Source organism: Sander vitreus, chromosome 16 (assembly GCF_031162955.1).
Source record: "Sander vitreus isolate 19-12246 chromosome 16, sanVit1, whole genome shotgun sequence".
Taxonomy (NCBI): domain Eukaryota; kingdom Metazoa; phylum Chordata; class Actinopteri; order Perciformes; family Percidae; genus Sander; species Sander vitreus.
In genome coordinates, this window is record NC_135870.1 from 18116207 (window position 1) to 18185125 (window position 68919).

Sequence of the window (68919 nt, forward strand, 5' to 3'; positions counted from 1 at the left end):
ACAGCAAGTTAACAAGGGGCCAGGCTGTTGCCTAGCAATGGAATTCCATTGTAAAGGTCTATAATCTAATCTAATGGATTCACTTTTGTATCAACTTTCTTTTTGGCAAGAGATGCACCAACACTTGAAAATAAATTATTAAACATTCAAGCTATATCAAAGAGATCAGCGAAAGAAGACTTTCCATCTGTAAAGGTTGAAGGAAGTTGTGAGGAGGCCTTTTTTCTTTGAAGTAACTGATTAATAATTTTCACTTAATATTACTTTCAGATTTTGTTAACTGTTCACTGAAGAACTTTTTCTTGGCTGCTCTAAGGATATATTGGGACACTGCTGGCTATGGAGTCTTATCCTGGAACTAGAGTGAATACCTGAAGGCCTTTTGCACCAACTGTCACCAGCAGACACCTAATGTGGGCCAGGAAGAACCAATCAATCATTTTGAGGGAACCACAGAACAGAGCAGAGCTGAAATATTAAAAAGCAGAGCAAACCCCATGCAGAGTGGACACCTGTGATGGTGGCTGGTGGGCTTACAGCTTGGATCAACTGCCCTGTTTAGCCAAACTTTCTGATACAGTGAAACACACCGAAGAGCAGTAAAGGAAAAGCTCAATTTTTTTTATATACATGAACACATCACAGCATCAACCCGAGCTGTCTTTGGTCGACAGTGCATCGTCATGCAGCCCTGCACAGCACTGTGAATGTAGTCAGATTCTTTGCTCAGGAAAACTACTGTGACTAATTCATAATAGCAAGCACCAGGATTGTTGGACAATACAACACCAGTTTTACACAACAACTGGTTGCCATCTCACTGGTTATCAGCTAAGCTACAATAGCAATTTGATATCAGATTGCCGGTGAGGGTGGGCTGGGAGTGGGATGTTTTAAGGTGATTTTACTGGTCCTTCCACTATGTGTCAAAACATCTGAAAATATCATTCTTAAAAGGTCATCTTCCTTAAAGAACTGATATAAGACAATGTTTCCACTACAACTCAGCTTCTCTGAACCCCCTCACATGTGATTTTTAACAGTTTACTGTCATAACTTGCCTCAAGTAGTGAAGATATTTTTTTTTTTTTTAAATAACTTCAGACAATGTTTCCAGGTAAACTTTTCATGATACTGTCACTGATTACATGACATTTCCTGAGTGAATATTGTTGTGGATTATTCCATATTTAAGGAGAAAGAATAACCAAGGACTGAGATCAAATAAATGGCATAATGACCTAAGCGAAGACATTTTAAAACCAGTGCTAAAAAACGGTGAAGGACGTGATCAGACTACCACTCTTTTGCAGTCCTCTACCGCCCTCCTCAGGTACAGAAAGTGTTATGAAGTGTAAACAGATGAACTGCCTTGTTGTGTCAACGTGTGTTAATGGAATCTGGCCATCAGAATCTAAATTAACACAATTTCTATTCAAGGATGTGTTACAGCAAAAGCTTCATGGCATCTGCCATGCATTCCCTGAACAACACACCCCTCAGTTGAACACCTTGTGGCTATGGTCGTAATGTTAAGTTATGAGCACATTTATCATCTGCACCTGACTGTGCAAAGACGTTTCTCTCAAGGACAAAATATGATAATATTATATTAATAAGTCAGCTGTATTTGTCAGAAACGCATCAACCGATTCAAATAGAAACAGAAATACCTAACATTAGATTTAGTCTTTCTTAGAGACCCATATACAATTGATGAAGTGTTCTGTGTTTATAGCAGGCTTGTGATCTGAGTTGTTATTTTACTGCAACATACAGTGATGTGGCAGGCATGACACTAGTAATAATTTAGTTACGTACCAGTCTCTTCAATCACTACTGCTACGCCTGTTCAAAACCAACTTACATATTGGCTACCATCTTAAATGAGGAAAGGTTAATGCACTGGGCTAAATGGGAAAAGTGAAAGGTCAATATGTCTATGATCAATACAAAGGGAAGTAAAATATTGTAATAAGGTAAAGGCAGACATCTTGATATTTCACCCTAAGGGAAGCAGTTACACTCTGTCTTTTGTGAGTTTTTTTCATTGGTTGCATTTTCTTTTTTACATGTTCTTTACAGACTATAGTGATGCCATTATTTTGGCAATTTCTACACATGTCAGAGGTCTCTCCCACATCAGCCTTTTTCTTCTTTCCTGCCTTGCTTTAAAGGTTCTCTCAACATTTACAGTTCACCCAGATGTTCTCCAGCCTTAAAATAGCCTTTGAAAAGTTGGAAAAAAAGTCGATTAAAAGGTCACTACATTACATAATGCTGGACACTGACTACACCTTTTGGTCAGTTGTTTATGCTCTTCCATCCCTTTCCCCTCTACTCTTCTGTATTTTACTGCTTTTGTTTCACAGCGAGACAAACTGCACAATAGTTGTGCAAAGTTGACACTCCTATAGCCTTCATAGCCACATAACAAATAAGGCAGATTTTTGACCTGGTGTTGGAAACTTCCCCTCAACAGGCTGACGAAAATGATGATGATGATTATGATAATGATGATTATAGTCCTAGTCACCTAGTTGGGAGTTTAATTTTAAAAACAACTGTGATGTCACCAAAAATGTAGGGGTTATTTCCTCCTATTAAAAAGTGAAACCATTTTAAAAGCTACTTTCTTTCAATTGCCTCATTGGATATATTATTTATAGAAAGCAGTTGTGAAAATGTCAAGGCTGTCTGAAACACACAGACATTGTATACTGCCAAATGTCTCTGTATTATTTTATACACACATTGTATTTTTGTCATGTTTTCACAAAATTATAAAATTGTTGTTATAAAAACCATATTGTTTCTATTAAATATTCTCGATCACTGCCCTGCATTTACTGGGTTTTTTTTAATGTTTTCCCACGTTAGCCTACACTCAAATACACATAGCCTACAAGCACACATGCACATATACTGCCTCATGATGTATTGTGTTCCACACATTTCATATTAAGAGACAGTTTCTCATTTCCAGGTCTAAACTAAACTTGTTTAACCAAGCCAAAACAGATGTCTAAACACTTTAATTTATTTATTTTATTTTTTTTCTAAACACTTTCATTTTATGACCAAGGACCCTGGTCCTCTGACGTCATCTACAGCTGTAGTTGCTCTGCGCATGCGCTTTGTTGCAGAGGCTAGACGCCAGTCTGCTTTGTTGGGACCATCGATGCTACGACTTTCGGAGAGTCAGTTGCGAATTGCAAGAGATTCAGGGGGATATTTACAGCATTTTCCGGTTATTAGCCAATTTTAGCTTGTTTTAAATTCACAGTCAGCGCTTTTGTCGCCTTGTGTACGCTTCAGACAACAGAAGTAAGGAGCCCCTGTATATAAACAAAACGCAGCGAGCTGCTTTTTTTTAAGGTGGCACGTCAGAGACAGCTGCAACAACAATACTCATCCGATCCTCGTTAAGTTAGCTAACTTCGTGTTGGCGGCGTTGTTAGCGATGGACATCACCATACAGCTTTGATAGGAGTTAAACTCCAAAACGTGTGCGTGCGAACATGAGAGAAGAGGACAGTTTGTTGTCAGGAAGGCAGCCCATGGCAAGTGAAAGAGGGGGTGAACGTCCCTGCTGCTGCCCCTACTTGACAGAGGAGAAAGGAGCACTTGCTGTCCAGAAGAGTGACCTGAGGCCTCCTGGTCATTTGTCCGCCTAGAAAATCTGACTTTGGCACGATATGGAGACGGTGGGGAAATTTGAGTTCAGTCGGAAGGACCTGATAGGACATGGCGCATTTGCTGTCGTCTTCAAAGGCAGACACCGAGAGGTGAGTATTTTCCTTGTCTACTATTTGTATTACTCTTAAAAATATATACTTTTGCAAAAATAGACGAAATTAAAGGTCGCATAAATGGTTTAGTTGTATTGTTAGGCACGAATTGCATTTTATTGCCCATCTGGTGCATTTGTTTTCATTGTACGGCCTTAAGAGGCCCGGCCGGAGCACAAACAGGAGTTCCTTAAAATAACAAGCAGTTAATGGATTAAATACTCAAGTATTTTTTTAAAGTGCATGTGACACCTTTTCTTAATGCATGGAAAGTAACTTTGTGATGGTCTTATTTGTCGGCTGGTTCGGCAGTTGATGCACGTCCATAATCCTGGTGAATTAGAGGCTCCGTACTGAGACCATTAATGAACATGTTGAAACATGTCCTACATCTGCAATGAAAGAGTATGAATTATAAATGGCTTTGCAGTAATTTGATTACACTTAGGTGGTATCATGTAACACATCTGTTAATACAAATAATATCCTAGGGGTAAGGTAATGTGGGCCTTTAGCATCTTTGTTGCTTCACTTGTAAATTGGCACATAGATCAATTTCATCTATAATAGAGGATTATGGCCTCCAATACATTCAAATATGCTGTAAATATCGAAAAATTCACTGAAAAGGAAATGCTGCTCTTCAAATCTACCTCAGTAACCAGTCCTGGCTGATTACAGTCTCAGCAGGTGACCGGTAATCTGTACCAAATTGCATTAGGAAACCTGTCTAACCAACAGGAGGGAAGCATATTATGGACCATCAGTTGTGGGTCACCTTAATAAAAAGTGTTATAAATGTGCTAGAATCTGTGTTTTGACAAATAGACTGTGTGGAGACATGTTGGAAATGGAACTCATTTGCTTATACCGACACTTGTGCTGTAGTGCAAAGATAGTACATCTTCATATAACATATAGTGTTACACATACTACACATGCTGCATTGCATTTGTTTTGTTTGCCCAAAAATGATTTTGCATGCAATGTTTCCTTCTAGAAACATGACTGGGAGGTGGCAGTGAAGTGCATCAACAAGAAGAACTTGGCCAAATCCCAGACGCTGTTGGGGAAAGAGATCAAAATACTCAAGGTAAATCCGAAGCTCTCAGGAAAGTACTATTTTCCATGAGTTCAATGGTAATCAGATTACTATATGTACTTAAAACATTATTATAAGGAACACATTTCTTTATTGCTTAATGTATATCTTACATTTGTGCATTTAACAAACCGGCAGTGGTAAATCTCAGAATTACTCAGCTGGTTTCTCTATTAAAATTTGTCACCTTGACATTTTAAAGTCTTATAAAGTGTTAATTAGATCATGTAGCTAGCGGTGTTTTAATAAAACATGTTTGCTGTAGTGAACATTTCAGTATATAGAGCTGGAAAGGTGCCATATGTTAGAGTGATATATGAGCATGGATTATCTCAACATGATCATCTCGTGGAACATGGAGATGTCATAGTGAAAGTAAAAGTTACGTTTCCTGCAGACGACAGGGGGCCTTAGTTGGACATCTGTTTAAAGTACAAAAATGTAAAAATATATCAAGCATATACCATCCAAATAGTGATTATCTCATGTCATTTCTGCAGGAACTGAAACATGAGAACATCGTTGCATTACTGGACTTTCAGGTATGTAATACTATACCCACAAATGGTATGTAGATCTTGGTAGGAACAGGCTGATTGCACATCATGTCAGAGCCCCGTTTACATACATACTTATCACATCTCTCATTGTCCCAGTTTCCCCCATCAGTCTGTGCAATGTCAGGGCCCTGCTTACATACATACTCATCACACCTATCATTGTCCCAGTTCCCCCCATCAGTCTGTGCTTGCAAAATAGAGCAGATGGGTTGTTGGATGTGTCTGTTCTACATGACCCACTTCTGTTTCAGGCAGCTTGAACAGTTTTGTTTTCCCTACTTGTTAAATGAGGCTTTGCTACATTTGTTTGTTCAAAAAAAAGTTTTTGTTTCATCTGGTTCAGGCGTATTTTTCTCTGCTCTTCCATGTACAGCAAATCCTTGTGTATTTTCAGTAAATACTTCTGCCTTTGTGTTCTGTTGAGCTCAGTCATCTCTCGTATTTACATTCTGTTTACAGTCAAATGGGCTGTTCCTGCTGGTCTCCTTGATTAAGGCTTCCTGGGAAGTTTAGTGTCCTTTTGAGTCCGTAGCACATACACTTTGGAATGCTCTGCCTCCACCTTTAAAGTCGGCTGTTTCTGTGGACTCCTAAAAAAAATAAAAAGAAGATAAAAACCTTCCTTGTTAGTCAGGCGTTTGGTTGACCTGTCTGCGCTTCATGTATTATAATGTCATTTTAATTGCGTATGGTGTCTTAATATGTATTATGTTCTCTTGTATGTTTTTTATGCAAAGCACTTTGTGATTTTATTTGTGAAAAGCACTCTATGACTAAATTTTACTTACATATTTATTTACCTACTTACATTTTTGCTTGCCTCAAGTGTCTCTGCTTATTACAAGAGATGTGTTGCCACCTTTTCAAGACACAAGCCTGATGCCTAGGGTGTAGACTAGGTCTTATGCTCCCATACAACATGTGCATGAGAACCTCATGTGCAGAGAGAAATACCAGCACTTAGCTCAGTGCCACATTGGACAGGTGTTGAATTGTAAGGTGATGAATAACAATCCACAGTCACAGCGATGGTCTTGCCTGTAGCTTAGTAACCAGTCTGAAGCTCACTGTGACAACAACTGCCTTCCCTGACACAAAAATATCCTATCTTTTGTCTTTCTGGTCCAAAGATTTCATGTGCACATTATTCTTATTGTAACATCTGACAAGACTACTATATTGCACAATGATGTGTGTTGCAGAGCGTGTTGCAGGAATGTTGACACACATCCTGTTGCATTACTGTCTCTTGTCATAAATCCACAGACATGTTTCTGGTCTCACTGTGCTCTTTAGTTTTGATGCATTGCTTAGCAAGTTAGCTTTTTAGTTTTTTTTATCCCATATGAAATCTGGATATTAACTGCATATTAAGTCTGATGAGAGCATATACTGTAGGCTTTCTTACCTGAGCCTGATTAGTTTATTTTATTTAAGTTGATATTTCATTCTCTTTTTTTAATATCAGGGATCTAGTCATTATGCAAAATAAGTTACAAAAAAGTCGAGGCCGATGATGCACGCTGTCATATGTTGGGCACTGTTGCTGCTCAAACACCCTAGCACAGTCAATTTGTTGTATTGATGGCAAATAGGGATTCAACTGCTTTGCCTAAGAGCTCTTCATCAGTAGCTTTATGGAATGTATTTGCGACTGGTTATAATGCCTCAGCCCAGGTAGAATTCGACAATTATCTTTAGACTGTCTCACAGTGGCACCTCCTTCTGTGCATTGAGAAAAGTCCAAGCTGGGCTCTAAGATTACTGGTTTGTTGTTGCACAGCAGACAGTGTAGATGTTCTGAGCAGGAGATCCTACCATCCAGCTATCTAATTAGGTCAGGAGGAAATGCATTTACTTTGCTTTTCACATTTTATCTGATTGTCTTATCCTAAGTGACTTAAAAAATTGTTTGAGATTGTCCTAGAGTTACAGGCAAACACTGGTGGTATGGTCACAGCACCAACATATTTTAGTTTCTATTTCTTAACAGGTTTTGAGCAAGAGCAAATGGCAGATAGATAGATTGACCAGAGATGGTAATTGATTGATTGAAGTAATTTTCCAAGAAAAAAAAACACCAAACATTCTCTTGTTCCAGCTTCGCAAATGTAAGGATTTGCTGCTTTTCTCTTATATCACTGTAAATTGTAAAGTACATTTACATTTAATCGAGAAAATAATTGGCAGATTAAATGCAAATATAATGCATGTCATTGTTAGTTGCAGCCCTAATGTTGAAAAGCCCCCCAAAAATGAAAACCGGCAGCTGATTGGTCGAACCCGTCACGTGGGTCTGGTTTCTCTGGAAATTCAAAGACAGACTGTCATGGCGGCTTGTTCAGAATACAATCTCATATTTTACTAAAATAGTTCACTGAAACGTGTTTCTGAAAACATTTTAAGCGAGAAGGCCATGCAGTTGCTGAATCTGTCTTCATTTCAGATCAACAAAGGTCAGTTTAAGTCACGCTCATTCCGCTCCCCGTTTCCGGGTTAGCACTCTACCAATCAGATGGCTCATTTGAGTCCGACTGCCCGCAGTGCCCGCCCCGCCGATTATACATGTCAAATCGGCCAAAATGAAGGCTAACGGCCCCTCGGACGGACGACGGCACGGAACACACCGAACAGACTCGAGTCACTGACCTTGCCAGACTGTCCAACGGCCGATTATCGGCTCTGTGTGTCCACAAACAAACACAGGACTTTCACCCAGGAGACCGGGGTTCGTGTCCCGCGTGTCATGTTTCCTAAAGTCGCTTTCTTCTTTTCCTAAACCCAACCGTCCCATTCTTCTCACGTGTCACGGAAACGTAAGCCCACCCACGACCTTTTCCTTAACATAACTGCGTCAAAAGGGACGCCAATAGTCCCGACCAAGCGCATTTAGATAAAGCGCGTTATATGACGCTAAAGGAGACTTTTAGCGTCAATAACAACGACAAAGGCACCTGACCAAGCTTCTGTATTTTACGAGATGGGAATGAGAATCTGTTGCCGAGAGAAACGGAGGACGCCTGTGCTGTCTTCAGGAAAATCCACCTTGGGAATGGGAAATAGTTGCCACGACAGAAGTGACTCTGTATGTTATAGCAAGTCATAGCATGAGCTGAACTTTTTCAAACAGAAGTTTGGTGCTGCAGTACCACACTTCTGTCTGAGAGACAGCCGGTAGAAACCAGATGGTTGTCTCTCCAAATGAAACCGGCTGTTTGGCTAGTTGGTTGCCATCCAGCTTCAATAAAGCCAAAGACAACCAATTTCAAAAGGCCTGACTCAGCTGAACTATAGAAAACAGTCTGGCCTTTGACTGGTGAATTCAACAAGATACTGAGATGAGGTCAGAGCGAAAGACTGCAGTCATCTGTTGCCGTGTGATAAGAGGGCTTTTTCAAGCAGGCAGCACTAGGCAGTTTTCTTTTTTTACAACTGGTGCCTCAGACAGGTTGTTTGAGAGAGAGGATAGTCGAGGGAAAGTAGATAGCAGATGTTAGAAGTGTTTCTGGAACTCTAAATCTCACAAATGTGCAATATAAAAAATGATCCAAGTGGTTGGTAAATGAATAGCTATATACTGTATTGATGATTGGTGATGTTGTTGTATGAGTTAAAAGTTTTAGACAGTTTGGACATGATTTACCCACTGTTTTATAATGCTTTTGGCAGCAGAGCCAACCATCTCATTCACTAATTGTTTTTGGCTCATTATTAAAGGTGCTCTAAGCGATGTTGGGTGATGTCACTTCTTGTTGACGTTCAAAGTATTGTCAAACAAAACGGAGGCTAGCTCGCCCCTCCCTCCTCCTCATCCCGTCTCGACATGTAATGTAATGGATAGATCCAGTTTTACTAAAAGAATATGTTCAGGTAGACTACTACTAACTGCTTTGATTTGTTCTTTTTCTCTTTTTTTGTCCCATGTCTTTCTTTCTCAAGACTCAAACTGTTTTTTGTCTTAGCAGTTAGTCCTCAATTTTTGAGCAACTCTTTAGGCAGTTATATATTTCTCCAACCCAAATTACCAGCTTAGCTTGCTCGAACATTATGGGTGAGCACAAGAACCACGTCGTTCTTTCCTTTGTCTGTCACTGACATGTGTTTGTTTACCACAACTCTTATCTCTTCTCTCTTTAGGAAACTGCCAGCTCAGTGTACCTGGTAATGGAGGTAAGCTCGCTGTGATGTTTGGCTTTGTTTGCTCAGCGCTGTATTGTCTGAGCCTTTGCAGGCAGCTCTGACTGAGCCTGGGCTATAATTAGCTGTGTCCTCGGCATCAGGGGGGGAGGTTAATTGCTGCCAGTCAACATCCAAATGTTGCTAGTTTATTGTTGTAGCTTGATACTATTCCCCTGATGAAGAGCCACAGGTAGAATAATGTTTGTGAATCTTGTAACTACTACTTTACGAATACTTTGGTCCTTTTTTTCGGTGTTCATCTAGGTAGAAGGAAACATGACAGAACTCAGATTGTTCCAGGCATGTTTAACAGTGTTAGTTAGTGTTTTGTAATGGTTTAGTTCTTTTCTCTGACCAGTTTATGGCTTCGAACATATTGATAATTTCAAGGCATGGCAAAAATGAACCTAAGTTCCATTTCAGTATTTTAAATACCCTAAAGGTACTGTAATATTCCAATTCAATAAAAAACAAATATGATAGTTTTTGGTTAAAAATAGTGTTACAGAAGCAGAACGCAGTGACGTAGCTTGAAAGGGGACAGCCAGTACATTTCTTGAACTTGTTCGATTCATTATTATCTTTGATTGATTCATATATTGATTCATTGTTTCCTGAGTATCTCTTATCTGTGTGTTAGAAAAGGAAATGACTTGTGAGGCAGCCTTTCAGAGCGTCACCTTTCAGAGCACACCTCGCGTTTTCCCAGGTTCATTCATAATTGATGCTAGGAATGAGAGCAAGGGGATAAATCTGTAAACACGTCACTCTTCAGCAAATCACTGCTCTGATCTCTTTTGCTTTCTAGTCTCTTCAGAGGTCGGGTGATGTCAGACACTCAATGCACTATAGTTACAGATCAGCCCTTCATGTAACCTGTGTTTCCTAATATTATTCCTTTTCATCTCCCTCTCTTTAATTTCCTCTCTCTCCCCCCTTTCCTGTCTCTCTTTCTAATCCCAGTACTGCAATGGGGGTGACCTTGCGGACTACTTACACTGTAAGTGCAACAATTCATTTACTGAAAGCTCCAGGTGCTTCTCAGTAGAAAAATCAATTGAGTTGATGGTGACATGTCATCTTTGTTGCTTGATGACAAAAAAGTGAGAGTTCTTGCTCTATGAAAACTGTCTGTCAATGCCTCTCTCTATTATCTAAAAGCCAAGATCATAAATCATAACAAGTACAATGTCCAACAGTAGAATCATTGCTACAGTCAACCAATAAAAGCATCTAAATCCCCAAATCAACTTCTTGGGAGTCCTAAAATAATGACCTTTGGATAGGAACTGCCAGTTAAGACATCAAGTAGAAGAATTGGAAGAATTACTTTTCAGCTGTTTTAGACATGCCAAGAAGACTGAAAGAATGCAAATAAAAGGGAACAACTTTACAGTCAATTATATGCCCCAAGACCGCCATTCAGGTCACAACTCAGTTTTTTTTCCGGCTTCCTTTATGACTGCAGGAAGCTGCCTTTTTTATCTGAAACCCTGAAGACGGAGAGACAGATTTGGGGCTTATGAAATAGCTTCAGGAACTTTGGAGGACCTAAGGCTTAAAATAGACTTTGACATGCTATGTTATCAAACCACATTGAAAAGTCCCTGCTGTCTTCACACAAACAGTATGTGGGACATACATCACATCCTACACAGACCGTACACCTCCTTCTGCAAATATGCGTTTGAGTCAACACTATGCTAACAAACTGAGAGCATCATGTCATTAAAATAAAGTCTACAATTCTGTCCAGGTTTGCCACATCTCAAAATTGCAGGGCTCTCAATTGCCAGTGCACTCAAGTCGTCTGAGGTGGGCCTTTGTCAGCCTGGGCAGGGTGGGAAATAAGACATCAGCCTCTAGATGTTTGCAGTATAGCTCTAGCTGCTAATTTTGTCTGCCAGGTACCCATAGTCTAAATAGAGGACCTATTCCAGTAATATAGTCTTTGCCTGCCTGGTTAAAAAAAAGTGTTTTTGGATCACTACCCACTGTGGTCAATGTACAAAACCTTTTTCCTGGCCCAAGCCAAGCCTGAGTCTGGGTTTTAAAAATCTGTTGGAAAGGTAGGTGGAGCCAGAGAGAAATTCAAGACAAGGGAGGGACTCTCACATAGAACCATGCTGTACCACCGTCAGATGAGGGAGATGATTGGAGGGAAGGAAGAGACGGGGAGCAGGAGGTGGCAGTGGGGTGATGTGAGAGAACGGAGAGGAAAAATACATAGATATTTTTAAAGGTGAAATGAGATCATGTTGTGTAATATGATCTGACTCCAGATTTGTTAGGAGAACTAGTATGATTTGCATAGATTAGTCAATCATTTACATAGGAAGGGTCATTCAGTCCCTATCTGTCTACTTTACCCCCACCTCAGTCAGTAATCGTATTGTGCACCCAGCATGCCAAAGTTAACTTGTAGTCATAACCTTGTTTCTCTGCAGCCAAAGGCACCCTGAGTGAGGACACTATTCGGGTTTTTCTGCAGCAGATTGCAGGGGCCATGAGGGTCCTACAGGGCAAAGGCATAATCCACAGGGACCTCAAGCCCCAGAACATTCTGCTCTCCTACCCACCAGGACGCAAGTCACACTCTAACAACACCTGCATCAAGATTGGTAGGTTCGATGGTGTGAGAGTCTGCAGGCATGTTGCTAGATTAGTTAACTATTTGAGATTGTTTGTAAATGTAGCCGTGCTTGGTCTAACCCAGTAGTATCTATTGGTAATATGGACAAACAAGTGTTTAAAGATAGTCAGAAATAAAAAGAGCAAAAAACATTTGACCATTTCAGACATGAGACTGCAGCTTGACCACATTAGGACCTAATAGGAAAGCACTAGAACACTCTACAGGAGCAAGAAACTAAATGAATCTCATGAAGCAGCACGTGGAAATCCCTACGTTGTAATCAAGCTCTTTACAGACAGATTTATTGCAACAGGACCTAATAATGATTTCCCAAAGGTAATTGATTCCACCAAGATAATAAGACTAAACTGCTTACAGGAAATTGATTAGATTATATATAGAATTTCACATTTTCCCTCAGCAATGTTGGTAGTCTTCCTCTAAATAAAACACTGAACATAAAATACCAAGAAAGAAAAAACCTATATTCAAAGACACAATGATGTGCGTGTGTCTCATCCGTTTCGAGTTTGACTGATGTGACCATAAACGATGACATTTGTTAAACAAGTATTCGCCATAATGGAAAGTGCCATGCATGGCCGTGGGAAGTGGGGGTGCTGGGGGTGCTGCAGCACCCCCTATTGGCGAGAGGGAGATTTAAAAAATATGTATTAAAAATATTTTGCACAATTTATAAATTCCTTATGAATATTTTAGGAAATGATTTTGACACACGTAGGCTATTACGTGTATTTTGGATTTCAATTTAATTATTTTGAGGCCTAATCAACACAGGTTCGGAAGTTACGTTGTCAACGTCAGGCAGGCAGGCTAGTGGTCGCCGAGTAAAGAGGTTTCCCGCTCCTTCCATGCAGCATACATCCATCCATGGCAGCAGCAGACTAGTAAATTTACATAGTCTAATGACAGAAACGAGGCTGAAATATGGCACAGAAACGGATTTCGGATTTTTTTGGAAAACCACCACCAGTGAAGAAGAACACTAGTACCGCAACCATGACAACGGAGAGCAGCCTGAGTGAGGAGACTGTCCGCCCGCCTCTGCCTGCAGTTGCACCGGCAGGACCAGGCCTAGCACCCGCAACCCAACCTAGCGTGATTGGATTAGACGAGCCCTTCCAGCCAACATCCAGTTTCAAATTTCCTGCCCGGCATTGTGGTAATGAAACGTTCTCACGTTCTGTGGCACCGGCTTGGTTTGCTAGATGGCAGTGGCTGCATTATAGAGACTGGTCATATTTCGTGTTTTGTTTGCCTGAAAGCAGTCGGAAAAAAAAGTCATACCTAGAGACAAATTTAAGAAAGACAACCCCTTCGTGAATGCCGGCTTTTCAAATTGGCGTAAAGCCACTGAAAAATGTAACGAGCATGAGAGATCAGAGTTGCACAGCGAGTCAATACAAAAGTTGGCCGCTTTGGATGACGTCCCCATAGATGCTTGCTTATCCAGTGCTCATGCCAGAAAGCAGGCTACTGCCAAACACTGTTTGGAGCTTCTCTTCAGGACCACCCGATTCCTTGGCAGCAAGGGAATTGCTTTCAGGGGCGACACAGCACGCGAAGGAATACTGTATGAATTGATGCTGGAGCACACCTATGATCTCCCTGAAGAAAGTACGTGGATAGAAGGAAGAGACAACTGGATGTCGGACACTATACAAAATGAAATAATTGAAAAGTTTGCTCATGCTATCCAGAGGGAAATCGTTGCCCGCTCATCGCACTGCCGATTTTATGGCCTCACAGCTGACGGTACAACTGACATTAGCACCACTGAGCAGTTCTCCTGCAGTCTGAAATATGTTGACAGCAGCTTGGAGCCTCACACTGTGTTTTTGGGATTTTATAACGCCCGGGACAGCACTGGAGAAACTCTTTTCAGTTGCATCAAGGATATTTTTTTAAGACTAAACATCCCCATTGAATGCATCGCAGGATTTTGTTTTGATGGAGCAGCTAATATGTCAGGGTGTTTTTCAGGCGCGCAAGCTTGGCTTAAAGAGTTAAACCCGCACTCACTTTATGTGCATTGCAGCAACCACTCACTGGATTTGATTCTCCAAGAAGCCGCGTGTGAAGTGAGTCTTGTGGCCGATACTTTGAACTTTGTTCAGGGTGTCTCATCTGTGATAAGAGAGTCATCAAAGCGAAAACGGCTCTACCAATCGTTTTTTGGCTGTGATGAGGTTGCTGTCAACATCTTAAGCCTTTGCCCGACAAGGTGGTGTATCCGTGACATGTCCATTAAACGCGTCACTGCAGCTTACCCCCACTCTCCTGACTACGCTGCACGAGCTGAAGGATGACAAGAGTGTCAGGGGGGACAGCAGAGCAAAGATTGGGGGACTCTACAAACAGGATTTAAAAGGGAGAACATATTTCGGTCTTTTATGCTGCCATGCCCTGTTCGAGCCCTGTGAAGCAGTTGCCACAAGCCTACAGAGGCCACAGCAAGTGCGCAAGGTGCACTGGAATGCACAGGTGTGCTGAGAGAACAAATAGCCACACTCCGGGATGATACAGTTGTGGACGAGCTGATCCACAAGGTTGAAACCTGCACATCACAAACCTCCCTGAAAATGTCAGACACCACCACCCCTAGAGTGAGCAAAACCACAGCTCGCCTTCGCCAAACTAGAGCGCCAGAGGCAGTGGCGCATGGTGCACAAACAGTGGATTGGCGACGTAGCTTTTTCGAGGCTATTGATGTGATATCGGCGGAGCTGGACAGAAGATTTGATCAGGCCAGTATGAAGCTTGCCGCAAAGTGAGAGAGGGCTGTTATCAAAGCAGCAGAGGGAAGGAGCGTCAATCTGGAGGCCCTTCAGCTCCCGGAGGAGCTTGACACAGACCGCCTTGAACTCCAGCTCAAAATGCTTAGGCCAAGCATCGCCAAGCAGCTTGCCGATGTCGCAAAAGACAGAGGGTCTAAGTGTGTCACAGTCCAAGATGTAGCATCATATCAACGCTCCAGCCACAAACAAGAGCCATGTTTTCAGAGACAGAAAAACTGATCGAGTTATGTCAGTGCCTACCCATCTCCGTGGCCTCATCCGAGTTCACTATCTCCACCTTGCGTCTTTTGAAGACATGGGTACGCAGCACCATGACCCAGAAAAGACTCACACACCTTTCGCTGATGCATCCCACACAGACATTCTGAACTCCCTGGACATTCGTCTCCTCATGAGAGACTTTATCTCCACGACCCCAGAGTGCACCTCCACATTTCGACACCTGTAACCAGGGCACCCTGCCTGTAGCTCAAAATAAGAGCATGGTGCCACCGCGCTTGTAGCATTTATTTTTTAGACAACAAGTGGGATCAGCTTTGACTAGCCAAGCAATTGTAAGTAGTACACTATAGTATTTTTGCCATGTGGTGGGGATGGAGATGGAGAGTGTTATTTTGATCGTGTGTTCTTTGCGTAATGGATGTGGAGAACTGTTAAATAACGTTTAAATAGTCGGAGATTATTTCCTTGTGGTTTGTGTAAAAAGGTTGGAGATGGAGACAGAAAGTTGTTATTTTGTGCGTGTGTTCTTTGCGTAATGGATGTGGAGAACTGTTCAATAACGTGCTTAACTAGTCAGAGATTATTTCCTTGTGGTGTGCGTAAAAGGATTTTGGAGCTAATAGAGTTGCGTGTGACGTAAACGTGCAGTGACTCAGGTTCATGCCAGCTGACCAAATCGATTGCATTGTTATAGCGTTATTGTGAAGTTTAATTAATATTATATGTTGTTATAATATTATATGTTGTATGTAAATATGTTGTATGTATATCTGGAGTTGTAACGAAAGTAATTCCCCCCTGGGATTATTAAAGTATTTCTGATTCTGCTTCTGATTAATAGCGCATATATTCATCTGAGAGCTGATGTCTGTGTGTTTCAGACCCTGGCTGTGTGCACTGAAGTGTATATGACAATAAAGTAGTGAATCTCAATGTATTTATTTTTTTAAATGTATTTCAAATAGGCCTATAGGCTCATAGGTTTTTTGTCCAAAGAAAACAAACAAATTTTTCACAGCACCCCCTGTTCGAAATTACTTCCAGTGGCCCTGGTGTCATGACCAAGAACAGACAGCGAGTGTGTGTTGTTTAACTGTTTGGAAACTCTGCTAATCCTTAAGCCTATTAATTCTTGTTCCTCTGGAGAGAATTGATTGACTTGAGGCTCCCAGTCACTGCAGAATGTTATTATCCTCACTATTCTGGGAAAACTCGCACAGTCACACTAACAGACACACTGTTCACACACACACATACACTCATCGTGCCTACATAGATGGAATAACTGACACACAAGCACATGCAGGTTGACAAAGGGATTACTGAAATATATTTTGTTGACTTGTTAAATCGGCTGTGTGCTCAAGGATATCAGGTATCATTTGTGGAGTTGATGTTTTAAAATGTAATAACATGAGTAATATAATGAGCTGCACAGACATTGTTTAGACTATTTTTATCTATGTGCTCTACTTTAGAGAAAATGCAACAGTACTTTTAACTCCAGTGTTATAATGCTGCATTGTCCTCATACTTGTACTCACAGTGAAGATAGTGATGATCTCGCTCTCAGGCATTATTGGTATTATAATGTATAGTTTTATTGGTTTTAAAAATAGGTTGAGCGTTCAGTTGGGAACATGTAGCAGACAAAAATGTATTTTTGAGAGCACTATAGATTTGTTTTGCGACCATCTGCAGTTTTTCTTTTGGGAAGTTCTTTTCTATTTTTCCCCCCCCTTATTTGATCAGTTTGTGAGTCTCAGCATCTGCACATTTTCTATCCACAGCGGACTTTGGCTTTGCCAGGTACCTTCAGAACAACATGATGGCAGCAACACTCTGTGGGTCCCCTATGTACATGGTAAGCACTCTTTTTCATAGATATGATGGAAAATAATAGCCAGCATACTCAAATGTTTTGCCAACACAACTCAGATTTGATGACTACTGTTTTATAAACTCAGACCAAAGGTTGTAAGAAAGAGAAAGTAAATAAATAAGGATGCTTTGATGGTGCCTGAGAAGGTGCCATTTCAAAAAACACCATGTTTGATCATCATTGGTTGAACCCAAAGTTCTTTTCATTTTACAGTGTTAGCTGAACACTGTCTCAAAAACGTAACACAGAAAAAAGAAGAAAAGAGTTTCACCAAAGTAATGTCAATCATTTTTTCCTCACCAGGCTCCTGAGGTCATTATGTCCCAAAACTATGATGCCAAGGCTGACTTGTGGAGTATAGGAACCATAGTGTTTCAGTGCCTGACTGGGAAGGCTCCTTTTCAGGTAAACGCACTTTTATAATGCATGTTCTTTTGCAATATGACCTGCTTCACACATAGTTACCTACACTGCCATTTAGGGATGAGCCATATTAAAACTCCACCGTTTTTATTAGGCCAAATTAACAACAATCATTATGTCATATAAGATTCGCTGTTATCACTGGCTTTTAGATGAGTCATAAGTGTGTCTACAGAAAAGTGAAGTATGTATATGTATTCATCAACAGCCACATTCTCCCTGCCAGCTTTAGTACTGCAGTACTTCGTCTCCACTAGGTTCCTCATCTCTCTCTTGACTTTTAGCCTTCATCTCTGTGAAAAACAACTTTTTAAATATTCACAGTTTTGTAATGGTTGTATATGTTGTATCCACCTCACTTTTTGGAGACCTGTTGCTTATCTGTATTCTTTAAATATCTATTTGAACGAAATAAGAGTATGTGAAAAGTATGCACAGAAGTTTGCGTGTCATTTTGCACAAGAGAATGAACTTAAAGCAAATATTTTAATGTGATTAAAGTGATGGAAAACACATGCAGTACATTTAATAGTAACACAATGAAATGCATTAACACAAAACTATGTTGAATGATCCTTTAAAATATTTTCATCCAGAAAATGCACTTCAGTCTATTGTCTGTTGAAAGTTTTTAAACAGACTGTCTCCTCTCTCCGGATCATGTGAAAAATGAGCAGGCTCACATAAACCCAGCAATTAGCCATGGCTAACTTAAATGATGCTATGAAAGATGAAACATATTAACATCTTACAAAGTACCTTATCTAAACTGGTCCAACAGCATTTCTGGCACTATCCGAGTAGCTTCACTCTTTGCTTCATTAGCAAGCTTGTTAAAACATGGTATTGTGTCGTTACACAAGTGATTAAAGCAGCTGGCTCATGGTTTAATCTGTGCAATATCCAGCATACTGTGCCATAATTGTGTATGACTATGTGTGTACACAATCTGCAGACATTTACATGTTTTGAACTATTTCGCTGACCCTGTCATCCCTAGGCTAGCAGTCCCCAGGAACTCCGGCTGTTCTATGAAAAACACAAGACCCTCAGCCCAAAGTAAGGAGTTACAGTGAGATGACAGCGTGTTTATTTTTTATGTGATTAAAAAAACTGATGTTATGGCAAAAGACCACATGGATTTGTTTTATAAATTGTGCTTATAAGAAATGAGACACTTTGCTGTCATACATCTTTAGGATAGAATACCCAATTAAAAGTGAAGCTCTGACCTAAACTTTTTAGAAAGGCCCCATTGTCTTTGAAATGTGTCTGTGTTGCTACAGTGCTGTTCAAAAAAAACAAGTCATCTACAGAGATTCTGCTAGTTACGGCAATGCCAGCGGGGTCATTTTTTCACAGTTGAACAGCAGTTGATTTACGAAATTATTAGAAATGACAAGCCCCTAGCAAATCCCCAACAACCCAGTCTTTTACAGCACAATGTATGTAAAGGTTTTACATTTCAGTTGATCACAGCTGCCGAATGAAACCACACTAACTATGAAAGATACAATGTATTCTGAAAAGATGTTAATTACATTTTCTTTAGAGAATACAGATATGTTTTTGGCAGTAAACCAAGTATCACTAACAGTTTTGCTGTATCTGTATTTAATTTTTCTTTTGTGTTATTGAACCTTTAATTAATTTTTTTTTTTTCCTGCACAGCAGCACACACTGATGGTGGTATTATTTATTTGCAGCATCCCCAGAGAGACGTCAAGCCATCTGAGGCACCTGCTGCTGGGTCTGCTGCAGCGCAACCACAAGGACCGCATGGACTTTGGTTAGTGTACATTGAGTCCAGTAGAATGACTGAAATAGTTGACTATATGGTGTGGGTGCAGACCTAAACTAGTAACCTACTAATATAGCATTTCATAAATTCTTAACTCAGGGCTGCTGTACTTGAGTCCAGACTCGAGACGCTTTTCTGTTGTCTCAGACTTGTCTCGGAGTCCAGCGCTATATGCTTTTTTTCTGAAGTAACTTCCTTCTTAAAAACAAAACCACTGATGAAGTGCACTCATTCAGAAAACAAGTATGTCAGCGAGCACTTTGTACTATGGATTCTTCAGGACAAGTAATAAGTTCAAGAATGGGAGCATTTCCATTTTATACTTAAAGTAAATAATATGGCCTAATTTGAGCCTATAGTGTGTTACTCTACACTTTTTGATTTTTACATCTAATAAAGCAAAATTATCATCTTAAAATGGAAGATATACTGTCTCTCACATCACATAGTCTACATTATGAACTTAAACAAGTAAGTGGTCTTGAAGAGGATTCTTTTTTTTCTGTCTCGGTCTTGACTGTCTCTCATTTGGACTCGTTCTTGACTTGGACTTGAACCTCTTTGGACTCGGTCTTGACTCGGGCTCGACTAGTCCTGGTCTTAGACTTGTCTTGGACTCGACAAAGGTGGATTTGACTACAGCCCTGACGTAACTACTGTAGTCACATTACCCGGACACATACAAATATCCCTGTGTATGTTTGTATCTATGTACTGTATGTTGCTGAAATGTTGCCACGCTTCACTACCTCCTGCTAATTCTAATTCTTCTTGTGTTGTTGGTAGATGAGTTTTTTTGTCATCCTTTCCTGGAGGCTAGCTCATCCATGAAAAAGAGTAAGTAAGAATAAACAATGCACTTCTTAATAGAGCTTAGTTGGATAACCGTCAGTAACACACAGAAGTGCAGGACTACATCTGTATTGTATGATGTATATATACATCGAAATGTCTTGCACCTATAACGTCTCACACCTTCACTGTAAATAAACATTACACATTTTCTGAAACCATACCACATTTTCTTAAAGCATTAAGTGCAAAACTTCACATCCCTTTTTTTTTAAAATAATGCAAGGTTGAAATGATGTCAAGACTGAACTTTTCATCCAAATTATACTTTTATTTCATTCGAGGACTAGATGTAGTAGTAGAGCCAGCCACATAGTGATGCGAACATGAGAGAAAAAAGCAATTATTTGTCAGCAAAAAACCATAAAGTTATGCCATAATATGTGCCCTGTGGGATTTTCTTGTAAACCGTCAAAGATTCTGTTTCTCACCAAACTGCCTTGTGCGTATCCTTCAGTTTGTCTAAGAAATGTGTTGCATTTTGTTACAGCAACGCCTACTGTGTCCATGACCTGCTTCCCAAGCTCTGCATCAGCCAGCTCTTGTAGCAGCTCTTCCACCTCTCACCTCGCCTCACCACCGGTTCGCGTTTATTATTCCTGTATTATTTCCTCTTTGTTTCTCTGTCTGTACCTAAGTATAGAGGCTGTGTTTTTATGTGCAGTCATAGAAACCAACCAAGTCAACACCTATTTGGCCTTCTTACGCAGTTTGCTCTTTCATTATTTCTTTTGGGCTTTCTTTCTTAGTTTATGTACTAGTTTCTGTCTCCCTGTCTCTGCAGCAGTCTCTTGCTGAGGTTCAGCATTTGCGTGCCAAAGCTCTGGCCTCCCCTACCCAGGAGGCCACTGGTTTTCTCCTCAAGGACTCGTCTGGAGGGGGCGGCAGCAGCAAGAACTCCTCCTCCTGTGACACAGATGACTTTGTCATGGTGCCAGCTCAATTCACCAGTAAGACTTTTTTTTTTACTTTTTATTATCCCTACCTAAATGTCAAATGCAGCTGTGCATCATCCTAGCCTTGGCTCCAGCTCTATAGGATTACTGCTGAAGTATTTGAAGTAATCTTTTATTTATTCTTCATAGACTGGAGCCCTACTCTATCTAGATATCAATTCTTTAATCTCTGTTCTTAACGTTTTTGCTGGTTTCCCAGCAGGTGAGCTGACATGTGAGGGTAAAGTGCTGCAGGACAGCCTGATGAACAGCGGGTAAGATGCAAGGATTGGTTCTTCATATATCACCTGTATTACACTGCTTTAATGTAGTTGTGGACAGTGTTGCAGAATATAGCAGCATCATTGACTATCCCTACAGAAATTTAAATCAAAGTGAGAGCATATGTTGTATTCTTTATTCAAAATGGCACCTTGATAAAGTCCTGATGACTTGTGTCTCCTGTCTCTCCTTTATTTCAGCTCTCTTTTGGCTTCTGCTGCTCTGTGTAGCCAAGTCAAAAGTCCTCCACACTCACCTTCCTGCAGTGGGTCTCCAAGTCCTCTCAGGTAACAGCACAGAGCTAGATGTTTGGGTGTGGTGGTAAGATATGGAAATGGTTAGTGGTAGAAGAAGCAGCAGCAATTGCCAACACTAACCCTCTCATTTCTTGTCTAACTGTTTCCCTCTGCACTCTCTGTTCTTCTCACTGTTGTTGGCAGACCCAGTGAGTTCTTGGGAAGTAACTATATTGGTAGTGATGGAAACCATGGTCAGTCATTGCCTATCCCAGTCCCCACCCAGCTCCAGAACTACCAGCGCATGGAGCAGAACCTCCATTCTACCAAACAGGATTGCTCACCACAGTCTGTATCCACAAATACAAACACATGTACACATGTGTGGGACATGTGTATGCTTCTGATGTAAATTTGTATTTACATATGTTAAACTGACTGGAGAGACTCATGAACTTTGTATTATTAGGATGTCGACACCAGTGCATCGTTGCAGCAGTGGAAGCTTGCTGGGCTTTGCTCGGACCGGGCCTTCACCCCCATACGGGCAAGGAGCAGTCACCACCAATCGCAGGCTTTCTCTGGGAGGTGCCAGACCTTTTCAGCTCTCCCCTCAAGGTAGCTCAGAGGCTTTGCTTTGTTTTGTGTACCACTTTTCCAGCATTCTCTAATCTACTTTCTATATAATTCAACCAAAGAGGGTCTTTCTCATATATATATATATATATATATATATATATATATATATATATATATATATATATATATATATATATATATAGAATAGAATAAATAAATAATAACTGAAATTAAATTAAAATTAATTAATTTTGACAGCCTAATATATATATATATATATATATATATATATATATATATTAGGGCTGTCAAAATTAATTAATTTTAATTTAATTTCGATTAATTAATCTGAGAAAATATAACGCGTTAAAAAAAATAACGCAGATTAATTCATTCCATATTGACGTTTGACCCAGAGCCATTCTAGCCACCATTCGACTGTAAAATGAAGGAGGGAGACGAGAATGTTCTGCCTGGATCATTAATTGGAACATTTACTTGTAAAAATCTTCTTCCTGCCAACCCTGGCTACCGAAATCTGGTGCCACTGATATGTCTGCGCTTCTCTCTGATGCTCTGAAACAGATGATACAGACAACACAAACACCGCTGCACGTGACGCTAGTTAACACTATACTCGACAGCAGCTAACGTTAGCCTACCGCTAGCTAGTAGCTGGATTAAACACGGTTAAAATGCTGCCAGCTAACGCTAAACGGTGTAAAGTTTGACTGTGTTTTACTGTAGAGGATTCAACACCTGGATGTAACAATCTGCAGCTGCCGTTGGAAAAACAACACAGACGGTGCGTTCAATGAAACTGGTAAACTACAGCCTCGTGGTGCATTTGAAGTTATTGTAAATGTCCTTTTCCCATCTGGTGGTTGTTTTTGTCGTTATTAAGTTATTGTTATACATTATTATTAAACATTTAATTTTGACCATATGACCTTAGCAATAAACAAGCCGTTCTTTAATGTCACCAACTGTTGTTTAGTACCCTTTTTTTTCTTTTCTTTTTTCGGTTCAGGCACCGTTAATTATGTATGCGATTAATTTCGATTAATTAATCACAGAGTATGTAATTAATTAGATTAATTTTTTAATCAATTGACAGCCCTAATATATATATATATATATATGTTTTATAGATGAAATGCTAAATTGATTTATCAAAAAAATAATCAAACAGAGCGGTTCATTATAAAGTTATTAATATGTGCAGCCCTATAAAGGTGATTGGCTTGTTGCAGGTGGTTGTTGCCCAAATAATTAGCTGCAGATAAAGAGGGAAATACAGTTGTGGTTAGCATTTGCCAATGTTTCTTTGAGTCAACCTGGTCAGTTTTGAAAGTTGTTGGTTGAGAAAATGAACAAATCTGCTACGTACACAAACACTCTCCTTCTCACCACCAGTTGCTCTCTACTCGTCTGTGCCTCATGCTGGCACAGTCCCTTATCTATCTGGACATCCAGCTTGATAGCGGGGGAGTTAGGCAAGCTTTGTTCATCTCTGCTGCCTCTTGGTGGATTTCTTGTTTTGCTGTCCTGTCTGACATTTAATTTTGCGATGCCACCTGCCGTTTAAAAGCAGAAACATTCTGACCTTCTTCTGTTCCACAGCTCCTCAGCATATTGAACCTCGGCCGACTTCTCAGCAACACCCACAGACGACAGGACTGGGCACACGGACAGGACTAGGCACACGGCTCCACAGTGCCCCCTGTTTGTTGGAGTGTGCCAGTGGTGGTGTCCAGCAAAAGATCAGGAAGCAGCACTCAGACCCGGTGGTGGCACCCTCGACAGGCCTGATGACTGTCCGCCCTCTACACTCGTCCCCCAGACTCAGTGAGCTGATGCAGCGTAGCCCCCTCCCCACCATCCTGGGCTCCCCTTCCAGGGTGAGTCAGCTCTGTGTGTGTGTGTGTGTTAGAGAGAGAGAGAGAGAGAAACTAATGTGTGTGTTTAATTCTCTGGAGATACACAGATCAAGAAAAGACTACCAAACAAACCTCTGGTACCTCTCATCTCTCCCTCTTGTCTCTCTCCTCAGGCCATCCCTCCTTTTGAATTCCCCAAGCCTCCAAGCTCTACGAACCTTGTGACCTTCCTGACACAACAGGGTTTGATCATCGGCTCCCCATGCAGCAGGACTGTCCCAGCAGAGCCCAGAGAGGCAGGACAACAAGCGCTTGCACAGGTTACCCAGCCTGCCCACTGCATCCACAGACTGAATGATGATACCAAGGGCTTTGGAAGGTTAGTTTTGCTGTTAAGTCCCACGCTGGTGATCTGTATCCAGGAGGAAGTGCTTATCTACAGATACAGGATAGACAGCAGTGCTTCTGCAGTGAAATAGGCGGCTATTAAAAACATGTATAATTCAGATCACTTTCTTTCCTTCCATGTCCTGTCTCCTGTCTGTTTGATGCAGGTCTCAGAGTGCAGGTCGTCTGTCTGACATGCTGCTGATGGCTGCATTTGGACCAGGTGGACCTGTGGGTGACCGAGGCAGCACAGAGAACCTGACCTCTGAAAAAGCCATAGACATAACAGGTAGGACCTCTTGTCCATTCACATTTACAAACAAAACAATGTTTTTAATGTTTTATTTACGTGGCTCATTCCAACGTGTGTCTATAATATATTGCAAAACAATAGAATGTGATACAATGCTATTCCAATTCAATATTTTAACTCGGTAATTTACAGGGTGAGCTTCTTTGAAATGCATTTTTGCAGTTTTTAGTTTTTATTGGAAAATGAAAATGGTCAATGATATACCCAGCCCTACCTTCAATCATTGCTTTGTTCTGCCATCTAGTGCCCCCCGGTGGTGGGGGAGTCCTTGCACCCGGCTCCGTCAGCCCAGCACAGGTGGTTTTCACTGTGGGCTCTCCTCCCAGTGGCAGCACCCCACCTCATGCATCCAGACAGAGGAAATACTCAGGTAGCACATTCACCTCCTGACACAGCCAAAGTACTTTTCCTCCACATCCTGTCTGCAGCTAGCAGGAATTAAAATTCCCCTTGCGCGGCAGCATTAGTATTATGCTCTGCACATCATACAACATAGAGCACTGGCAAACTATTACTTTCATTTTCCATGATGTGGAAACTTAATTAAATGTGAGGTAAGCGTTAAAGGTTGTTTTATTTTATTTTTCATTAAGCCCAACTGTGGAGAGATGTAGACACATTTAGGGAGTAATAACCCAAATGACGAACACACAATTTTACAATTGGTAATTGGCACTTAGAGTATTTAGGAAGAAAAAAATTCATGTACAGTAGTTGCTGGCAGATGTTGATCATTAACTGGAATGCATCTCCACTCAATACAGTGGTCAGCAACAAGTGTGAATGCCAAAACAACAAGCAGTATAGTTAGTAGAAATGTAATCCACACACTGTCATTACAATGCGTTTATAAATTGTTGTCTTGGTAGATTTAGCTGTTTATTGTACAGCAATTAAAAATGCATTTGGAATGCAAATGGCATTTGATGAAAAAATATGTAAGTGTATATATATAAAATGAGATACTTTTTTTTTTTGCCATCTCTTTTTCTGACTCATGCAGGCTCCTTCACTTCAATCAGCCCCGCAGGCTCCTTCACAAGCCGCTACCCCCAGACAGGAACCTATCTGGATGGCTTTGAGGCTCCTTCCAGTCCTCGCTACAGTTTCACAGATCCTATCACAGCCAACATGGGTGGTCATGTAACCTTCGAGGCTCCTGAGCTGCCCGAGGAGACGCTGATGGAGGTGAGAAGCGGGTTTTATACACATCTCTGGAAAGTAGGGAAAAAGGAGTCATCCCTTAGGTCCTGTGTATTTTGTGTATTTATGCAGCGATGACTTCTTATGTTTTGTACATCAATCAGGGGTTCATTCTCACAAACCTTAAAAATGAATAAACCCTCTAGAAAGTGTGGTCAGTGAGAAAAATAGTGAGCATAGTGTAGTTGAAGTGTCTTTAGCTCAAGTCATCATGGCAAAACAGCCTAAGGTGGAGTCTGGAAATGGAACCTGTCTCCTGTTAATGCTTGGGTTCATTTCACCCAATGCAGAATTTGCCTCTGTTTAAAGTTCTATCACACGATCATTTGTTTTCCTCTTTCTCTGTCTCTCTTTTCTCATGTCTATGTCGGAGTGCAGCAGGAGCATACAGACACTGTGCAAAGCCTGCGTTTCACGTTGGATTTCGCCCGCTGTCTGATGGAGGTGGCTGGAGCCCGTGGGGTCGCGGTGTGCGGGGAGCAGGGGGACATTTCTCATCCCTCCCTCCTTCAGCAGCAGAGCCTGGTAGCAGATCAGATAAGCTCACTGAGCCGAGAGTGGAGGTAAGGCCGTATCAACTACGGCTGCAAGTTTTGTTGATTGCGGTGATACTGTTTATCCAGTTTGGATAGAAAATGGAAAGTAATTTCAACATGGATATCCTGCCCCTGCACCATGTTTGGTGAAAATAACCTTGGGGATAAACCGATTTTTTTTAATTGGCAAAAAGATTTGTCAAGTCAGACTTCAATGTTGCAGTTTGTGGATTTGTAGGGCCTACTCAGGAGTATTGACTGAAATGTCAAAATATATGCTGCTTGGTGTGTGTGTGTGTGTGTGTGTGTGTGTGTGTCTGTGTCTGTGTCTGTGTGTGTGTGTGTGTGTGTGTGTGTGTGTGTGTGTGTGTGTGTGTGTGTGTGTGTGTGTGTGTGTGTGTGTGTCTGTGTCTGTGTGTGTGTGTGTGTGCAGTCATGCAGAACAGCTGGTTCTCTTCCTGAAGACTGCAGAACTCTTGTCCACTGCCTTACACACAGCCATGGAGCGAGTTAAACAGGGCAAACTCTACCCATCGTCTACGGTCAAACAAAGTATGAGCTGATATTTTTATTTTGTAAGGGGGAGGGTCTTGTTAAGGCGTCTAATACTGTATGTATATTAAACAGAATGTACAATGAGCGTCTTAACAGCATATTAAAATCATTTCTGTCCATATACAGTAGTGAGGAGGCTGAATGAGCTGTACAAGTCCAGCGTGGCGTCCTGTCGCTCACTCAGCACCCGCCTGGAGCGCTTCTTTTCCAGGAAGCATCGTCTAATGGACCAAATCACCTCAATCACAGCTGAGCGGCTGCTTTTCAGCCACACTGTGCAGATGGTAAGCCGGGGGGGGGGGAATTAGACAGTTGGTAAGCAGAGAAGGAGATGGGAGTTATTGACCCAGCTGACCACAGCATAATCATTCAGATACTGTATGTGTGGGCATCCAAGAAATAATTAGCCCTAGCGTATGTTACAAACTTAAGTGCATGTATGGCCAAAAAACACACACAGGCTCCAAGAATGTACTCTAAAATGATTGCTTTATGGTCACATGAATATTTTAAAGCCACTTAAGTAACTGGATGCTCATTAGATTGTTACATAAATGGCTAAAAAGCAATGCCATATGTATATGTTTGTATATTTGCTCAGGAAAGAATAACAAAATAAATGTTGGTAAATGACAGCATTACTGTTTTTTTTAACTGAGGTGCATTGCATGTCCCATATGGATATTTTAATCAAGACTAAAATCTAAAGTATATTAACTTAAGCATCCTTGTTTCTGTATCAGGTTCAGACTGCTGCGCTGGACGAGATGTTCCACCAGGGGGAAGCATCAGTCTTGCGCTACCATAAAGCTCTCCTGCTGATGGAGGGCCTGTCTCTGCTGCTCACTGAACAGGACGACATCCTCAGTGTTAGCAAATGTAAGAATGTCTTGTCAGCTCCTCTCACAAAAAGAAGGGATGTCTCCACTCGGCATCAGCACCCTAGTTTGTTGTGTGGTGTCCCTGCAACTAAACATCTTTTATGATTATATTTTCAAAACAATTTTCTATTTAGATCATCCCTTATAGATGAATGTTTCATCTATAAACTAAAAAAACTAACCCTGTCTTTTTTTTTTTCCCCTGTGTCTGCAGGTAAGGAGTGCATTGAACGGCGCCTCACAGCTTTGCAGTCAGGACTCTGTGTTTGAGAGCCCTACACTGCTTCTTGGACTGTGCATATGATGTCATTTGCACTCTGCACATCACCAGTGAACCAAACCTCATGGTCTTCACACAGGAATGCTTTAGTTTTCACAAGAAAACCACAAGGCTTTACTTTTCACTGAACCTTAAGGGTTTGTGCTTTTTAAATGGCCATTCATCTCAAGTTCGGGACAGTGGTAGTGACTTCCCTGCCACTAAACTTGTACCAGTGTTGGTCATGAAGCATTTGTGCTGTGTAAGAATGTCTGCGCTCTAAACTATGTGAGAGGACTTCTGGCACTGAAAATGGTAGAACCCCCTTCACTAGGCGTAACACCTGCAGGAGCAATTATTGCTAAGTAGTCACATACCCACATACATTACTTATCTAAACATAAACAGATAGCGTTTTATGATGGACAAATATTCGTGCTACGAATTTGCAATAGGCTTTATAGACAAAATGTTATCTTTTACCAAGATCAGTAGCTGGATGGAAAGCACAGTATCTGCTGTACACCTACATATACAGTAAGGACGTGTTCTGATGAAGATAGGGAACGGCCAAGTATCATTCTCATCAAATGTATGTTTGTCTTATACCCCTTGTTTGCTTTCCTGGGTTTATTTTTCTGGTATTTATCTAATTGTTACTTGCTCTGCTGAAGGAAAGTTTAAATAGCAATGCTGCAGTGGGTGGCTAGAAGTGCATACAAGCACTATTACAAAACTGTTGCCCAAATGACTTGTGTCACGTTTTATTTTAGACTCACTGCAGGTTACTATGCTGGTTTGGAGAAGGAAGAAAAAAAAACTCTGTTTAATCATTGAAACAATAATGTAATAGGGATTTTTTTTTTTTTTTTTTAATGGCAGCACCAACAGGCTAGCCTGGTTGACACCAGACCCTTCTCAGTTGTAACTGAGAGTGCGTCTGGGAAAGGTTCATTCACAGCCCATTTCCAATGGATGCCGCTCAAATGCCTCTGGGCGCAATTGGATAGTCCTTCAACCAATCAGACCAACGATCCGGGTGACGTAGCAGGGACAGCGGCATCAACGGGTTGCTGCGCTTCGGTGGCTGTCATGTTGAATGTAAACAAAAAGCTGCTTGCCGTCGCTGCGCTATCGTCATCGTGTAAAGCCCTGCCTCAACGGTTGTGATTGGTGCCTCGATTTGGAATTTGGAAATGGGCTTAAATGGGCTCTTAGCCAGACGGACTTGCAGAGCAAATCTCAAATTTGCCGGAAGTTCGTCAGGGTTTTCCCAGGCTACCAACAGGCAGAAAATGGGTCCACGAAACACTCATTACCCCACATCTACATCCCAAATATAGCTTTTAATTCAAGAGGGACTGAAACTGGTCTGTTAACATCCTTGATCACAATCATGTTAAAGATGCTGCAATAACCTGGGATGTATTCTTAAGGTACACAGAAGCTTATGTACTGATGTTGCTGGTGATTTCTTCACCAATTCCATATTATGTTTGATTATATGTCGTCAGTCAATCATGTCGGAGTTTAGCAAGTATAATCAAATTTGAGGGCTGACAGGAGAGAAACAGTGCTAATATTAGCCAAATGTTACGCAAATTTAGGGTCATCCCAGGGTTTAACGTCCGAATGTTTTTGCACTGTTGAAGTACTAGAACGATCATGGGTGGAACATGCTGAACATGTCCAGTTTTTGTAGATACCTAGAAAGATAAGCTTATTTAGAGATTTCTATTCCATGCTTTTATTGCAGTTTTAGTTGTATTACAGTTGCTGTCAAAAGATGTGTGTTAGATGTGAGAATGCTGACAAAGAGATGGTATAAGCTATGAAACCTTAGAAAGAAACATTCGCTTCACACTGAAAAATAATTTGCATTGGTTGTGTTGTGTTCAGTTTCAGAGTAGTCAGTGGGTGGCAATTGTGTTTGATTTTGAAAAGTGACCTGTTGATTTGGAGTGCTGGTTGAAAATGTGTATTTTACCCTGAATGTTTGTTTTTTGTTTGTTTTGTATTGTCGATATTGATCTTAGCCATATGTCCCAACAGGATACCTTTACTCTCCTAAATTGTGGGTCAATGGGAAGGGTCAACTTCTACTCTGGTTGCTGTCAGAGAGAAGTTTGTGTACATGCATGTGTGAAGTGATGGTGTTTGATGTTTTGTGGGATTTGTTTGGTACAGAACTAATGACATTGATTTGTAACAAGATATGAATGATTTAATTTTCACTCCAGTTGTGGATGTAGTTCAACAACATCCACTGAAAATCAAGGGTTCCTCTGGTGTAACCCACTGCCAGGACCCAGTACAACTTTCTTTTTTCCTGAGGTGTATTTTCCTCTGCCTTTTTAAGTTAATAAAGATAGTTTAGAATAGGGTGTTGATGTATGGTCAGTGCTGAAGATAGTTTACACTGAGATTTTTGAAGCCTATAGTAGCACTGTCAGCAGAACAGAATGGAGGAATGGTTTTGTCTAAGTGAAAATTTCTCTAAATATACATAATGTGTATTTGCTTTGTGGCCTTTTGTCTTTTGTCAGATAACTTTTTCAAACATTTCCGTAGGTATTGCTCTACCTAGAGCATTCTGCATGTGTAATGTGGTGTTTGTTTGTCTGTACATTCCTTATATCAACTCATCTGCAGCCTCTCTGTCTCTTACACATGCTGTTCTGTTCCGTCAGTATGTAGTCTCAAAGGAGATACAGATAGCAGAAAGCGATGACATCTTACTTTTATAAAACTGATGCATGTGTCACTTTCTATTGTTCCCTACAATCATTGCTATTGGCCATCCTAACAATGAGTATCTGGGGTAGGAGTCATAAAATAATGTGTGCAGCAGTTGAAATAATTAAAGAGTACAGCAGGTTGGTGTAGGAAGTGCGGAGAAGGTGCCCTTTGACAAGCTGGTATCCACTCTGCTAAAGTGTCCTTGAGCACAGCTTTAGTGCAACTGTTCTGATCACATACAGATCAAATTAAGTATGTGTGCACTCCCATAATAGATCTGTCATTGATTTGGATTCTTCTTTTTGTTTGCTAAGAACATACCCGAATGTTTTCATTCTGTGTTTTGACTTTTGACAAATTCTGTATTACCTGTAAATATTGTAAATTAAGTTATTGTTGTTATTGTATATATTACGCTGCAGGCATGGAGAAAACAGTACCATACCATCTATACATTTCCAAAGAATAGGTCTCTATTGCTGATCTTCCATTTTGTCTCTCACTGTTGCAAAAGCATTTTAATGTTGTCTATGACAGATACACTATCTCAGTGTCCCTGTGTGTGATGTAACCTTTACTGTTTGAGTTGCAACATGAATAAAGGGAAAGGAAAGGCAATCTGTCTTTAGATGACAAAAGTTTTCTCTGCTGTCCTGACACCTCAGTTATGGAGGTACACATTTTATGATCCCATATGCCTGAGCCTGAACTTACTCATCATAAACCTAACCATACTCAGTTTGGCTTTTGAAGAACCCAGGTTACAATTTTACAACCATATTTCTCATTAGTCCCCACAGCTATGGAATAATGTAGGCTGGCATTAAGGCAAGTGTAGCTACTGTCCTGCTGCTGACCTAGTAAACTCGCCAATTAACCAATTAAACTTGGGGGATTTAACGTTAAGTCTAAGGGAGTCTAAAGGAGCAGGCCAGTGTTTTGGCATAGTTTAGACAATTCATTAAAAGTCACATGTACTTAACATTACAGCTGGTCATTTCCTAAAACAAACTGCTGTGTGTTTTGTTTATCACATTACACCAAGTGAGTGGTTTTCATTAATTTCATATAACACATTGTATGTTATACAATAATGAAAGTGGATAGTTTTGTGGCCTCCAACACGTGTGGCTATTGGGGAATATCTGAGAATGCCTAGTAGTAGTGAGACCGTTCCCCCTTTTGCGACAGGATTGTTTACATTTTTTTTTCACTTTCTCTTTTAGTTGTGAAACCGCTGAAACCCAAGCTCCACCAATCAAACGGCTATGTTTAAATGCTTCGCCCATGCCGCAGCCAATCCTAACCAAGGAGGCGGTACTTTACGGCAGCTCACTGAGCTTGAGCTCCATCAACTCGGGGCGAAAAATAGCATCGTTAAATGTTGGTTGTCACGGCAACGTTGTATGTGAGTGGAGCGCATGTCAAATGAGTGCTAAGGTGATTCACGGTACTTGAGCTGTTTACAAGCTCCAGACTTTAGCAAACTAGTCAGTCGGCTTATGTAGGATAACAATATAACGTTAGGTTGACCTGTCTTCACTGGAATACAACGGTAAGAGAAAAAAAACAGTTAGCTAATGGTGCTGGTTTGTTAGCTAGTTAACAGTGAGTTTGTGCGGAAACAATTCGTCGCCTGCTTGCTAGCAGATGAGGCTAGAATGGTTCGTTAGCTGAATGAACCAAAGCAATGTCAAGTCATAACCTTCCACCGGTGCGGCATTTGCCACAATGGACTCGGGTTGGGCGCCTCGGGAAGCCCTGCTCCCCTCGGCGTTTACCGGTGAACCATCTGCAGCCGCTGCCTGTCGCCCCGCCAGCGGACACAGGAGTGTGGAGAGCAGCAGAAGTGTCCTTTCACAGCGACATGGACCCCCGCGTCGCATCACTGCAGAGGAATATCCAGTTCCTTCAGCAACAACACAAGGAAACTCTTGAGAAGCTCCATGCAGAGATAGAGTATCTCAGGCGGGATAATAAAGGTGAAGGAACCAGTATGATATCTAAAAGAAATGCCATTATTGTTAGAGAATGAACGTCGTTTCTAACGTTACCCAACTTAATAAATACTTTAAATGAGGTCACCTGAATATGTAATAATTTGGATTAATACATGATTCACATTTGTTGACAATTAAGTTAGAGACCATTAAAATAGTTTATGCTGCTTTGCTGGGTTAGCCACAAAATGATGCTATACCATGCTCATATCAGAAGCGTATAAAGTAAGCCTAAAGAATTAAGTTCAAAACTGTAGTTATAAAGTCTGTTACAGAAGGGGAGAAAAGAAAAACAGAAATAAAAGAGAGAATTCATAAAAACAACACACTATATAAAAGTTTGAAACACTTTTAATAATGTGATCTGATTTGGCCTCTCTCTTTGCAGTTTTTTTTTTTTTTTTTTAATTGAGGAGTAAAACAGCAAAGAATGCTAAATGGTCAATATTCTGTTTCATAGATAGAAATAGTACCTTATTGTTCCCAAGAGAAAATTGCAGCGTTATGGTGTTAATCAATTAATTGGCTACTTTATGGAATCCATAAGGGGTGAACTCCGTAACCTGTTGTGTCCACAACCCTTATGTGATAAATGACAAAGACCTGACTGTCCATGACTGGTGCTGAAAAGAGAGACATTCAATCTACCGTGGTCGCATAGCAACTACAGGGTTTTGATGGTCTCTCAGTGGGAGGTGGACAGAGATCCAGTGTCACTTTACTGAACAGGTCACATGCTGTTTCATATAAATGCATCTCACCACCCACCAAGAGACTCCCCAGTCATCTGTCTTCGCGCCGTCACAGCAGTCAGGCCCCAATGGAAACATGGGCTGTTTGTCTGGACTGTGTTACAAGAATGTACCTCTTCTGTGCCTCCTTACAGTATGTCGCACACTAAAATTCTCTTAATATGGATGTTGCAGAGTTGCAGTATAAGCTGATAATGGAGCCTCCCAAGTCAAGTAGAAAAGGTAAGATGTAATCCTGATTTATTGTTGTTGTTTTCTTCGTCCTGCTATGCACAGCCGATGTTCTTTTAGGATTGGGATAATTTAGTAGTGGACAATATTAACACAATCTTCTATCACAGTATATGTAATTTTATTTTATGATATTGATACTGAGAAACAACCAGTCAATAAAGCGATGCTACCTTGGTATAGACAGTGTGGCAAACTCTCTGAAAGGTGACAAATCTCACAATGTATATCATCATATTGCCCAACCCTAGTTCAAAGGCATCTATCTTAGTCTCGGGTCCTCTTTCTTCTAGGAATGACACACAGTCGACGAGGCATCAGACCACCCACTCAGGGAAGTGAAGCCCGTACAGGACTCTACCTGGAGGAGCCGCTACAGGACACGCGGCCCGCACAGGACCAAGCAATAAGGTGGATTTCCGTGCAGCCTTCACCTGCCTTACTACCTCAATACTGACATAGTGTGATTAGATTTAAGGAATGCTTTTTTAGAAGATATTAACACACAAAAATAATTGAAAGACAAAATATTTAGTAACATGGATATGATGACCAAACAGGTAGCATCATTCATTATTAATTTCACGCAACTAGGTCAGTCAGATAAGTTCAGAAATTTGTGTCACTCAACTGTAATTCAGACTTAAGAAAACACTAACGCGAGTTGTATGATAATCTTACAAATAATTCAGACAATATCTGATCTCACGATATTACTGTTCAGCTGTGGATGAAATTACAGCAAAACACTGATAGGAAATTATATGTTGGTTAAGATATGTGAGATGGGAGAAATTCAGCAACATAAAGCACATTTTAGGTGAAACATACTGTGCAGCACTGAATAATATACTGTAGCACATAAAAGCAAGTGAGATGTTCATGTAAAATGATATTAACAACGACATTAATCACACTAAGAAGATGTGAAACAAACAATCAGTAATAACTACATGCAGCTACAGCATGCAAAGAAGCAAAAGACACATTCACAAAGTGTGAAGCATATAGTTCATGTTGATAGAATTGACTGTTTTACATTTCCAATGTAAAGATGGCCAGAATGTGTTTAATTCTTTGTCAGTCCTAACCTTGTTGCACCTCTGATTACATAGTAATGGGTGCCTTGTCTTCTTACTTTAACAAAAGGGGCATATGGAAGGGCTCATACCATGTATCATTTCATAAAAAAGATGCTACATAATTATTTAAATACTTAATCGGGTGTTCCTAGCTCAAAGAGTTCTATTTGTTTTAAAAAATGTTTACCTTGGGTCTTTAGTGTGTGCTTACGCAAAGACCCAACTGGTTTTACTGTAGTGTAGTTAGTAGTAGTAGTAGTAAAACAAGCATGCAAAGATATGCCGGTATAACTGCATTCAGTTTGTTACCATTATAATGTTGCACAATTTTCCAGCAACATTTCCTCATGTAGCTTGAAGAAATGTCACAATCATTTTTATTTTTTTATTTTTTCGGTGCAAAATATACGTAATTTCTTGTACTGCTTTAGTGAAATTTTTGTCATTGGTTGATCAGGTTTACATTGTAAGTTCTTAAAGTTCCCAAAGCTCCGTGGAGCCCGGGCAGGAAAAGTCATATTGAGAATTCAGTTTCTGTACGTACCTGTAGGTGTAGCAACTAGGCATTTACAACCAAAGCTAACAGTTTGTATGTTACTCACTGACTGCTGGGGAAAAGCATTGAAGAGGACAGCGACATTCTGGGATCTGCCAGACAGGACCATGGCCCAGAGGGGAAGGGGGGCCTCATCACGTCATTACAGCCTCTACGAATTCACAGCAATCCCTCCCATCCACCGCGTGCCCCCACACTACAGGAGTGTGAGGTCATCATCCGGCAGCTCTACAATGCTAACAGTTTACAGTCTCAAGAAGTAAGTGCCAACCATTAGATAATATTACTCTAAATACATTTGCTTTACAAAGTTATGGAATTTGGATATACTGTATTATTATAATTTCTGTGGAAATATTTCATAACTTTATGACTCTGTACCCTAACCCTAACTCCGTCTCATTTAGATTATACGTGTTAAGGCATTGCTGAGAGATATTGTTTTGAGCAAGAAAATCACCCCAGAAAACTACATTCTGACCAAGGCATACCTTGTTGACGGCACCCGGTAAAGTGATACCATTTTTTATCATTTTTATTGTCACCAATATAGAGTATTTCTTGAAAAGACTAGCACTGTTGTGATTAGGGTTTCTCTTTTTTGTACTCCTCAGCAAATCTTCAGAAGAAAAGAAATTTCCAAAACTTGGTCTTCAAACATTTCCAGAAAGAATGTATGTAAATCTGTCTCTCCCCGTGCCTCTACGTAAAAGATTGCTGAAACCTCAATAATATTGCATTTACTGTCTCTTGTAACCAATGCAGAAGCTTTTCAAGACGCTATTCATGTCGACATACTGTAGCTTTCTTGGTCCTCTCAGTTAAATCTACACACATATCATTTCCCAGGTCTGGACCCTCTCAGTCTGGGGTGGTCCTCCCAGCCCTCAAACAGAGCCTCAGCTCCACCATTGCAGAGAGACAGAGGAGGACCCGTGCTGTGCAGAGAGACCGTTTCAAAAGGACAGTGCATTGACAGAATCAAAACTACCACACGGCTTTTCACAATTGTTCTGAAAAACCTTAGTCACAAAAACTGGGTGTACAGGTATGGATATCCATATAAAATGTTAATGTCCTATGATTTGATTTTTGAGCTTTTTTTTTTATGAAAAAAAAAAAAAAAGATCTAGACTTAAAAAGCTTTTAATTGTGCATATGTCTCAAATCTAGCATCGTACTGGGAATGGTAAATGTATTTATTCATTTTTTACCAAACAATGCATTTTAGGACATGAAGTTCTACATCGCTAACTTAACTTAACACTGGCTGCTTATTTCCACCAAACTGAGTCAGATTTGAGTGAGTTTTAGTTTAGTTTTCACTGCACATTTGTTGTAATTCTGCCAAAATTATGGTGGAATTGTTGTATTTCATATAACTGTAAAGAACTAGTCTCCTGTTACTTTTAAAACAGCTAAGTATTCAACACTTTTATCAGTGCAAGCACATGCAATTAATGAGACAGAAGAAACTACCTGGCTAATTTCTCAGGCACTTTTTTGTATTGGTTTGTATTTACATTGTATGGAGCAGTGTCATGTTAACTGGCCAGTGAACCTACATTAAAACTAAGTGCAACAATACAAAACTCTATTAAATTGTCTTGACACAAAATAGCTGTCCTGTTTTCTTTGCTCCTATTATGGTGCCTTTTACTGTTTTTTTTGGGGGGGGTTTTTACCAAATAACTTCAGCTTTGGCAATCTTGAAAACATTTATCAATGTAAATGCACCAGGTTTATTTTCATTACATGAATCCAAACTTAGCTTGTAGTTGTGCAACAATGTAGGGCAGGTTAAGAACTGCATGCAGCCAGGCGGGGCAGACAATTCCCGGAATTAACCTCAAGTAGCATACTCCCCCTCTAAAACCTTTCAGAGGAAATCCATAATCACATGATTTTACTGCAATCTGGTGCATTCATCTTGCCACACAACTTAATACGCATTTCCATTTTCCAGAGGCAAATAGAATGAATAAGATGGAAGTTACTGAATTCAGTTCTTGACAAGGCTCCACAGTAAATCATATCTCAAACTGCATCTCACAAGGCCTCCTATGTTCATCTACACTTTGTCAGCAACATCTCGCGCAGTAACTCTGACTTTACCATTAATCTTAACAACAATAGATTAAGGGATGGCTGACCCAGCAGGTTTAAAATTAAAAAACACTCAGTTCAAAGCTTAACTTCCACACATTCTACAAATCCACTTAATGAAGCATCCACAAGGTGCACCCCTAGCTTTACTGTGTAGTTTTGCCTATACCTTTCTAATGACGTTCTTCAACTCTCATGTGCCTTGCACAATTTAGGAACATTTAACGACATGTGTTTCATTAAGTGGGAAACAAAATGATAAAAAGCTACATTTGCCATTATTCATTTTTCCTCTGAAATAAGAAAGAAAGAAAGAAAGAATAACTTCTAAAGAAAGTATAGTATAATGGTCTTTGCCAACACATATTTAACATTGATGAATAATGTTGCAATCAAGAAAATGGTTTTACATGCAGAAAAATTCATCATTGCAATTGTATAGATACATACCATAAGGCTCATTCTTAATACAGCATTGACAGCCAGGGGGTAATGGTTAGAAAAGCAATCCTGTGCCTGAGGGGCACTGATTTTGCTCCTAGACGTTTGTTAAATCAGAGAAGTGTGCAAGATATCCTTATGTCTCTTGGCAGGAATTGCATATGTACCTTTGTATGCATTTGTGCTCAAGGCTACAGTTGTGCTCGAAAAAAAAATGCATAATACTGTATGTTTATGTTTAAATAAAAGACTCTTGCATGCCACACCCACTAGATGGTGGTGTTTCTGGAAAACTCTCAGTGAGCGTCCATTCAGTCAAATGGCGTTTTTCCATTACATGGTACCTGCTCCACTCGCCTCGACTCTACTCGCCTCACTGTGCGTCCGTTTTCCATTGCAGATTTTAGTACCGCCTCAGCGTGGCTGGTCGTCATAGCGGCGCCGCAGTAAACTGCCGTGACCTAACGCGACACACACACAGAACGTCGAAGATGTGTTGTTGTTGCCACAGCCAGAAGACACATTTTGTTTCAAATGAAGCTGGAGGCAGCAAAAATAAACACAGCTGGCTAAACTATTTAAAAATGGCGGGTTTGTTCAGGACACCCCCCTCTGTCGCTTTAGCGCTTTTCCATTACATGGTACCTGCTCGACTTGCCTCGTCTCTACTTGCCTTTTTTGGTTTTCCATTACGAAAAGAAGTACCTGGTACCTGCTAACAGGTACCTTTTTTAGTGCCACCTCAGTCGAGGTTCCAAGCGAGCTGAGGCGAGCCGAAAAGGTGACGTGAAAGCGACAGACGGGGGTGTCCTGAACAAACCCGCTATTTTTAAATAGTTTAGCCAGCTGTGTTTTTTTTTGCTGCCTCCAGCTTCATTTGAAACTAAATGTGTCTTCTGGCTGTGGCAACAACAACACACCTTCCATGTTCTGTGTGTGTGTGTGTGTGTGTGTGTGTGTCGCGTTAGGTCACGGCAGTTTCCTGCGGCACCGCTTGTTTTACATTTCTGCGGAGGCTCCAGGCAGAGCTTTTGCCATAGCCTACGTACACACACACATGGCCGGCTCGACGCACACACCAGCGCACAAGTATAAACATCAGGCCACTTACATAGTATACGGCGAAAGCTCTGAGTGGAGCCTCCACAGAACTGTAAAACAAGCTCAAGTGGCCTGATGTTTATACTTGTGCGCTGGTGTTTGCGTCAAGCCGGCATATAACGACCAGCCACGCTGAGGCGGTACTAAAATCTGCAATGGAAAACGGACGCACAGTGTGTCGAGTCGAGGCGAGTAGAGTCGAGGCGAGTCGAGCAGGTACCATGTAATGGAAAAGCGACTTTTCACGTCACCTTTTGGTATCGGCTCAGCTCGCTTGGAACCTCGACTGAGGTGGTACTAAAAAAAAAGTACCTGTTAGCAGGTACCAGGGACTTTTTTCGTAATGGAAAACCAAAAAAGGCGAGTAGAGGCGAGTCGAGCAGGTACCACATAATGTAAAAGCGCCAAAAGCCTACTAATGTTTGATAGCAGCTTACATGCAGGTATGTCATAACTTACCTTAGCCTCTTTTCCAAAAATGCCATTATGTATATGTCCAAATTATGACTTCCCAAAAAATCTATCTTAATGAATGGCTGGTATTACCTTGAGGTAACAAAATCAGAATATATGGGTAAGGCTAAGGTTTAAAGTACTTTGTGAAAATACACAACAGCAGTTGAAGTTAAGCAGCATGTGTTGTTCTAAATATCCACATTTATTTTCGTATACTTCTGAGGAGGAAGAACCTCTGTTTGTTTTGGTCTTTCCAATTTGTTGCATCACTGCGTCTTTGTGGAAATGTGGGAATTGGCAGGCATTAGCTGTTAAGACCCAGTGGGTGTGAATCTATTAACATTCAGCCAGCGCTGTGGTGATGAGGGCTGGTCTGTGCCATCTGCGGCCTCTATGGCATGGTCACTAAAATCTCAATAACCAAAGGAACAGAACTACATCTTCATACTGTTTTACTTTCATTAATGAGCAGTAGTTGGCCCGCCATATTGGACAGCTTGTCATGCTCAACCAGTGTTTTCTGTCCCATTCTTTGGGTTGTATCATTTTTTAAGGCTTCTTTTTAGGCACTACCTCCACACCCTCCATTAAAATTATTTATTTCCCTTTCAACATATTGTGTTGTGGGTTGGGTAGGTTGGGGAGCTCCAAATCGATGTGTCACAGTTCTGTGCCAGATAATACTTATTATGAGATTGAATGGAGGGGAAGTTAAAGAACAACAGGAAATTAGAATAGCGAAATATGTAAAACTTATGGCATTAACTAGCATTAAATAAGTGTTGACTGAGCAAATATACTGTACCTCCAACATACAATATGAGCTACTAATGAAACCACAGTGAGCTACAGATATACAATATAATAGGCTACAAAGAAATACATCATAAATGATATATCCACATTAGAAGATGTGACTTGTTTACAGGACAGCCTGTGTCCTCAGGGAACCAATCTGAGATGATTGAGTTGTCAGATATGATTGGGTGTAAAACTCTCATCAGTTATAAGCATTATGTCTGCAGTCACTCATTCATCATTATACAGTAATAATAGTGAAATTAAACTGTTTATTAAGCCCAGGGAACACCCTTGAGGACAGATACGTACAGTACAGTTTTGGCATAGGCTACTCATTTTCATTTTCTATACTTTATACACCTACTGTATTAAAAATACAAATATTGTACTTTGTACACGTTTAGTGGACAGTTATAGTTACTAGGCCTACTTACTTTGCATTGTACAGAGAAATAATATAAGACAAGCATAAAGTTAAAATGAACTACACCCAAATCAACTACAACAGCCAAATGCTAGGCCTACTTGCACATGATGCCTTAGTATTAACAATCTAAAAATATAACATATTTAATAAGGGACACTCACAGGAGCCTTTTGTCTGCATACTTTTACATTTTGCTTTTACTTGTTTATTATTTATTGTGCTGATAATACTCGTGTGCTTTTACTTCAGAACTATTTTAAATGCAGGACTTTTGTATTTTTACATTGTGGTATTGCTACTTTTATTTCTTCAACCATCACTTATTCTGACTGGGATGTACAGGATATGGATCATGTACAAGATAATTAGAGATTTACCCATTCGTATGTTCATGATAATGTCCGTTATACAATAAGTAAATACGACAAGTTGACGTGTTTGCACATTGTTAAAAAAAATAAATAAATAAATAAATAAATAAAAAATAGTCTAAAACAATAAACGCAGCAAAGAAACAACAGCAACAATATAGGGTCGTGCTACTGTTACAAATAGGCCTGTAATGTATTTTCTTCTATTGCTGGTTGTTTGCCCTCTGATGATGACATCGCTACTTTATCGTTTGTCACACAAAATGTTCTGTAGCTGTGTCATGGAAAGATGATTGACACTTTGCGGTGGGGGGAGAGGGTGGACTCGTCACCCAACCACCCCCTTTCTTCCTCCCACCTCCCCCTCCAGGCGTGACGTGCAGATAGAAAGCGGGACCTGCCCTCCCGTCGCCATTTTTCGGTCTCGTACTCGCACTTCTAGTGGCTCGGGTGAGGGGGGGGAAGAGCAGAAATAAGGGAAAGTAGAACATTTAGAATCGGTAAACCGGGATCCCTCGTAAGAAGTCAGGAATGCACGCGAGAGCTACAGCATAACGTACTGGCACCTGAGAAGATGCACGCGCAGGTCGCTGTTGTAAAATAATTGTTGGTGTGAAGACGTGTTGCGGGCCGCCATTTTTTTTGCTGTGCTGCCTCAAAAGTCTGCTCCGACTCGAGAAAGGGGATTCAAAAACGCATTTCCATGACGTGTGCCTCACCGTAAGACCAAGAAGATACAAACTATCATTTCGTTTCCGACCCGCGGCTACTGGCGACCTTTTTTGCCGACATGAGGATTTATCAGATGAAAAAGTGAGGCCACCTTTTCCGTTCTCATTACTGGCACTGACTGGAGGAGATACATTATTAGAAGAGTAGCCCGGTGTTTTCTCGGAAAGCGGAACGAAAAAGGGAAGCTTCATTGATCATTTGTTGCTTCGCTCTCCGTCGATGTTTGTCGTAAGTTTTTAGTTTTTCTATTTTGGCCGCTCTAACAATCACTCAGCCATTGACTGCTGAACACAGGAACCACATTATGTTCCAAAGTTGGATCAAGCCTGTCGCAGCTTGTCTCTGAAAACGTCAGGTTGTTTTTCTTTTCTTTTCTTTTTTTATAATTATTATTATTATTATCAGAGGTCTCCGGACCCTGCAGCGTTTGTGCAGAAATCACTCGAAAACCTCACAGGACGACGAATGCCCTGCCCTGCATCTTCCAAATCCTCATATTTGCTGTGATTGGCCAATTCCAACCAGCATACACGTTTTAACTTATTATCTAGACAGTTTTGTAATCTTTTTCTTCTTATTTGTAACGTTAGACTAATATTAACTTATTTTGAACAGAAATGTCAACTGCTCGGTTTGATTCAGCTGATCGGTCCGCCTGGTATTTTGGACCCGTGTCACGACAAGAGGCACAGAATAGGTTACAAGGACAGAGACATGGCATGTTTCTTGTTCGAGACTCTTCGACCTGCCCTGGCGACTACGTGCTGTCAGTATCTGAAAACTCCAAAGTATCTCACTATATCATCAACTCTTTGCCCAGCAAGAGGTTTAAGATAGGTGACCAAGAGTTTGAGCACCTCCCTGCTCTCCTGGAGTTCTACAAAATCCACTACCTGGATACGACCACGCTGATAGAGCCAGCCCCCAGGTAGGAATGTTGCCTGATACCCCTCCACTAACTACCATGCTTGTAAGAAGTATACACCGTGATAAAATGCAATACCATTTGGGCCTTATGGATATGTATTACCATGAAAGACTGGCTGATCTAGGTTAAGTAGGTTGTCTATTTTTATCAGAACTAACCCACTTTTAGTCAGACTTCTGTGCCCTGCTGATATGTCATGAGGCATTCTGTTTGCCAAATTTGAAACTGGTGGGAGCACTTGCACTATCACCACACATCCAGTTTACTGTTTTTAACAAGGCTTTAGTAAGCCAAGATGCTGGTAAAGTTTGTGGTTTGCACATTTACGTACTTCATTAGCAATGTTTGCTTACACAGTCATTACACAGATCTGCTTCCGTACAGTTGAGTGTTTTTATATCATTCTGTATGTGGCATTTTGTCATTGGACATTAATACCTTGGATATTCTATTTAACCATTTCCCCAACTACTTATATACTCCACATTAGTAAACTTTCATGTGCAAGTGTTTCTTGGAGAGGCCCATGTTAATCACTTTTTTCAGAAATGTAAAATGTGCACTTTGACCTAAAATCGGCTTTTATTGAACAAAAAATATCTGTGATGCTAGAGGGAAACCTTTTCCCGATTTCACGCGTCCAACCATTTCTGAATTTTCATAATATCCACTTGAGAGTGGGCTTCCTTTTAATGGTAATCACAATATATCTCCTTCCTTTGCCTCATTATTATAATCTCTCAAGGTACCCAAGCACAGTGAGCGGACCCATCCAGCCCATGGGTGGCACAGAGGAGAACCTGGAGTATGTGCGGACTCTATATGACTTCACTGGCAGCGATGCAGAGGACCTTCCCTTCAAGAAGGGGGAGATCCTTATTATCCTGGAGAAGCCAGAGGAGCAGTGGTGGAGCGCCAAGAGTAAAGAGGGACGTGTCGGGATGATCCCTGTGCCCTATGTGGAAAAATTGGTACGACCCTCACCTCATCCTGGCCAGCCTTCCTATGGGTCTCGCAACTCCAACAGCTATGGGATCCCTGAGCCCTCCCACGCCCTCGTCCACGCCTATGCCCAGCCCCAGACACCATCGCCATTGCCCCCTGGCACACCTGGAGCAGTTATCGCCCCTCTACCGTCCCTGCAAAACGGCCCCGCAATGGCAAAGGCCATCCAGAAACGAGTGCCATGTGCCTACGACAAAACAGCTCTTGCTTTAGAGGTATTGTAAAACATTTCAATCATCTAAAAATGTGTTTTGTCTTTTGTGCTTTTTTCTTTCCCTCCCCTCTCTTCCTCCCTGCCTTTCTAGGAGATTCCATTGACTCCATCATCTGTTTTGAAAGTATGCTTTAATGGATTTCCGATTTTGTTAGAGATTAAGTATTAACAACACTTGTTATCCCTAATAGTCTTTATGAAGTAGGTCAAATAGTTGTAAATTCTGGGGACAATTTACAAGTAGTTAGAATACAAGACGTGAGAAATCCAGTTTGTTTGTCACATAACCAGTATATCAGATTTTTCTTTCACCAGTACCTTTTCTTAATTGAAATGCAACATTGTGCAGTAAATCTCTGTGCCAAGTTGCAGTAGGCTACTCAGCATCTTTTAACACCAGGCTGAAAAGCAGTGTTTTTCCGCCCTCTCTGGTTAAAAGATTCAAGCCGGTTTTCGCCTCTGACCTCTGTCATTGGATGTGGTCAGGAGTATGCTGTGTTGAACCAACAGTGATGTTACAAGGTCTTAGAATCCACCTGTACATCACTGTAGCAAGGTGAGAATTCAAACTACTGGAGTCCAGGAAAAAACAAAGCTTTTCAGGGGGTGTTAAGTTGACAATAGTTTGTTTGACAGACAAAAGTTTGAAAGTTTTTTTTGTTCCTCAAATCCTGACTGGGATCTCTAGTAGGAAAAGCTGTTAAATTCCCAGGTCAAACACGTAGGCATTGTTGACAGTACTAAGCAGTATGCTTTGCCTTGGACAAAGTTAACCCATAACAAGAGATAATGGGGCAACATAATTTATTTCTCTTATAATTTTTTATTATCTGAAAATGTCTCGAATTTGGACAGTCCTCAAAGAACACACATCAAAAATGCATTATAACAGAGAAAAGTATATACAGTTTCGATTTTTACACCTAAAGCAGAATATTTATAACACTGCACCATTTCTTGTAAGGTCTTACTACATTCTGCATTGCAATTGTAAGAGTCTGTAGCTAGTAATGAGAAGAGGGGAAAACACCAGTGCTGCTTACAGAGTTACCACATCAATCTTGTTGGTTATGTGTGAAAGTGCCTTGAGATGGCTTGCGACTCTTCTGCTGTCCTCCTTACATTTAAGGCTATGCTCTTGCTTCATGGTCACACCAAAAGTTTCGGAACCCAACAGCAGCCGCTCTAGACCCTACCTGTTGGTGTTTGTTTATGTGCATTAAATTAATCTCTGGTCAACTTACACTTATTGCTCTGGGCACTGGCATCATGCTGCATGCTGATTCAGTGGTGGTGGGATGATACTTGTTGATAGCCTCAACTCGGGCTCAGACTCAATCTTCCTGCTAGCCAGCTAGCTGCTAAATGGGCAGCAACTCTGCCAGCAGCACTGTTTGATTGCATTTCTCAGCAGTGCACTCTGACTAATACAAATCGACTGTGGTTACACTTACATGTTGGAGCATGTAATGTAATGCATAATGTGCACTTCAGGAATATACGGGGCTCCAAAATGCTCCACTCTGATAGCAGACTGAGCTGTAGTGATGCCCCCAGGGGAGAGATGGAAAAGAGAGGCCTATCTCTGCTGCCATTCACTGGCATCAGTGTGTCAGTGAATGTAGGAAGTAAACTAGGCCGCTACAGCTGGGTACAAGGATACACGTCGTCCCTATGACTGAAATGAGGTGTAAATTTGGAACATGAGTAAAACTGGTGAATGGTATTCATGCTAAAGGTTAGACAGCTCCCTCTAACATTAGTCTTGACTTCTCTACTCTCTTCCCTGTGTTCTTTTTTTACACTTGACAATCGATCTCAACAATCACCTCAGAAAATGCCTAATACATCATTCAGACTGACCCTGTGACATGAGTTGAATGGCTCAACAAGACATGTCAGCTGCACCCAGTAGAGATGGAAACTTCTAATAAACTAAGTTACTTTAACCAACTCCACAAAGAGACGGAGAGAGTGCTCACAAATGGCACTCATTTGAGAACTGAAACTAACACTTGACTGATTTGGCACTAATGCAATTCTGTGTAATCGTATGGTGTAGCAGTGAAGTGTATAGAGCAGCTACAGTTGCAGATTGGATTCTGAAAGACTAAATACATTACATACAGCACTGTTCATCATTGTAGCTTCAGTAGACTCGTGTAGTGTCACCGTGTTTAAAAAAAGGAAGTCCCCTCGAACCTCGTTTTACTCCAAAGCACACTTAATTCACAAAGAATATTCTGAATACTTTTTCACGTTAAAGGAGAATTCCGGTCGATTCCAACACGTAGCTCTGTCGTTTTTTAAATTTGGAGTGCTGTCAGTAGCGAGAAAAATGAAACCAATCGGTGCTGCCTACACCGTGTTATCCTCCTGCTAGCGTTGGCACCCAACAGACTTAATCAGGGCAAGTTTTCAACTTGTTTTTAGCCTCTTAACATGTTCAAAATGTCATTAAAAGTGCCTACCCATGTAAAGTGATTTTTTTTTCTCCAAGTGAACACAGTGAATCTGACTGCAGTAGATGTGAAAGAAATGCATAAAAGTTCTGCTAATTCAGCTCTGTTTAGTTCCGGTGTTGATACTGCAAGGAGTGCTTCAGGACCGTCTACTGAAAAGAGATGCAAACATATTGTCAAAAATAGGCATATGCTTATTTTTTAAAAGTAAGTGCTGTAGTACAACTAGCAGGAGACAAGTTATAATTGAGGTAAGTTTGGAGACACTACCTTATTTAATCATTAAATTAATAGCCTACATATTTTTGTTGTATCTCTTTTCTGTGTTGTAGTTTGTAGACGGTCCCTAAGCACTCTTAACTGCTGTCTCAACACTGGAACTAAACAAAGCTGAATTAGCATAACTTTCATGCATTTCTTTCACATCTACTGCAGTCAGATTCACTGTTCACTCAGAAGGAATCACTTCACATGGGTAGGCACTTTTAATGACATTTTAAACATGTTAAGAGGCTAAAAACAAGTTTAAAACTTGCCCTGTTTAAGCCTGTTAGGTGCTAACACTAGCAGGAGGATAACACGGTGTAGGCAGCACTGATTGGTTTAGTTTTTCTTGCTACTGACAGCACTCCAAATTTACAAACAGAGCTACGTGTTGAAATTGACCGGAATTCTCCTTTAACATTTATAATTGCCACAGCAGGGACACGTTGAAGCCCTATTTTGATCAACTCTGATGGCTGCTCCAGTTATTAGTTGTGTTATCAAGTTAGTGATGTCCCAAGCGCCCCTTAGTGTTTTTAGTGGATTTAAGATATTTTTTTAAGTAATCACTATTAAGTAGTAAGTAAGCCCAGTTAATTTAAAATATTTCTTTGTTAGTCATTACACCCTGGCTAAGCTAGCTGCCAAAAAAGGCCCACTATTTTCCTTTCCATCACTAGAACCATAACATGAGAGCAAAGAATTCCAGCCCATCAGTGTGCATCTGTGACCAGAGCTGCTGTGAGAGTATTCACATTGTGTCTTTTTCATAATTTTTTTCAGACCTGCATTACCACACCTCTGCACCACCACTTGTGCTGCTGTTGTGGAAACTGTATCTGAACTTCCATAATCTGCTAGTCCAGGGAATGTAGATGGGCTGCTAATAGGCTACTACCTCACCCACAGGCACGAAGCAAAAGACTATATAGGAGGCATCTGAAGGAAAACTGTAATGCAAACTTCAAAGTCTTTCCTCGCACACTGTTAATAGGGTATATGATTGATTTTAAGTTGTTAATTTTGATTCTAAAAATCTTATTAAGGGTACAACCACACTACTACGTTTTCATTTTAAACTGCCGTTTTAAAACGAAAGTGATCTCCATACTAACATGCCTGAAAACGCATATCACAGACCATCAGAATCACAGACCCAATCAGGGAGCTTATGTGGCGTCTGCGTCGTCATTTCCAAAGGTGTCTGTTTCGGCCCGTCTAGACTACAATGTAGTGCTGCAACTAACTATTATTTTAATAATCGATTAATCTGTTGATTATTTGTTCGATTAATTGATGAATCTGATAAAACAAAAACATTAATTTACATCAACTCAGTACATACTTACATACTTGTTTTAGTTAATAGTTGTGTAAAGGTAAGTAACCCAAAGAGCAGATACAGACAACACACACACACACACACGTTCACTTGAAGCTTATTAAATTATTACCATCATGTATAAGTTCATTTGTACACCACATTTAAACACAGCTTAAGATGACCAAGTGCTATAAAAGAACTTTAAAATGAAATTAAAAACTACAACACACACAAATATTTGTCAACAATAAGTGATATGGGACAAAGCACAGAATATATACATGACAATAGATTGAAAAATGAATGGGCCAAAAAAGGCGAGTGAATAAAAACGTGTCTTTAGTCTTGCAAACTATACCACCCCTGCTTTACTACTGTTATTAACGAGCTAACGCTAGCTTGTCATGCTTGTCAGGCTGGATAACGAGTAAATACCACACCAGCACCAGAAGAGCTACTGGAGGGACGTTACGTTCCTCACTTCAAAACGGAACAAAAGTAGGATTCTGTAGTGACTTCACCCTGCTGTTGAACTCCCTTCTTCCTCATCAAGGACTCCAACATGTTTACGTTTTAGGTGCTGAATTATGACTGTGGTGCGCCTGTGCCATGCCATGTCGCTTTTGCTTATCTTGCAATTAACACGTTTCCGATCTATTTAGTGTGAAATGCTCCCACACCTTGGATGACTTAGGTCGTACTGATTCTCTGCCTCTGCCATGTGTTTCAGAACAAAGGTTACGGATCTCTCCGTATTTCCTCTACCCCCGCTCTGCTCTTCTTTCTGCTCCGCTCCGTGCTGCTGCGCTCAACACAATTTTTTTTATTTTTTATTTTTTTTTATATATCTCCGCGACTGAGTGGCATATTGATACAACGAATCGATAATGAAATTCGTTGCCAACTTTTTTAATAATTGAATGTTATCGATTTTATCGATTTGTTGTTGCAGCCCTACAACAATGCAACCCCAGTGTTTTTCTGCTAAAACCCAATCGGCCGCTTTTCCAAATGTCTCCATTTTAGGGGCCCTGGAACAAAGGAGTAGAATGGACGCAATGCACAAACGTAGCAAAAGATAGGGGTTTTAAAACAAAAACATGCTAGTGTGGATGTAGCCTTATACGGTCCTTTGGATGTGTCTCTCTCTTTGTCAGAGAGAGTCTTTCTGTCCAGCAGGAGCAATGTTAGTTCTAATACTACCTTTGCAGCTCAAAGATGGGCAGACCTTCCCACAACAATTGGTTGAGATAAATGAATGCTAAAGGTCCCTAAAGACTAGGAAATATACACTCACCTAAAGGATTATTAGGAACACCTTTTACATTTCTCGTTAATGCAATTATCTAATCAGCCAATCACATGGCAGTTGCTTTAATGCATTAGGGGTGTGGTCCTGGTCAAGACCATCTCCTGAACTCCAAACTTAATGTCAGAATGGGAAAGGGAGGTGATTTAAGCAACTATGAGCGTGGCATGGTTGTTGGTGCCAGACGGGCTGGTGTGAGTATTTCACAATCTGCTCAGTTACTGGGATTTTCACGCACAACCACTTCTAGGGTTTACAAAGAATAGTCTGAACAAGGAAAAAGTCCTGTGGGCGAAAATGCCTTGTTGATGCTAGAGGTCAGAGGAGAATGGGCCGACTGATTCCAGCTGATAGAAGATCAACTTTGACTCAAATAACCACCCGTTACAACCGAGGTATGCAGCAAAGCATTTGTGAAGCCACAACACGCACAACCTTGAGGCGGATCAGCTACACCAGCAGAAGTAGAGCTTAGATGTGACCCAAACAATCAAGCCCGACCCAACCCGAACCCGTGCACGTTGTGTCTGAGACCGGCCCGGCCCGACACATTAACTGGAATTATGAGCCCGAGCCCGATTTCAACCAGACACTTTTTTAATACGTGGGCCGTTATAACTGACGTTCTCAACTACAATTCAGTTGTTTGAACTCAACGCATTTCTCTGTGAGGGCATGCTTCGCCCTCATGCTTGGAGAAGTAACAAAAGAGGACGTTGAAGGCTGACTATCATCTTTTCTGCCACGGCGAGCCTGCTTCATGTGTCTGTTCATCATCCAAGTCCCCGTTTTATTTGCTGTCATAGGCGAGCAGCGTGCAGCACTTAGCCTAATGCACTCGACAAAGCCGACACATATGTTGTCACTGCCCAAGACTTGTTTAAAATGGTTCCATACCTCCGACTTTCCTCCAAACTTGCTCAAAGGTAATTTTTCTTTTTTTCTTTAGCCTACATCCTCAAGCTCCATGTTGCACTTAAACTACACCATACAGCCCAACAGCCCCGGTGTGATGTGTGCGAGAGGAGGAGACTCCGCGCATGACACGTGTTGCATTTTGTAACTGTAATCCAACTTGTGTAACTTTTTGGACACATTTGTTACTTCGGCCTAAATATAGCCTATATAGATAATATTTCTGATTATAGCATAGCTTTCTCCCCACCCAATTAGGCTAATAAAGTAATGATTAAAAAAAACACAAATGCTTGATCAAGGGCCCGGCCCGAGTATAGTGGCGGAAAATAACGGCTCGGGCAGAGAATCTAAACTCTAAGCAGAAGACCTCATCGGGTACCACTCATCTCCACTAAAAACAGGAAAATGAGGCTACAATTTTCACAACCTACCAAAATTGGACAGTTGAAGACTGGAAAAATGTTCCCTGGTCTGAGGAGTCTCAATTTCTGTTGAGACATTCAGATGGTAGAGTCAGAATTTGGCGTAAACCGAATGAGAACATGGATCCGTTATTCCTTGTAACCACTGTGCAGGCTGGTGGTGTAATGGTGTGGGGGATGTTTTCTTGGCACAGTTTAGTACCAATTGGGCATTGTTTCTGACCATATCCATCCCTTTATGACCACCATGTACGGTAGTATGGTGTTCCTAATAATCCTTTAGGTGAGTGTATACTGCATTTTTACGAGAGTAGCGTAAGTGAGAGCGAGAATGGCAGGGTGCCTTAAGTGAGTGACGGCAGTGCCCGTGTGGTCGCGCAAGGAGAGCGAGCGGTAACAGAGTAGCGTATGAGTGCCGCTGTGAGGAAAAAGAGATAGCAAAGTTGATGTAAAGGGAGTTAAAAGTGAACAATAAAACAACAAGCTAGAGCTTCTCAAGACACGGTGGCTTTATCTATTGTCAATACTGCCAGTAAAGTGAATGGAGTTACCCCCGAAAAACATCTGCTTAAACCTTACAACATGTTGCAGCCCGTCTAGCAGCTGAGCAGACGGAGAGCAGAGAGGGTCGACTCGGCAGTTCGCTAACTTGTTGCTCTCTCTACCAATACAAGCCGCTCTGTTTTAGGCTACGAAACGTGCATGCAGGCTGAAATTCAACCGTGCCGTATTTTTTATTTACTGGTGCTTTGCACTGAAGACGCATACCTTACTGCGTCTCATCATGTCTCTTCTATCTGTCTCTGGATCAGAATAGGTCATGGCTTGGAGCAAAAACCTTTTGGTTTTGTACTATGACTATTTTGGAGCCCCTGTAGTTCAGGAAGGGTTCAGTTTGTGTCCTTGTTTAAGGGTTTGATATTAAGACTGTTTAATTGCATAGTACCAGTCTGCTTTTTCATTACTGCATTCTTAATAGTTAGATATGATTCTTTTTTTTGAATATGCTGTACCTAAATTTATACCGCAAGCTTTTGCGTTGTGTACAGTCATTTTGATAAGGTAGGATTTGTTAATTCTATTAAAAATTCTAAGTACTAGGTTAACAAGATCTTATTCATCATACTTAAGAATTAAGTCTGCATTCAGGGGCAGCTATTTTTCAACCCTTTTTGAAGTCTTCTTGAACCTAAGTGATAGCAATCTAGTTTTGCTACATCCTGATTCGTTCAAAGAGGCAAGTTGAAGATTTTTATAATTCTTTGCCTGACAGATTCCATGGAAGCTTTTTATGACTAAGTAGCATTCTTGTCATTCCCGGATTGCGTAAAGGATTCTTGTTACAGATGATGCCTCGGACTAGATGTCCTTGAAGCCTCATTCTCAAGTTAAAGCTACAAATCCCTCACAATCATGTTTTAATCATGGTTTTGACGATGGAGACTTTTCCCTTCTAATCCAGATAAAGAACATATGGCTTTGAACAGATTGGGGTCATATTCAGTGTCCTAAACCCAGTGACGGCTCTGTGCTTCTGTCTTCTGTTTTAAACCACAGTGTTCTGTGGGTGTGAAGAGCTCATAAATATTTATTTTTGTAAAGTGTGTATTAATAAATCAGTTGTACTGGATGTTGTTGAAGTTCATACACACATACAGTGTAGTTGGCCATGTGTTGAATGTATTTAGTTTTTTATTTGGGCTATTGCTATATTTTTCTTTGCATCTTTACAATAGACCGGTGCAGCAGTTAATCACCAGCTCAAAGTTTAAATTAACCCTTTGACTTGACATTTTGTCTGCAGATAGCAGTGTAAAAACGTACACTTAACAAATAAGACGCATAATCTAACTTCATTGATTACGCCATAGCAAATGCAGTAGTGCAGCATGTTTAGGAGTTGCGTGTTCATAAAGTAGAAATTGTGATATTTGATAGGTGGCTATGTGGAATTGAGTTTTTTGGTCATTGTGTTCTAATTTACACCAAAATATTCAAGTGTCCTGGGTTTTCAAGATGTCGTGTTACAGAAATTACACAGCGATAACCTTGGCTGGTTGAATTACATGCACATCATGGTCTCCTAAACAAAAAGTGTATGCACTCATTGCACTGTAAGGCATTAAATGTGGCCCTTGGTTGTTGTAAAGCCATTGTGGTATGAAAAACTCCACTCTAAAACTACATTTCTTTTAGAAAGTAATGAATCCGATGTATTTTAAGTTTCACTACAGTGCTTTAAAGTTTTGCATTTTAATTTATGTAATTTTTACTGCAAACAAGCCCTCCTCCTGTAACTCAGCCTCCTGTCCTCCTGCCCTCAGGTTGGTGACATCGTCAAGGTTCTGCGGATGAACATCAGCGGTCAGTGGGAGGGCGAGGTGAATGGACGGAGGGGTCTCTTCCCATTCACCCATGTCAAAATCATAGACCCCCAGAATCCAGATGAGAGTGACTGACCCAAGAGTTCGACTGAACCTTCTCGCCAGAATCGACCTGTACCTGAATCTGCTGGCTGTCTCCACCTTTCCCGCCAGTGTCACCACGGTTACGTGCTTGCCTGCTTGGGGCTGTACCATGATAGCGACCCCTCTGTTGTTGCCAACCGTTGCAAGGCTTTCTGACTGTTTACAGCTTTGGACATTGGATCCAAACTAAAAACCTGACCCCACTTCTCCCAGTTCCCTTTCCTATGACTTGGTTCCAGACTGGGCAGTGTTTTTTTTGCATTTGTGTCCTTTTCATTTCCAGATCACTGGGCATCAGTGTGAGTGTGTATGTGTGTGCGTATGTATAAGTGCGTATGTGTTCACAATAGATATTTACCACAAAACACACACAATGTCTGTTTTGTTTTTTTATTCTCTCAATATTTGTTACATTTGAAGTCTTGGGGACATAAAGTGTTTGGTGTGTGTTTGTATTGTTGATGTGAGTACATTTGTACGAAGTAGGGATCAGCAATTTCCCTATGGAGGGAGAGCACTGAGGAGCTAATGGTGCGTTCCATTTACCTCGGAACTCGGAAGCCAGAGCTGGGAAGGACGTCACACCCGAGTTGAATGCGTTTTTCATTTACCATTTATCATTTACAAGTTGGATTTTTTTATTGTGGGGTTAGCTCTAGCCAGGTTAGCCATTGTTAGCAATACCAGTTGATAACGGCGCATTACGCTGTTTTTGCATTCAAACAGCATAAAGACTTTGACCTCGGAAAATCCGACTTCCGAGTACAAATGGAACGCATTATAACCAGCCAGTCCAATGTTATTCTCCAAACAATCAAGTCACTGTTGTACCTAAACCATCACACACACGCACACGCACACATACTGGTCATGAGTTATTCAGGTTGACAGGTTTTTTATGTGATGTTTGACTGGAGTCAGGAGAAAGCAGGAGACATGGGTTTGTGGAGGATCTAGGTTGTACTGTGACATTATAGATCCCATGATCCCATCCACTCTTCAAAATTATTTATCTGTTAAGACATGACACGGCCATATGTGATTTCATCTTTTTCTTATTTGTGCCACATGATCAACAGTAGTGTTTTTTGTTTGTTTTTTATTTGTGGCTTGGAGTAGATGTATGGTAGAGGGCTAACTTTGCATGTCCACTTGGTACCTCTCTTTACTGTCCTTCACATTATTTTGAACGAAAAGGACATTGCTTAGAGATTAGCAGGTTTTTAATGCCAACAGCATCAAGCACTAGAAGATATATTTCAACGTTCTGCATAGGAGTGCCAAGCTTTGAACAGGTTTTCAAAAGTCAAATAGCAACGGCCATAGCCCTGGCCCTCACTTCCCACAAGCATTTGACTACAAGGCTAGTTAAAAATGCATTGTCACAGTGTGGGCATGAGAACTGAAAGCTTTCCACTAAGGTGAGAAACCCCAATTCCAGGTCAGGGAAGGAGGAAGTGAGTCCATGAGAATCCCATCAATGCCTTTTTCAGAGAGTAAGCTAAATGCATATTTTAGCGCATGCAATCCCCTCTCTCACCTAATATTTGGTCTCTGCACAATTGTTGTCTCTCTTTATGCAAACAGGCTCTATCAGAGTAGTGGAAAGCATTGTTGTTCCTAATGTGCTGCAACCAATTTGACCAGTAGAAGTCAAGGATTAAACAGTTGTGCAAACAGTGCTGACGCCTAGATTTCTGCTGTAAAAATTGGAGGTGTAATAACCATTTCACCCCGTTTCCCAGCTGTTTACTCAGAGTAATATTGTGCAGTTTTAGTTGTATACCTATTTTTTTATTTTTATTTTGTCCGTTTATAGTCTGCTAGTAAATCAAGCATTTCTGTTAAAATTAATAATGTTATTAAAAAAAAAAAAAAAAAGTACCTACGGTGACATTTACAAAAGGGAAAATGCCTGCTGGTTGCCTCTGTGCATGACCTCTTGGCCAGGGAGATTGTTCTCCCTGGTCAAATGCTGCTTAATGTCATTTATTTCCTTATTAAATAAAGGTTTCTCTTATTTTAATCCCTACTCGTCTGTGCAAACAAACCAGTGTGGGTTTTCCTCATCGAACTTGATGAAATTACTAATTAAGCAATACACCCTGATTATTTCCTTTCTTGAAGTGAACTTGCTTTTCTCATGCTTCTGAGTTGTTTTGTAATGGCATTAACAGTATTACTGTGCTCTCTTCTCATATTCTAGGAAAACCTGTCTTTTACTTAAGAATTGAAAATTGTGCCTTTTATTTTCTTATACCATTTACATGTGTTAATATTTCCCATGGTTAACACCTGTGCTGGTATTGACCCTTTATGTACAGAACGAGTAAATAAAATTTACGTCTACTTCTTTAACTCGCTCTGTCTGGTGTCTCTGTCCTCTGTGCATGTTGTCTTTTTAACAGATGGGTGGGTGTGTAGATGTTTGCAGTAGCCTGGCATCACAGGTTGTGTATCTAGAGCACAGGACAGTTGCTCTTGCTCTAATTTTTGACAGTCCCAGTTTTGATTCTGGCTGCGCCCAGGAGAAAGGAAGCAATTAATGAATTTTAATGAAGTGCTAATAAAAGAAAGTCAGCTGACCCTTAAGATGGTAATGGAAAACTTTTCAAGGGCATGTCAGATGGGCATGTTCTGTGACGGTTTGTTCAGCACTTTTCAAACCAGGTACAAATAACACCTAAGTATATAGTATAACCCAATAGGTCCTAAAAAATGTTAATATGATGAAGTCCTGGCTGATGTAGTTGAGAATTAGCATTGCTTTACAATTACTTTTACCACTAGAGATAAGCATGTTGTTTTGAATTGTTATAAGAAAAGCATTATTGCCCCATTATCATGCAAGAGGCAATGGATTCCAGATCAGATGCTTCTGGTGATGAAAAAGGTGACTTGTATAAACAGGGGCTTATGGGAAATGGGGCTTTAGCTTAAATGTAAGAGGATTCAAACCATTCTCAGTGATGGGGACTTTATTGAAGCATATGCTAGGTTATGCTACTGTTCCCAAGTGTAATAGCCATGAGCATACATGCATCTATATTGGCTGTAGAATGCTACCATTCCACACAGATAGCAATGGTTCTAATGCCATAAAGCATGTCTTCATACACAACATGTCTGCGACTACTCACTCACTGAGCAGCCTAGAAATGCTTCCGTATCCGTCAGCACCATACTGTATCAAGACCTGGCTTTACTATTGGCTTTTATAACATTGTAAATTAATGAACAATGGACAAAGTATGTAAAGTCACAGCAACATACTATCAAGTTTAAATCATAGCTAATGCTCATGATGGCTGTACAAACAGAGTGTTGCTGAGGGTCTCATAACTTCCTTGGTCTTCTTCCTAAATGTATCCTATTTGTTTCAGTCTAACTGTAGCCAAGAATAACGTCCAACACTCCATTCTCTACATTAAAGGTGAAAAGATCCAGATAGCTTTAACACAAGTGTTTGAACTTGTGTCAATAGTAAGATGTTTTAGGCTCGTTAATTTTGGTATATGGTTTTTAAATTGTGCCTTTTACAACTATTCCATGATTAGGGATACTGTGTATTTAGTTCACTCTCTGGCCCCTGGATGCTTTGTGTGCATGTGCCATTGTTAAATTGTCATTAAAGCCAATCGATGTATTGCGCCGGACTGTGATAGGCGGTGGCTGCAGTGAGAATGACCATAATGAATGAAACTTAGCTGAGTCTGACCTCTCCTCGGGGCACTGTGTGCGTGCGTGCGTGTGTGTGCGTGCATGCGTGTGTGTGGCATGGTCGATGAAAGCCTTCCTACAGTCCATTACCCCCACCACCGCCCCCCAAACTATGTGATGGCAGCTGCCCTACTGTAGTGAATCTTTGCTGTCTAAAAATATGAAAATAAATGATTTACATTTGCTTAAAGTAAACAAACATTTAGACCTGGATGAATAATGTCAGTGATTTAAATGCAGAACAAATATTAAGTATACATTATTCATTTTAATATACTGTGGGCTCTTAAAAAGTATTAAAAGTTGATGAATCAATTTGCAACAATAAGGCCCCTAAAAAGTATTTAGAACAAATTTTGCTTGGTGCTTGCAAAAAAAAGCCGCTATGGGACACAGACAGCAAGGACCAGAATAATAAAACTGTAGATTCATGACTAAAACAGTGTCTCTACACAAAGACAGAAATATGCATGCTTTTTCGTCAGATGCACGTCATTTGGTTCTGTTTGACATATCATAATCATTTTGTATGACATCTATAGTAGGACTTTTTTAATTATTTATGTTTTCTGATATACAATCATGACATTTCTGTGACATACTATACTATGACTTTTTTGACATTTTTTATGACATAGTTTCCTATGACTTCTTTTTTAGACATTCTTTACAACCACCTATACAATGACTTTAACTTACGACTTTATTTCTCTTCCCAGGGCAATGTATTTTACAGCAAGGCAAACAATAGCAAGGCCATTTCAATGGAATATTATACTATGAATGTTTTGACATTTTGTATGACATACTATACTATGACTTTTTTGACATTTCTTATGACAATTTTAAGACATATTTTTATGTTATACTATAATATGAATTTTATCCTATGACATTTTTGGATGTTTTTTATGACATTTCTATGACATACTTTCATTAAAACTTCATGACATACTATGCTATGACTTTTTTATGACATTTCTATGAAATGCTATACTATGACTTTTATGGCATTTTTTAATAACATACTATACTTTGACTTTTTATGACTTTATGACGTACTATATCGCTTTATATGACATTTTACCACACATCTGTGTACTATAACTTTTTTTGACATACTATACTATGACTTTATGTTTTATGACAATCAGTACTGTAACTTTTTATATTTTCATGACTTATTTATGACATACTATAGTATGTCTTTTTATGACATTCTTTACTATGACTTTTTATGATATTTTTATGAAATACTATGCTGACTTTTTTTACGACATTTCTATGACATACTTTCATGTTATTTTTATGACATACTATACTATGATGTTTTATTACATTTCTATGACATACTATACCATGACATGTTTATGACATAAGATGATTTACTATGATTTAGTTTTACTTCTTTTATTATATACTATACTATGATATTTGTATGACTTTTTATGACACACAATCACTTTTTTTATCACTTTTTTTGACATACTATACTGTGACTTATTTCAACATACGATACTATGACTATTTTCGTCATACTATACTATGAAATTGTTATCACCTTTTTCAACGTACTATACTATTACTTTTTTCAAAATACTATTCTATGCCTTTTTTCACTTTTTTCGACATACTATACTATGACTTTTTTCGATACTATACTATGACTTTTTTCGACAGACTATACTATGACTATTTCCGACCTACTATACTATGACATTTTATCACTTTTTTTGACTTGATAATATATTATTACATTTTTATTACTTTTTTCGACATACTATATACTATGACTTTGTTCAACATACTGTACTATGACTTTTTTGGGCATACTATACTATAACTTTTTTATCACTGTTTTGGACATACTATACTAGGACTTTTTTGGACAAACTATATACTATGACTTTGTTCAACATACTGTACTATGACTTTTTTGGGCATACTATACTATGACATTTTTATCACTTTTTTGGACATACTATACTACGACTTTTTTGGACAAACTATACTATTACTTTTTATCACATTTTTGACATACTATACTGTGACGTTCATCGACATAATATACTATGGCTTTTTTATCACTTTTTTCGCCATACTATACTATGACTTTTTTTGACAGACTATACTATGGCTTTTTTATCACTCTTTTCGACATACTATACTATGGCTTAGCACTTTTTTGACATACTATGCTATGGCTTTTTTATCACTTTTTTTGACATACTATACTATGGCTTATCACTTTTTTCGACATACTATACTATGGTGTTTTTATCACTTTTTTCAACATACTATATTGTGACGTTTTTTGACATACTATAGTATGGCTTTTTGATCACTTTTTTCGCCATATTATACTATGGCTTTTGTAACATTTTTTTCGACATACTATACTATGACGTTTTTCGACATACTGTACTGTTACTTTTTTTGACATACTATAATATGTTTTTTTTATCACTTTTTTCAACATACTATACTATGACTTTTTTCAACATACTATGCTAAAGTACTGATAACATTAGCATTTCTCTGGAAGAAACTGATACATCGTAGCAAAGATAATTACTTCAAAGTATCCAGTTATTATGGTGAGACGTAAATGAAGCAGAATTACTTGCTATGGTTCGACAACAACGGGATTCAAACCCACGTGAGCCGAGCACAATGGATTAGCAGTCCACCACCTTAACCACTCAGCCAACTCATTGACCTTGTCATGGTACATACTACTTTTTTTTGACATACTATGCTATGGCTTTTTTATCACCTTTTTTGACATACTATACTATGACGTTTTTGACATACTATACTATTACTTTTTTTTATATACTATACTATGGCTGTTTTTATCACTTTTTCGACATACTATACTATGGCGTTTTTATCACTTTTTTTGACATACTATACTATGACGTTTTTCGACATACTATAATATGGCTTTTTTTGACATACTATAATATGGCTTTTTTGTCACTTTTTTCAACTTACTATAATATGGCTTTTTTATCACTTTTGTCGACATACTATACTATGATTTTTTTCAACATACTATGCTATGGCTTTTTTATCACTTTTTTCAACTTACTATAATATGGCTTTTTTATCACTTTTGTCGACATACTATACTATGATTTTTTTCAACATACTATGCTATGGCTTTTTTATCACTTTTTTCAACTTACTATAATATGGCTTTTTTATCACTTTTGTCAACATACTATACTATGACTTTTTTTGACATACTATACTATGGTGTTTTTATCACTTTTTTCGACACACTATACTATGACTTTTTTCAACATACTATACTAAAGTACTGGTAACGTTGGTATTTCTCTAGGAGAAATTGACACATTGTAGCAAAGATAATTACTTCAAAGTATCCAGTTATTATGGTGAGACGTAAATGAAGCAGAATTACTCGCTATGGTTCGACAACAACGGGATTCAAACCCACGTGAGCCAAGCACAATGGATTAGCAGTCCACCACCTTAACCACTCGGCCAACTCATTGACTTTTTCACATATACTACACTATGGCTTTTTTATCACCTTTTTTGACGTACTATACTTTAACGTTTTTCGACATACTATACTATTACTTTTTTTGACATACTATACTATGACTTTTTTTGACATACTATACTATGGCTTTTTTTATCACCTTTTTTGACATACTATACTATGACGTTTTTCAACATACTATACTATGGCGTTTTTATCACTTTTTTCAACTTACTATAATATGGCTTTTTTATCACTTTTGTCGACATACTATACTATAACTTTTTTTGACATACTATACTATGGCTTTTTTATCACCTTTTTTGACAAACTATACTATGACGTTTTTCGACATACTATACTATGGCGTATCACTTTTTTTGACATACTATACTATGGCGTTTGTATCACTTTTTTTGACATACTATACTATGGTGTTCTTATCACTTTTTTCGACATACTATACTATGGCTTTTTTGTCACTTTTTTCAACTTACTATAATATGGCTTTTTTATCACTTTTGTCGACATACTATACTATGACTTTTTTTGACATACTATACTATGGCTTTTTTATCACCTTTTTTGACATACTATACTATGATGTTTTTCGACATACTATACTATTACTTTTTTTGACATACTATACTATGGCGTATCACTTTTTTTCGACATACTATACTATGGCGTTTTTATCACTTTTTTCGACATACTATACTATGGCGTTTTTATCACTTTTTTTGACATACTATACTATGACTTTTTTCAACATACTATACTATGGCTTTTTTATAACTTTTTTCGACATACTATACTATGGCTTTTTTCAACATACTATACTAGGGCTTTTTTATCACTTTTCTGACATACTATACTGTGACTTTTTTCGACATACTATACTATGATGTTTTTCGACATACTATACTATTACTTTTTTCGACATACTATAGTATGGTTTTTTTATCACTTTTTTCACCATATTATACTATGACTTTTTTCGACATACTATACTATGATGTTTTTCGACATACTATACTATTACTTTTTTTGACATACTATAACATGGCTTTTTTATCACTTTTTTCAACATACTATACTACGACTTTTTTCAACATACTATACTAAAGTACTGATAACATTAGCATTTCTCTGGGAGAAACTGACACATTGTAGCAAAGATAATTACTTCAAAGTATCCAGTTATTATGGTGAGACGTAAATGAAGCAGAATTACTCGCTATGGTTCGACAAGAATGGGATTGAAACCCACGCAAGCGGAGCACAAGGGACTAGCAGTCCATCACCATAACCACTCCACCACCTCATCTGCCTATACTTATATGCTATACTATGACTTTTTTCATCATATTATATAATGGCTTTTTGTCACTTTTTACGACTTACTATACTATGGCTTTTTTATCACTTTTTTCGACTCACTATAGGCTACTATGACTTTTTTTATCACTTTTTTCGACATACTATACTATGGCTGTTTTCATCAGTTTTTTCGACATACTATACTATGACATTTTTATCACTTTTTTCAACAAACCCATAATGACTTTTTCATCACTTTTTTCCACACACTATGCTATGATTTTTTTAAACAATTTTTTCTACATACTACAGATACTATGTCTTTTTGATCACTTTTTTCCGACATAGTATAGTATGACTTTTTTCGACATACTATACTATGACTTTTTATAAGTTTTTTTGACATACTATACTATGACTTTTTTCCACATATACTATGACTGCTTATCACTTTTTTTCGACATACTATACCATGACTTTTTTATCACTTTTTTTGACATACTATTCTCTGACTTCTTTTTTTTCAACGTGCTATACTGACTTTTTTATCACTCTTTTTCTACATATCATACTATGACTTTTTTTTAAAATCTATGACATTTTTATCACTTTTTTGGACATACTATACTATGACTTTTTTATCATTTTTTTCACCGTGCTATACTGACTTTTGAATCACTTTTTTTTTTAACACTTTTTTTAACATCATATGAATTTTTTATTACTTTTTTCGACAAACTATGCTATAACTTTTTTTGACATACTACAATGACTTTTTTATCATGTTTTTTGAACATACTCTTATGAGTTTTTTTGACATTGTTTACTATGAGTTTTATCCACCGATTATGACTTCTTTCAGATGTTTCTTACGTTGCTATATTATTACTTTTTTTGTCATACTTTACTATGACTTTTTTTTACATGTTATACTATGACTTTTTTTATACATAATATACTATGCCTTTTTTGACATACTAAACTTTGACTTTTTCATGACATTTTTCATGACATACTATCCTATGACTTTCTTATGACATAATATACTGACTTTTTTCAGATTCTTTTCGACATACGTATCATTATAAGAAAAAATATGTTGAGAATCGATCATTACGACTTTTTTCAACATACTATACTATGACTTTTTTTCCGATATACTATACTATGACTATGTATTTTTTTTTTTACATTGATGTTGTATATCACACAAAAATGCATTGTTGAAGTGTTCCAGAATCTGCTCCCTGAAGCTGACTAAATGTCCTAGACATGGCTTCGCTCTCTCTCTCTCTCTCTCTCTCTCTCTCTCTCTCTCTCTCTCTCTCTCTCATAAAACATTTACAGCACAGAAGTTCCTGCCTTCTGCTGGGGAAGCTATGCCAGACTATGATTGTAATTCCACACTAGCTGTCTTTCATGGCTTTAACAGGCTAGACTCGCTGCTGTAGGACAGTCTCTCATTTGCTCATTGTTCTTGTGCTCTTTCTCACCCCTAAATATGTTTTTGTTGTGTAATGCTTGTTAATGCTTGCTCAAAAAAAATACAGTCGTTAAAGACCTACTTGGTGTGTTTGTGACATTTAATTGCCGAACTCTCATACAACATTTCCAGGACATTTTAATGTCACATATTGAATATATATATATTTTATAGGATGCATTGACATGAATCTTTGTACAGACATTTTTGGTCCCTACAGGATGAATCCTAATGACTTTGGTGATCTCTTTAGTTTTCTTCTAGCTCCACCAGGTCAAAGTATTCACATATCGAGTTGGTATATCCCAACATCTACAAGATGGAGTTTCATAGTTCCCAGAAAATGTAACAACTTGTTTCTCTAGCGCCACCATAATGGATGACATTTGTGGTTTGGAGTCAAATACGTTTGCAAGCTGTACCTTGTGTTTAATGGTCATTATAAAATCTTAGTCTGCTTACACCCTAAACTAAGCTGGAGAATGCAGTAAACATTATACCTGCTAAACATCAGCATGTTAGTATTGTTGTTGTGAGCATGGTAGCACACTGATGCATTTTGCCCAAAGCGTCGCTTTGCCCCAATACAGCCTCACAATGAGGCTTTATACTTTTAATCTTGTTTATGGATTTGGATCAAATGTATTCAGCACAGACCATCTCAATAAACATCTGATGTGTCAGCAGTTAAACCATGTACAATTTTGTCATTTTAGATACAGATACTGATTCTGACACAATATGACTTGTCTAATATGTCTCTAAAATGAAATATTCTTTCACAGTTTGGTGTTGAATAAAAGTAAATTTTTTATGCATTACATTCTGGTCATTTAAATATTATAAGCAATTCCATCTGTTGACCGTAGATGAGTGGAAAACTTTTTGAAGCTTTTCAAAACAAACTTTGATGCCTCAATATGATACCATAACAGTATTATTAAAAGTTTGTTTCCGGTACAGACAAACATGCATACTGAATTAGCATATCTGTCTAATCATGAGTCCCCAGTGAATCGGACAAAAAATTAAGTGACCCCCCACATACAGTACAAGCCCAGTAGAAATACATGAAACTTATACAATACACAATTATACACTTTAAACATAAACTGCTGGAGTGCCCCGTCAGTCAGTTGCTGGTCCACTCATAATAACAGCAATCCTTCAAGGCTTTAGTGGTTTTATCCTCCATCAATGATGACACTAATTCAGAGTGCCTAAGTTCACCAACAGGAGTATGAGAAGAGTGGGTACTGGCTCCAATCCGCGGCATGGCTGTGGTGGTGGGGATGGGGGTAGTAGCCATGTTGTTGGGGGTTGTGTTCAGCTGTGGTGAGTGGATGAGGTGGAGGGTGGACGAGGTTGTGCGCTGCATCGACGTCATTAGAAGGCAGTGGATATCTGGCGTACTCTAGAGATCTATCGAAATGTAAGAGTGACATGGAGGTTAAATTTCGTGGATCAGCAATTTGCATTTTATCTTTTCTGTACTGTCCAAGAGTCATTGGATATGACCTTATCCTGGGTATCTTAAATCATACCTGTAGGGCTGGTATGGCACGGATGCAGGCACCATCTGTTCTTCACAGCTGTAGTCATACTCGTGCAGCTCCAAGGGCTCAGCGTGTAGACTCTCAGATGGGTCCTGCTCCACGGCTGAGAAGTTACCCCCCTTCAATGGCTGCTGTGTGGAAGCATGATCCTTCCCTGCTTCCGCTGACTGAGAGGGGGAGGGCATCCTCTTCAGGTCTGAAAGGGAAATACAATGTTTAATAGGTCTGGCACATTGACCTATAGTTTGCATACTACCTGGAATTTTAACTGTTGTGTAGTATGATTTCATACAAGCTGTATGAGTAAAAACTTGAAAATTACTTAATAATTACAAATAATAAATAACTTACCTGGATGACTGTTGCAAAGATATTTTCTGTCCAGTGCAGCTCTTTTTGCAGGAGGGCTTCTATTTGAACGACACCTATAGAAAGAACATTTAATTTGTATTACACTTTTCTGCCCATTCTGGTTTAATTTCCCCCTGTTGTTTATGTTTATTTTGGCTTAAAAATGTAGTAAAAAAAGAAAATGAAGAAAAAACATATTTTAGCTATGCAGTAATTACAAATGTGTAGAACACAACACAAATAATATTTACAATTTTTATTTATTCTTACCTTTTGCTGTGGGAATGGGTGCCTCCCTCCCTGAATCCCTTAGCAAAGGGGTTGTGGTCGATCTTTAATTTGGTGATCTTAAAAAGCAAAAACAAATTGTTTTCAAACTGTCGGTGGTGCAGTTCTAATCAGACCCATCACATTTGTGTTGGATTAATGTTTCGTAAAACTGCTGTATAGTTTTATTACCTTTGGGTTTTGGTAAGCAGTCACTGCAGTGAATGTCGTCTCTGGGAAGGAGAAGGTCTGAAATGGGCCCCAGCGGACAGTGTAAGGACTGTCTGCCTGGGTGATGTGAAACCTGGGGTAGTAGCGATGCATGGAGTGCAGGATGATCTGTTGGGTAAGAAAAGTAAAACTGAGTTCAGTAAAAAAAAAACATACATAGCATTGTATTTTAATCATTTTAACTCTGTATGTAAGCTTATGTCTTACATGGCCGTGCTGGTCCAAGGTGTTGTTGGTGAGCTTCATCTTGAGAAAAGACAATGACTGCTTCATCCAGTGACATCCTGGGGCCGGGGAGTCTGGGTGCATGTATGTCCGACAAGGCGGCTGAGGCTCTGACTTACCCGCCACCTCCCACTGCTCCTTTTTCCACTACAGAGAAATGGGGGGGAGGGGGTGCAATGTTACCAAAAGTGTGAGACCTGAGGACATGTCTGGTTAATTAGAAGTCTTCATGAAGCATGCAATACCTCTTTTGTCATCTCATAATGACGGATGCAATGCAAGAGAGCAGTGATACATAAAACTTTGTTGTTTGCAGAATTTATTAGGCTACAGGGTTATTCTTCACATTGTGTTACAATATACAGAGGGGTTCTATCTTTCTGATCATGTAAATGATCATAAAATAAAGTACAATCATAAAAAAACACTGTTTCTACAAATTCACCACCACCCAAACTCTCTCAAAGGTCTATTACAGTACTTTTCCTTTATTGTGTGCCTCTTTTTTTCCAAGTCTGCGCTAAAAGCAATATCTGTGACCAAATGGGCCACAGCAGTAGGTGTAAGAGCCGTTGAATGTATGGATGGCTGACTGCTCCTCATTCACTCATTGTGAATAAGGAGAGATGCTAATTGATTGGGCCTCCAGCCGAGAGTGCACAAACAGGAAGCAATGAAAGGCTTTGATATGCAGCGGGGAACAGCCCAGAGTGGGCAGTCCAGTGCCTGGCTGTATTTTAGATTCTGCAATCTGCTGGATTCAATCCCCAAATGTTGTCAACAACAGTGCATACAGTATTCAGTGTGTGTTGAATTAGGAATTTACCTTGTATTTGAAGCTGTCTGCAGGCACCATATCCATCATGATGACGTAATTGGCAAAAGGTTGGAGCCCGGATAGACTGATGCTGCAGTGTGGAAACATTCTCCTGAAACAAATAAACAAAGTCATGATGAGTCATTAAATGGTTATTACATGTTTTTACAACATTTTGTAAAATATGTGCAGTCACAGTCTCTGCTGTGCAACGTTAGCATAAGCAAATTCTTGTAGGTTTTGGTCTATGTGATAAATGATACAAAGCAGTGGCCAGCGCTGTTACCTTCCATGCTTTGTTATAATCATCTCTGTTCCAATGCTGTGAAAGGACTTCCAGAGATCAGCATTCTCTAGGGTCATCCTGATGCAGCCCTGCTGGTATGAGTCAGCTGCTGGAGGGGACTGGGGCATGCTCAGATGCGATTTGGAGTCTGTGGAGAAAATACACAAAACATACAATATATACAAAACAGGAACATTCTCACAAAGCATGCAGAACTTGATACATCATATCATAAGCCAGGATAGTTTTGCACACCCTATTTAAATTCTTAATTCCTCTTAAAATCAGTTATACAGTATATTATTGAAGAAGTGTTTTTTCTTGTGGTTGAAAGTAAAGTACAGAAAATCAAACACCTATTTTATACTGCATGGCATCTGTGACAATTTAATTACAGCCCAAAGTGAAGAAATCATTATAGCCCAGTGTCACATTGCACTTGCATGCTCATACAGAATAGTTAGATCTAATGAGATCAAACTTACCAGAGATGTGTTGCATGGTACTGTGTCCTCCTGTTATCGACACCTACGTAGAAGTCTTGAGACAAAGTGCTGCTTTCAGGTGATCTAACACTGAAGTCAAATACACCGGGGGTCTCTACCCTTGAAAAGTCTGAGCCTTGAACTTGATTGGTCACCACAGAAAGGGTGGGGTCTGAACAGCCAAGGGGTGTGTAGTTGGAGCAGACTGAGGGGGCAGGTAAGAATATTACCTGATGTTATTCAGTTGCCATTTTATGGGACTGTGTAGATTTTATTCTAAGACTATCTTTATAGTGATGTGAAAGATAATCCCTTAAATGGGAACATAGACTGTAATATTGGCCTTGTTGTTGTTTGTTGAGTGATCTTGAACAGACTTCTAGGGACTCAAAAACAATTGCTTCTATGATTTTGTAGATACCCTCAAAGACATACTAATCTACCTAGGACTCAGTAGTAGAATAAAAAAAATAGAATACCTTTATTATCATTATGCAAGTATGTGTGATGATCCAGCAGTGCTCACCTATAGGTGAGCACTGTGTATGTAGGTCTGACATGCATAAAATATTGTCTCTCTTTCAGTCCAAGTTGAAGGGCTGAATTTCAAAGTGCCTGGGGGGATGGAAGAGCAGACAAACAGGTCCCGTCCTGGCAACTCTGGTTGTGTATTGAGAACCAATCGGGAGATTACAGAGGTGATTGGAGTTGCGGTGTAGCCTTGACAATGCTGCTAATCCTATGAGGCCATTTGGCCCTACCCCCTTCCTCAGCCCCTCCACCCCTTACTACCTCCTGTACCCTGGGAGGAGAGCGGGCCCTCTGATGGAGCCAGCAGTTAGCAGCCCGTTAACATGAAAGACTGATGGGAGGAAGGGAAGAGTAGCAGCTTGGGACTTTAGAATACAATATGCATAGGGTACAGTCCCTGAATGAATCCTACATGAATTTTATCCTGGACAATTTATTCTACAGAACCTAATTTAAAATTCTAGTGGCGGTCTCAAAGTTTCCAAAGATACCAAATATGTCAGGCTGATTTTCTGGGAAATGTGTTCATAAAATGAGTCACTAAACATCCTAAACATTTCCAATTGGTGGAATGGTTCAGCCATATAAAACATGGAATCTTAAGGGTTTGTATGTTTTCATCAGTGTAATCATCATACAGCGTTAATTGAGAATTAGAACAAGCTGATACGGAACATACTGTTAGAGTGGAATTATGCAACCGATACTTAAA

General features: G+C 39.7%; 4 protein-coding genes across 6 annotated transcripts; 3 read left to right on the forward strand and 1 right to left on the reverse strand.

Moving 5' to 3' along the window:
- Positions 1-3137: 3137 nt before the first annotated feature.
- On the forward strand, positions 3138-31669 carry ulk1b (unc-51 like autophagy activating kinase 1). 2 transcript variants are annotated; one of them, XM_078270858.1, is made up of 27 exons: positions 3138-3788; positions 4792-4884; positions 5394-5435; positions 9591-9623; positions 10596-10632; positions 12080-12253; positions 17099-17172; positions 17494-17595; positions 18614-18672; positions 19320-19402; positions 20201-20251; positions 20757-20848; positions 21051-21216; positions 21422-21476; positions 21684-21770; positions 21924-22067; positions 22189-22337; positions 23922-24199; positions 24352-24557; positions 24733-24854; positions 25123-25248; positions 25882-26066; positions 26460-26644; positions 27051-27169; positions 27299-27456; positions 27916-28051; positions 28268-31669. In XM_078270858.1, the coding sequence occupies exons 1-27, from the start codon at positions 3699-3701 to the stop codon at positions 28321-28323; spliced, it is 3102 nt and encodes a 1033-aa protein (XP_078126984.1). In that variant the 5' UTR covers positions 3138-3698; the 3' UTR covers positions 28324-31669. The 2 variants fall into 2 exon arrangements, with proteins under 2 accessions (XP_078126984.1, XP_078126985.1); XM_078270859.1 differs by having other exon boundaries at positions 21425-21476.
- Positions 31670-32412: 743 nt separating this feature from the next.
- On the forward strand, positions 32413-37281 carry ccdc74 (coiled-coil domain containing 74). Its single transcript, XM_078271336.1, has 7 exons — positions 32413-33033; positions 33978-34025; positions 34328-34445; positions 35736-35931; positions 36080-36180; positions 36287-36346; positions 36522-37281. The coding sequence occupies exons 1-7, from the start codon at positions 32742-32744 to the stop codon at positions 36646-36648; spliced, it is 942 nt and encodes a 313-aa protein (XP_078127462.1). The 5' UTR covers positions 32413-32741; the 3' UTR covers positions 36649-37281.
- Positions 37282-41776: 4495 nt separating this feature from the next.
- Positions 41777-55779, forward strand: crkl (v-crk avian sarcoma virus CT10 oncogene homolog-like). Of its 2 annotated transcripts, XM_078270970.1 has the most exons (4): positions 41777-42335; positions 42723-43035; positions 43781-44255; positions 53278-55779. In XM_078270970.1, exons 2-4 carry the CDS (start codon positions 42725-42727, stop codon positions 53410-53412), a joined length of 921 nt encoding a protein of 306 aa, XP_078127096.1. In that variant the 5' UTR covers positions 41777-42335; positions 42723-42724; the 3' UTR covers positions 53413-55779. The 2 variants fall into 2 exon arrangements, with proteins under 2 accessions (XP_078127096.1, XP_078127095.1); XM_078270969.1 differs by having other exon boundaries at positions 41777-43035.
- Positions 55780-63540: 7761 nt separating this feature from the next.
- On the reverse strand, positions 63541-67331 carry LOC144531440 (T-box-containing protein TBX6L-like). The gene is made up of 8 exons (XM_078271575.1): positions 67192-67331; positions 66915-67017; positions 66071-66235; positions 65825-65971; positions 65636-65712; positions 65366-65439; positions 65003-65210; positions 63541-64880 (listed from the first exon to the last, which is right to left on the reverse strand). Exons 1-8 carry the CDS (start codon positions 67317-67319, stop codon positions 64685-64687), a joined length of 1098 nt encoding a protein of 365 aa, XP_078127701.1. The 5' UTR covers positions 67320-67331; the 3' UTR covers positions 63541-64684.
- Positions 67332-68919: the final 1588 nt, after the last annotated feature.

Coding starts and splice junctions, on each gene's coding strand:
- ulk1b (XM_078270858.1), top strand. CDS start 3,699: ATGGAGACGGTGGGGAAATTTGAGTTCAGTCGGAAGGACCTGATAGGA. Junction 18,673..19,319: donor CACAAGACCCTCAGCCCAAA/GTAAGGAGTTAC, acceptor ATTTATTTGCAG/CATCCCCAGAGAGACGTCAA. Junction 21,477..21,683: donor GACAGCCTGATGAACAGCGG/GTAAGATGCAAG, acceptor CCTTTATTTCAG/CTCTCTTTTGGCTTCTGCTG.
- ccdc74 (XM_078271336.1), top strand. CDS start 32,742: ATGTCAAGTCATAACCTTCCACCGGTGCGGCATTTGCCACAATGGACT. Junction 35,932..36,079: donor ACAGTTTACAGTCTCAAGAA/GTAAGTGCCAAC, acceptor CGTCTCATTTAG/ATTATACGTGTTAAGGCATT. Junction 36,347..36,521: donor CAAACATTTCCAGAAAGAAT/GTATGTAAATCT, acceptor ATCATTTCCCAG/GTCTGGACCCTCTCAGTCTG.
- crkl (XM_078270969.1), top strand. CDS start 42,725: ATGTCAACTGCTCGGTTTGATTCAGCTGATCGGTCCGCCTGGTATTTT. Junction 43,036..43,780: donor CTGATAGAGCCAGCCCCCAG/GTAGGAATGTTG, acceptor TAATCTCTCAAG/GTACCCAAGCACAGTGAGCG. Junction 44,256..53,277: donor AAACAGCTCTTGCTTTAGAG/GTATTGTAAAAC, acceptor TCCTGCCCTCAG/GTTGGTGACATCGTCAAGGT.
- LOC144531440 (XM_078271575.1), bottom strand. CDS start 67,319: ATGCCCCAGTCCCCTCCAGCAGCTGACTCATACCAGCAGGGCTGCATC. Junction 65,972..66,070: donor CCTTGGACCAGCACGGCCAT/GTAAGACATAAG, acceptor CTTACCCAACAG/ATCATCCTGCACTCCATGCA. Junction 64,881..65,002: donor GTGCCATACCAGCCCTACAG/GTATGATTTAAG, acceptor ACATTTCGATAG/ATCTCTAGAGTACGCCAGAT.